General features: G+C 39.5%; 2 protein-coding genes and 1 long non-coding RNA gene across 4 annotated transcripts; 2 read left to right on the top strand and 1 right to left on the bottom strand.

The window, feature by feature from the left end:
* Positions 1–4,279: 4,279 nt before the first annotated feature.
* Positions 4,280–20,683, bottom strand: LOC137099983 (retinoic acid receptor alpha-B-like). The gene is made up of 9 exons (XM_067477515.1): positions 19,624–20,683; positions 10,374–10,528; positions 9,790–9,931; positions 7,839–7,999; positions 7,493–7,669; positions 7,120–7,324; positions 6,908–6,975; positions 6,513–6,603; positions 4,280–6,171 (listed from the first exon to the last, which is right to left on the bottom strand). The coding sequence occupies exons 1-9, from the start codon at positions 19,817–19,819 to the stop codon at positions 5,909–5,911; spliced, it is 1,458 nt and encodes a 485-aa protein (XP_067333616.1). The 5' UTR covers positions 19,820–20,683; the 3' UTR covers positions 4,280–5,908.
* A 12,743-nt stretch (positions 20,684–33,426) lies between these two features.
* LOC137100616 (uncharacterized) lies at positions 33,427–34,514 on the top strand. The gene is made up of 3 exons (XR_010910943.1): positions 33,427–33,466; positions 33,664–33,751; positions 34,496–34,514. It is a non-coding gene; the product is annotated as an uncharacterized lncRNA (long non-coding RNA).
* A 17,608-nt stretch (positions 34,515–52,122) lies between these two features.
* On the top strand, positions 52,123–59,422 carry LOC137099532 (uncharacterized). 2 transcript variants are annotated; one of them, XM_067476506.1, is made up of 5 exons: positions 52,123–52,219; positions 52,382–52,413; positions 54,729–55,052; positions 58,784–58,918; positions 59,014–59,422. In XM_067476506.1, the coding sequence occupies exons 1-5, from the start codon at positions 52,188–52,190 to the stop codon at positions 59,325–59,327; spliced, it is 837 nt and encodes a 278-aa protein (XP_067332607.1). In that variant the 5' UTR covers positions 52,123–52,187; the 3' UTR covers positions 59,328–59,422. The 2 variants fall into 2 exon arrangements, with proteins under 2 accessions (XP_067332607.1, XP_067332608.1); XM_067476507.1 differs by lacking the exons at positions 52,123–52,219; positions 52,382–52,413 and adding an exon at positions 52,450–52,921.
* Positions 59,423–64,989: the final 5,567 nt, after the last annotated feature.

Raw genomic sequence — 64,989 nt, 5'->3', positions numbered from 1 at the left:
ACATTTTAGAAGCTGGAACTACAGTATAATATGCTTGGCTCTTTTGCTTGAAGACTGATGGCTGAAAGTAATCCTATTGTAATAGTAATCCATAAAAATGAAATGAAAAGATAAAATCTTTTGCACATCCAAAACACATCTGTGTCCATTTCATCTCTTTCTTTCTTGTTTTTGTGGCAAAAGTGTCATTTTAAAAGTAAAGTTTCAATTTCTCCTGATTTCCGATTCAATAAATAGCATCAGACTTACGGCGGCCTGGTGGAGCTTCAGCCTGGGATGCAGAGGTCAGCAGGATCAAATCTCAGTCCATGCACCAGGTGTGTCCCTGAGCAAGGCACTCGGCTCCTGGGTGCCAGTGGCTGCAGTGGAAAAATTCCATTCTAACATTTAAATCTGCTCAAGGATCACAATAAGTAAAGCTTCTTGAGGATAAGGAGTTCCAAGTACCAGGACCTGTGCTAGTCCTTCAGTAAAGAGGCAGCTAATCCTCCTGCAGAAAAGACATAAGGCCCCAGATGTAATCTTTGTGCAATCCCTGAGTTCTGGACTTTGCATGTCGGAGCAACTTTAAAACCTGTCTAACATAAACAAATAAATCATCTGACACACCTCACCCTGAGGAGACATGTGGAGTAACACGGGGACCAAAAAGCAAACACTATACAGGTGATTTTTATTTACCCAAAAATGAACCACGTAGAAATAAAAAACGTTAAAATAGACCCTGTAGCATCTGTAAACATCCACCACGACTCATTACACTAGTGGGGTCAACTCCGGAGCAAGAATAGCTGTTTATAACTTTTTCATAACGGCAAATGTTGTGTTTTCACCTGACAGGTAATAAATTAGCTAGTGAATATAATGACGCAACTAGCTGCTAAAAAGACAATAATCCATTAAACCATAATAATACACCAGGATTTATTAGTTAATTATATCATGCATTAAAAATCTGCATCTGTAAAATAACTAAAACACAATAAGTTTTAGTTACTTTTAGTTTTACAAATAATCAAAATTTAGTGAACATGAACTAAAATATTACTGGTAATGGTAAATGGTCTGCACTTATATAGCGCTTTTCTACCTATTGGCACTCAAAGCGCTTTACACTGCTTCTTATTTACCCATTCACACTCACAATCACACACACATTCATACACCGATGGGGGAGCTGCTATGCAGCTGGCCAACACTCACCGGGAGCAACTAAGTTGGGGTTCAGTGTCTTGCTCAAGGACACTTCGACATGTGACCGGAGGAGCCGGGGATTGAACCAACAACTGTGAGATTGGTGGACAACTGTTCTACCTTCCTGCGCCACAGTCACCTAATGCCACCTAATGTTTTGTATTACTACATAACACCATATTTTTTGGTGTCTCTATCATTAATCTTTAACATAGAAAACAATGTTAAATGTACAGCTGGTGAAAAAGTCTGCATTACATTAAAGCCGCACGTAGGGAGATGCACACTTTCCCCAAAACCTCACATAATAACAATGCACCGCTGATCAAAATGCTCTTTTATCACCAAAAGTAAGAAAACTGATCCAGGAATGTATATAAACAAAGTTACAATAAAATAATGAAAATTACTAAAGGTTAAAAACTTGCATCCCATTGATAAATAAAAAAATAAATAACTAATCAATTTTGGATTAAAGCTAAATGTGCAATAAATATACGTTGATGAAAAACACCTTGTGCTCCTTTTGCCATTTCAAAATAAGAGGTTGAATTGAGCTGAGTTAAGTTTGCATCCCATTACACTGAGATTGCATTTAAGGGGATGCAAACTTAACCCTGTTAAATGCAATAGAAATGAAAATCTGTGTTTCCTTAGTGGTAAATGGTAAATGAGGTAGACAGTACACGTACACGACAGTACACAGCAGAGCTCTGTACTGATACAGATCTAAAGTCTAAAACAGATTCTGTTGGGAACAAAACTGAATTTTATTAGAAGTCTATTGACTGTATGCACAGGAAACCTAATATTAAAAAAATATTTAAATACATTTTTAAAGTTTGTACCTTCAAATAACCTTGTTTTCTTTTATCCCAAATAGTGTTGAACATAAATCAAACAATCTTACATTAATATTCACAGATAAGCAAAAATATGTAGCTTATTTGTTGAACTGTTAGGGCAAAAAAACAAAAAACAAAGTCACATTATGTATTTAAAACAAATTAGGTTAATTTAGTCTCTGTTGTCACAGAAGAGGATTATATTAGAAAGAAGTTTTAAAGATTTGAAGCAGACACATGACTCTGAGTAGAGATGATCCTACACTTGATCATTTACAGACACAATCATCAGCTGTCACGATGGTGTGAACGTTTCAAACAAGAATCTGAAGAGTGTTTACTGAGAGACTTTGTCTGTGTTCCGACACTGAAGGGACCACTTATTCCAAAATGGGATTAAACTCTTGAGTCATAATTGTAAAATTCTATAGAACCAAGAATATGTACATCAGCTGTCAATTCCGCTCACATACTATTATGGCCACCATAAAGTCATATGATGAGACATTTTGTGGTTATTAGGTGTAACTCACTGTGTGTTTGAGCTTCAGCTGTCTGTTAACAAGTTTTAGATATTTCTCATTTATTTTCAGTGCTTGATCCAGGTATTCAGCAGCGGGTAGGGCAGGGTCAGTTGGAAAACAAGCAGAGCAGGTACCTTTGAGAACCACTGCTCTAAACTTCCTGGACAAACTTCTAAACATTCTGAACACACAATGAAACTTATTTCCCTTTCAGCAAAGACACCTGTGGACCTGATAACGATGGTACTATGATCTGTGTTCTCCTCCAGTTTAATTCTTATCAGGATCTGTAGCTCTTAAAACCTTGGCAGCTGTCTCCTGAAAGAAAGTCTGCAGTAGTGCAATACAATGCTGTTCAAATTCCAAGCTGCTCCAAAGATTCACCACAGAGGTTGACCTCTGTTTAAACATATCAGAGGCTGTGGATTCTTTAGTCTTAAGGACAATTCACATATCAAGCATTTTAGATGCATTTTTTTTATGTCTCCTGCACATATCATGTAAATGATGCAGTCTCCTGGCACATTTAGTGAAGTGTGATCTCCAATGACAGCTGTTTAAATCTGTTTACCAGTTGTAACAAACTTTTTACCAGTATCTGTACTGGTTCACCTGGTCTTACGTTGAAAAATGTAGCTTATTTTGAAGTTTTAAGTGTTTATTGCCAAAAACGTTTATTGCCACTGATGTGGAGCCAAATTATGAGCTAAAAACAAACATTAATAAATCCAGAGACAGAATAAACGTGTGTGTCTGTAAAAGTATGCCCCCAAACATTTTTTACTGCCCAAACTACACAGAAGCCAATTTTGACAGTAGTTTAGTTACACACTTTACACTGGCTGTTCACATAAGTCTGATTTATGTATTTGTCTTTGACTTGGTGTTTTCACCTGTGCCAGCTGATAAAACCCATTGGTCAGGACACTGCATTCGGGACTTCCTGTTCACGGCCCTGGTTGTGTTTCTGCTGGCCTCACGTGGCCAAAAAAAAAAAAAAAAACAAAATCGGTTGTTACATTGTTTTATTTTAGAATTCATATAATTACGACAAATATATTGTCCCACTTGTACTGATGACTGACAAATGTCAGTGAGCCTTGTGCTGATACAAAACAAGTTTCAGTCATTTTGTTTAAAAGGTCTTTTCTGTTGGTTTCACACACAGCTGAGTTCTCTTGTATTTTTTATGCCATTGTCGTTTTCCACAAAATATACACAGAACTCCAGTGTCTATATTAAATTATTTGCTGTTTGGGGTGGTGTGTCAACCACAGGGGATAAACATTAAATTAAGAGTTTTGTTTGTAGAACATGACATTAAATACTTTCACCTGCCATGTCACTTTTTAAATGTGCTCAAAATAGAAATAATAAAAAAAATATCAAGATCAGGCAACCTGTGTGACGCTTCAGGTCTCTGTTGCTCAGGTCTCTACACAATTGCAGTTCTCCCACATCCATGGTCCACCACAAGAACTGAGAGGTAAAATCTGGTTGGCCACCACAGGTACCATCCCGTGTCAGAGATGAGCTGTTAGCTACCTGCTTTAGAATTTTTAGCACAAGGACAACAGACAGAATCTAAAAAAAAAAATCACAATCATTATAAATTGGATTCATTATATACATTTTATAGCAGTTGCAAGCAGGTAGATCAGTGTTTATTTGTTCATGACTATTTGGGGTTAAAATCAGTACAATAGATAAAATATCTTCCGTATTTGGCATTTATTACACTTCACAAACATTTTATGAAAACATTATTATGCAGTTTATTTCTAAAAAGATTTTTAAATGTGTTTTAAAACGTTTCTGCTGTAAGTATGTGTCCCAATGAAAGAAAAACAAAATCTCGATCCACCCCTGACCAAAACACAAAAATATTTCGTACATGTTGTAGGAAGAGAATGATATTCTTTATTGAACTCGATGAGTTTTGCCTTGCTGTATATCACAAGACAAAACTTAGACTGGAGTTAAACAAGATTTGTGCCTGACAGTAGAGATGCTATAGTGAGGCAGTGGCACTGTGTGAACAGATTTTAAGTATTGCAGACTACAAAAACAAAACATATTTATACACGTGTACATTTAGAGACATGTTTTGGCAGTACCTGTAATTCCCTGTTGGGGGTTTAACATTGCCTTTGTGAAATGCTCACTTTGCAGAACTCTGCAGATCCAGTACCACAGCTTGCTTTGGTTTCACTGTGTCCACCAAAAGGTAGACGTGGAATATAAAAAGTGTCTACAATTTTAGTTTATAGTTCTGATTCCAGTGAAGGAAATTTCAGTTGATTATTCGTATTATTCCCTGAAGTGACTGTGAGGAGACAAAACGTAGAAGACTGCAGAGAGCTGCAAGTAATAAAGATGTGGGCAGAATTCTTTACAGCTGCATTAGGGAAAAACAATATATACAAATGCACATTTAGGAAAATAATTTCTTTTATCAGTTCTTCTCAGTCCGACATTTGCTTTCACAGACTTTTTTTTATATACAATATTTTACATTTAAGGATTCTGCACATGGGCATGATGGTAGTAAAGTGGTTAGGGCTGCGGCCTCACAGCAACAATGTCCAAGGTTCAAGTCTGGCTGCAGCCTTTCTGTGTGGAGTTTGCATGTTCTCAACATCCTTGCATGGGCTTCTTTTCCAGGAACTCGTCTTTCCTCCCACAATCCAAAGACATGCATGTTAGGTTTGTTGGTGACTTTAAATTGTCTGTAGGTGTGATTGTGAGTGTAAATGGTGGTCTGTCTGTGTTGGCCCTGAGATGGACTGGTGACCTGTTCAGGGTGTATGTTGCCTCTCACCCAATGACAGCTGGGATAGACTCCAGCCCCACACCACCCTGAACAGGATAGACGGTTACAGATAATGGGTGGATGGATAATTCTGCATATTGACATGACTTTTCATGTCATGAGTAGTAGAATCCTCTTCACCGACCTTTCCACATTTATGTAGTAACTAGATCAGTGTAAACCTTTTAGGCATTTTTAAAAAGGTTTTTAAAAAAAAGAAATCAGTTTTTGCATCAGTTTTCTAAACCCATGATGTCTGAAAACAAATCAGTCCTCACAACATAGGATATTAGCATGTAACATAACCATCTCTTACATACTCTCTCTCACATATTAGCAACACAAGTGAGAAGATGTTTAGCCTCTTTCACACTGTAACCAACAAACTAGTTGGGTTGTTGCCCGTCAGATTTGCTGTTATCAGGTGCAGTTTTTGCTATTCACCTTCTGGGTCCACCATGTGGATAATATTCTTGCAGTACCAAACTACAACCCTGGGGTAACTGTATGAAACAGGTTTTGAGTGTAGAAATTCAGCTTGAGAGGGAAGGAGAAGAAGGGGTGTGGGGCATGGGGCTTGGGCTGGGAGACGGGACTGGTTTGGGTGACGGACTTGTCTGACAGTTCCCAAATTCCGTTTCACCCTCTTCTCTGACTCCTACTCTACTTTTCCCTCCACCTCTCCCTCCCCCAGCTCCATGCCCATCCAGTCCCTCTGAGTTCTCCAGCATCTCTTGGATGAGAGGGGGCATAGAACCAGGTATCTCCATTTTTAATGTGATCACTCGCTCTGCTCCTAGAAACAGGAAAAAAAAGAACAGAATGTTCACAGAAGAAATTTAAAAGTTGCCTCTACTTGGCAAATTTTTCCACCATGTAAGCTACCATGACTAAAATGTCCTGCACCTTATTTTGCACAGAATGTCTTACACCGAAAGTCTTCAAGTGACTCAAAAAGCATAATTCATATGTTGCAGCAGGATATGTTTCACTGAGGTTAAAGGAATGAAAACGTAGAAGTGAATGGAAAAAATAAGTCAGTGAAATTAGAACTTTATTAAAATGATAAACTCTTGAGCACCAGAATGGTGAATGTGCAATTACATCATAGATGAAGTGTATATGTGTCCATCTTACCCTTTACACTGATGCTTCTGAGGTCAGTAATCTTCATCAAAATCTTTGGGAACAGGCAGGGCTTGTCAGGCCTCCTCTTCCTCACGTAGATCTATGGACACAGGGAGCCCGGTTTTTTACCTTTATGAAATGTACTGTTGTATTAAAATATCACACATTAATGTATAAATGATTGAGAGTTTTGGCACTTTTATTTTCTATTTTGGACGCGTTCCTGCTTTTACTACAACGCAAAGAAACAAAATGTGTCAATTTTTGGGGGGGAAATCATGTGCCCTGTTTCTTCCATGTTAAAGAAAAGAGGAAACATCATATTTGTTATGAGCACTACCAAAACATAAATCAATATAAATAATATTTGTAACAATATATTATTATAATAATCAATGTCAAACCTTCAAGGCTTCCAGGAGTGGCTCTTGAAGAATATCCACCTTATTTGACTCCTCCAGATCCTGACGGTCTGCACACACACACACACACACACAAAAACATCATTATGATTAACAGTTGATAAAACACATAACTGCGATCTACTGAGACATACATATGTGACATAGACCTTTGCTGGACACTGTCACTTATGCACTTTTTTCAAGTGCAGTACCTCCACATAGCAGACAGATGGCACTGAGTAACCCTGTCTCTGCATCATCCATCTCAAGTGGGAGCAGCTGGTTTGCAAAGGAGAAGACCAGGTCTGTGAGAGGACCAAAACCAGCATTGTGCATCTGGGTGCGGTTCAGAGTCAAACCATCAGAGAAAGTCATGGTGTCCTGGTCTGGGGTGTAGCGAGTGCAGATCCTTAAAATCTAGGAAAGGAGGGGTGAAGTGACTAAAAACTTGAAGGAAATATTTATTCCTATGTTATAGGACATTTTATACACATCTTTCTGCTGTGCCACAATTGTACCTTTTTCTAAGTGTAGGAATTCTTTAGGAATTGTTCAGTTCTTATGGATAAACATGTTAAAACTCACCAGTATGTCAAGGCAGGCAGCTTTGAGCAGGGTGATCTGATCAGCGATGCTTAATGTTGTGAAGCCAGGGAGCTGCTTGGCAAACTCCACAGTCTTAATGATGCATTTGGTGGACAGTTCACTGAACTTGTCCCAAAGATTGACGTCCAGTGAGACACGGTGCTCTGAGCTTTTGCTCTGTAGATTGGAGTGATGTGAGGAAGGGAGATGAACAGACATATGTTTGTTAAGAAAGCTGAAGAAATGGCTTTATAGTATTAGACAAAGCTATGTGATCATTTTGTTTTGTTCTGTATTTTTTATCATTAATCCATGAATTAATATGATGTGGTATCTGTGTAAGTACCGTGGTGTATTTTCCCAGCTGACAGAGGGAGGGAAACGTGTCTTGATGAGCCCGGCGAACTTGTTCAATCATTTGCTGTGTGTCTGGTGATAGAACATATGTCTCTGCCTCCCTCTGCCTCTTCTCCTCCTTCTTCTTCTTTGTTCTGTCATTTCGCACCACTGAAGGTGGAAGTAAAGATACAAAGACTGAAATGTCTGCAGTTCACGTTGAACACTGAATACCTTAAAGAACATGAACAATGTCCGGAAAACATTAGGCGCTGCTTATAACCTGCTAATACCACCCTTACAGTGAAACACAGCAGGGGGCAGCATTATGCTATGGGCGTGCATCTCATTGGCAGGAACAGAGAGTGGTAAGAGCTGAGTGAGAAGTCAATCTCTGACTTCTCACCCAGACCAGACTGGAACCCTATAAAACATCTGTAGAAAGACCTAAAGATGGCTTCATTGGTATTATTCATTTGTATTTACTAGGAAGTGGATTTTTTACAAAAGAAATCAGATTGCATTGTGGGTAATTTAAAAAGGAGCATTCTAGAGCTTCATTCATACTGCAGACTACAGTGTAATTCTCTCTATATTGTATCACCTTGACCATTGTTGTAGTAACTTGGCTATCTCAACTACCCCAACTTTATATAAACATAATACTGCATTTTTGGACAACCACTTTAAGATTTAAGCATTTGGACAAGTGATGCGGGAAGCTGGGTATTCCAAATTATTGCTAAAGAGTCTATAGGGCATGTATTACCTGTGAAAATCCACCAGAGGGAAACAAATATCAAGGCTGTCACTTGTCAGAGGGGAACTGAGCTCAAATTACAGTCTCCTCTACAAGTACGGAAGTGACAAGGCTAATTTATTTTTTAATGCTTTAACACTTATGGTTAAAAGAGTAACATCAGATGAAAGTAAAGAATTTTTGTTTTTTTTAAAACAACAGATTTTATCTCTTCCAAATGTAAAGAAACATGTGACTGCCAGGAGCTTCTTACTGCCCCGGTGTGTCCTATGAGATTGATTTTCAAACAATACTGTCACTACTTTTGAAATACGACTAAGAGGACACAAGACAGAATGTCCTCATCAGCCAGGTTGGAATTTGTAAAAAGTACAAAGAGAAAGAGTAGACTTGCTCATGCTCCAAACCATACAAGCTCAACTCTTCATCATGGCTTGTGCTGCATGGCTGCTTCTGGAACAGGATAACTGATCTCTATTGATAATCAGTCAGATTTGAAAAGAAATTAATCAAAAGTAATTGAGAAGAGCTTTATCATACAGCAATGCAATGATCCAAAACACACTGGCAAATGTAAAAGGTTTCAGACGGACCAAGTCAATCACCAAACCTAAACCCAATTGCACAAGTATTTGGCCTGTTGAAAAGCGATTGAATGGAGAAACCCCCAACTCAAATAACTGAAGGAGGCTCCAGTAAAAACCTGGAAAAGCAACAGAAGAGGAATTTGGTGATGTCAGAGAACCAAAGGCTTGATGCTGCAAACAAATATCAAGCCGTATTTATTTTAAAAGTGTATGTTCCAATACTTTTGGAAGAGATCAATTGTTGGTGATCTGACAAGAAGGTGCCATCTTCTATGCTGGTTAATGTATCAAGGTGTTAATACCATCAAATAAAAGCTGATATTAGATATCCAACTTGATCTTAAAACCAAATGTGTACAGAAAAAAACTACATGGGACAATTAGCCTTTTGGTTCCAGTAATTTTGGAGCTGACTGTATATTGCTACCTAGATGAACAGATTACAGCACGTCACTTTCATCATTAGGAATTTGAATTAATAAATTAATAAATAGTAGCAGTAAAGTGGCTTCTAACTTTTTGTTTCTGACTTTTGTGCCTCCAAAAAAATCATCCCTTCCCAAGCACAGGCACGGGCACACACACACACACACACATCTATTAACTGTACTTACACTCTTTGGACATGCCAACCTCTAGACATTTCTGCAGTCGACAAGACTGACACCGGTTTCTTGTCACCTTATTTATGACACAAACTTTGTCTCGATGGCAAGTGTACACCATGTTCTTCTGGATGCTCCTTCGAAAGAAGCCCTGACACAAAGGAATGAATGCAATGAATAACAGAAACCTGGGAACAGCCTGTTCAGATGCTGTACCAGAACCTCTATCATTAGTACTTCATACACTGGAAAAGCATGCTCTCTACTTAAAACTGTAGAAGCTATATTATGTTATGGAAAAGATTGGTGGATTTTATTAGCAGGCAGTGCATTAGACCACAAAAACATAAACTTGCACAAAAATATATAAAAGTGTGTCAGATGAGATCAATAAATTATATCAGATTATATTAGAGTAAAGGTCATGACCTATTCACCCATGGCAGTTTAATGTTCTCTGCAGGTACTTTTTCATTCCAGTTTTCTTGCTGTTGCCTGCCTGGTTATGTGTGCACCTGTTTCCTAATCATCCACAACAATTGTTACTATGTGTGCATGCTGTGTTTAACTAATGCATGTGCTTTACTGCCTACCTTGCAGCCCTCACAGGCGCTGACTCCATAGTGGTATCCTGAAGATTTGTCCTGACACACAAAGCAGGGCTTGTAGATGCGGGGTGGAGGTGGAGGTGAGGGGGGGCTGGGCACAAGCAGATCCTCCCCTGAACTTGTGCTCTCTGTCTCGATAGCTGCAGGAGACAGGGAAGAAAACAGACAGATTTACATTTGGTCTGACTGAAATTAAAATGACGTGAATCATTAAAAGATATGGGCAATATTCAAATTGTATGTATGTGTTGGAAATGACAATGGTAATACTACGTGGAGAAATGGTAGAAGTATCATAGAGGCTGTTAAGATAGTTACCAGTGATAAAAGGAAACATCAACATAACTGTAAAGCAAAAAATAAAAAATAAAAAATTGTGCGGTAAAACAAAAGTGTGCACAAGTGTCCAAATGAGGCTTTTGCCCAAATGAAATTAGCTGAGCGTTCTGCAGCACAGTGGATCATCATTGGAGTAGATCATCTTGTTTGTGTGTTTAGACAACACAGTGCAGGATAAAGATTTTCCTAGCACTGCAACCACTACCACCACTTTTCCATAGCAACAGGTTTCAGGTCACTGGTGTTTTAGAAGAATAAAAACATTCTGTAGCCTAGCTTAGCATAAAGACTGGAAACATTTGGCATTAAATTTAAAAATGAGCCAAAAGTTGTATGTAAAAAATTTGCATGTTAAAGAATGTTTTACATTGTTTTAAATGATTCATATTGCCATTAATGCCAAATGACCAAAAAGGTTTTAAACTGCAAAAACTGTGAACATGCTGTGAACATAGTCACCACCTATAAGTTCATATTAGAATTACACCCACTTTAACATTGTCCCAGATTCATAGGAGCTGCTTCACAAAGGGGATTAGACTTTACTGACAGTAAAATTAATTAACTTTGAACTTTGTGTGCATCCAGGCTCATTCTGTTGCCGTTGTCATTTGATTTTTGCTCTAAAAACTAAAAAAAAAAGAAAAAAGAAAAAAAGATGGTGACACATTTTTATGGCCCTGATCCTTCAGATTAAGAAACCAGGTCCATCCACAACTTTTCACTGACTCCCTCTGTCATTCTGCCCATATCTAACCTAACACACACACACACTCACAAACACACACTTCTACCCTCCCCCTCATTTAGTAGCCATACCAGACATTCCAGTATGGAGGATTCAGCTCCCCTCTACTGGTCTGCTCTGTTTACATAGACGAAGAGCAAGAGAGTGAGAGAAATAAAAAGAAGATCCTCCTCCTCAGCAATCACCCCATCCCTTCATTTTTCCCTCTCTTCATATCTCCTCTGTTTGTCTTCTCTCTTTTCTCACTGACACACTAGCCAACAGTTCCCTTAAGCAAAGTCTGACCTCTTTTAAACTTCTTTTTGCTCCTCTCCCTCGCCTCCTATTTCCTAGCGAGTGTGTCTTTTCTCTTTTCATCTGCTTGTTTATCTGTTCCTATTGCTTCCCACTTCTGCTTTAGTGAGCACGACAATATGCAGACGGCTACACGTCCAAACCAAATGCACTGCTTGTAACTGTGTGTGTGGATTTTGAGATACACACACATAGTTAAGATGATGGACATTGCACAATGGCATTTACCACACCTGTTCTCTGGGGATACCTGATGCCTTAAAAGCAGGTCAAAGTTGTGCACTGTGTTGAATCAAAATCTGTATATTTACATGGTGAGCAGTTTTAGTTGTTGTGTGTACAGTCTCTCCCATCTCATTTGGGGATCTACTCTAGGCACATTTATGCGACTTTAGCTCAGTTGGTAAAGGCAATGGCATTGGTCACGATCCCTGGGCCTGGGTATATGTCGCAGTGTCTCTGGGCAAGACACTGAACCCCTAACAGCCCATTCCCCTCCCCAGCTGTCTCGGTCCAAGCCTGGTAGAAATTGGGGAGGGTTGCGTCAGGAAGGGCATCCGGTGTAAAAAACTGTGCCAAATCAACATGCGGACAATGATCCGCTGTGGTGACCCTGAACTCAGGGTATAAGCCTAAAGGACAAAACAAAACTCTAGGCTGTGCCAAATTCCTTCCATATATTTATGATGGATTTAACTGTTCTCCATTTTCAGGTACTTATATATTCTCATATCCATCCCCTGATATCTGTTTTTCATTAACTTTTTACTTTAGTTGCTTGCTTTTTCCTTTATGGTGTTGATTTCCAGGAATATCCTTCACTAGTAACTAGACCTTCCAATCAGCTAAAACACATCACTGCACTCAGGTGAGCTCCCTTAAACTACTTGTGTGACTCTTTAAATTTACTGGCTGCACCAGTAATGATTTAGGTGAGTTAGGGGATGAATCTTTATGCACCTTTGAGACATACTGTTTGCGTCCTCCTCGGTTTCGTCCATTACTGAAGTTACAATTCAACTCATGTGAACTGGCTTTCAGCCTTTTTACTCTTGGGTTCAACCTCAATCACTGATTCGACTTCTGTACACCACTGTGCAGAATGTGTTTTGCAAAAACGTTGAATCAGACCTGAAAACTATGTCTAACTAGGTGAACATAGTTGAAGGTTTTGCAAAAAGTGTGAATTATTTTAAAAATGTACTTGTGCAGTTGACAGTTTTGTTGCGACAATAGAGTTTAGTTTATGGGAATTCAACCATAATTCAATATCCTAAAAAGTAAAAGAAGAAAATATCCAAGGGAGATTCTTTTTATTAGCACACAGGAGGTATCAACACCATCCCTCCACATTAACATTAAAAACTTATATGCTGTTTTTGGACATCAGTCTTGTTTATCTAAGAGTAAAGAGCAATAGCTGGGGTCTCTAAGGACCAGGGTTAAATAAAAACAAACGCTATGTGGTCAGAGGCATCCCAGAGCATCTTGGCAAACGGTTTTAGTGACCGGATCACAATCGGTCTTGGTGGTTGTTTACATTTGTATTTAGTGCCGATTGCCCGACCCCACTTTAAAACCAAGGTTAAATGGGGTCTTTGAGTCGCACAAGACAGCTAGCTAGATTAGTTAGTTAATTTCAATCTCATTATTTAGGATGTTATCTACTAAATTAATCATGAGATTTTTTGATTTTATATTAGAGACGATCTCAAGGACTGGTATCAGTGCAGCTTCGGTTATGTTCTAATGGATTTGTACTGGCTAAAATATGTCCAATCAAATGTTGACCCTTTCAATACTGTGCTTTTTTGCTGGGTAGCCTACAAGCTTTTCTGCTTTATGACAGCTGGATTCCACATCAAATTCTTCATTTTCAAGTGAATATTACACAGTTAGAAAAGCAAACCAACACAACAATGCAACCACAAGAGGGCACAAGCCAGTGTCTTCTTGTGCCAGTCTCAAGTCTTGATAAATGCAGAGGCTCGTATCAGAAAGGGCATCCGACATACAACACATGCCAAATTAAACATGCGAATCATGACTTCCACACCGAATCTGACAAAAGGGAACAAACCACTGCGCTTACTTAATACCTTTTATTGAGTAAGCTAATAACTACTAACTCTAATTTGGGACAGAGCAACATGTTCTGCACACAGGCTCACGAACATAATCCGGACTTTGCACTCGGGGGGCTCGCAGGATAAACTCCGGATAGTCTCATGAATTCTGTCATTAAAAGGTAATTTGGAAAAGAAACTCCACTCTTTAGTACAGTATAATCACTACTGGACAGAGTGATTTGTAGTTCCCACATGACCAGCAGAGTCAAAGTCTTCTCCAGTAAAACCATTAGCTGATTGTGTCATTACAGTCTTAGAGGTCACATTCTTCCAGTTACGCTTTTAATTATATTGTAGCTTAATTACATTCATATTGTTAAGTTGGGATTTTCAGGATGTGGATCAAGTATGTCATGAATCTTTCATGAAAAGAAATTTCTGTGTCCACTAGAATGAAGAATTACTCTCGCAGATTTTCTGTAGCTACATCAACAATAAGTTCTTTTATAGTTGTACAGTGGGAATACAGACCTGAGTATCTGCCATAACAAACAATATTTGACTGTCACTGACTACATGGCAGACTGCATGTCAGAATCCCTGTTTATTAGGTAAAATGACCTGCTGCCAACAGGGTGAAAAAAACCTCTCCACTGATTTTTTTAAGGTTTTACACAAAATGTGAAGTATAGCAAAATAAGCAACTTTTAGCTCTACAGAAAATGGGTATCGGCCTAATGACAAATAAGATTACATTTCTTTTTAAACTGTTAATTTGTTGTATATAAATAGTTTGATTGACATATAAATAGTTTTAGTGCAATTCCCTGGCATGAATCTGGAAACAAACCAAAAGCTATTAACATGAATATTTTAAAGATCAGTATCACCACTTTGTTTGTTTTCTTGTTTCCCATAAATGTAAAATTTGTAAATATGTGTAAATATGTGAGAAGTTCCTCTGCAATCAAGTACAAAGCATGCTATGTCAGAGGTCTGTGTCTAGAATGTATAATCGCAGCCACTCATTCTGCTTTTACTTAATATCAGTGTGATTTCACACATAGACAGAAATAAAGATCCATTTGATAGATGCAATGACATACAAACATTCACCTCCTACCCTTTTCCCACACTGAGGTAAAATTTGGTCAGTATAGGCTGCTCTCATATTCCCAGACAAACTGTGAGAATGAGTGAATGTGTAAGTGCGTCACTGTGTGCATAAGGCCAAAAGACAGAGAGAGAGGTCATTCAGTGCAGAGAAGTGATGACTGGGCAGCTGACACAGAAAAGAAATAGGCAGATATAAGGAGAAATAAAAAGAGGTGACTCACTACCCAACTGTCAGTGACTCATTGCTTTGGCTCACACCCAAATACAAACACATATACACACATACATACGCACATACATACACACAGACATACACACACACACAGAGACACACACACCCTACAAGAGCCACATTTCTAGCCACCTCTTACATATTGCTGTAGCAGTCCCTGCATCTGTATATGACCTTTGAACCAGTTTGACATTGTTCATTCCACTCAGACACAAAGACGCCCACACAGAGTGAGGGCAATCCTGTCGTTACAGCTTTAATTTACAAGCACTCCCACTCCTCTTTTGTACCTAAATGTCTCGCTCTCTTTTTCTCTCACTGGTAGGATGAGAGTCAATGTTATACTCTGTTTGTGATCTAAAAATGTTGAACCATGTCACGGTGATATCATCATCTTATCACTCTTGGGTTATTGTCTTATTGTGAGGGTGACAATCAGTGACACAGAACACTAGAGTTGAGCGGCACTCTCAACTCACAGCAAGATGGTTAATTGTTTGCGTGTTTTTTTAGGGATCTGGTCTATAATCTGATCCACAAGAGTAGCATCAGCAGAGGGTCAACAGGGGGAAAAAAGAAAGTGAACTGTAAAGCAAGCAAGAATAACCTTTGGTCAAATGTGAGGAAAGAATCTTGTTTTTCTCTTGTGAGTGCAGATGATCTAGATTTTCATGTTAGTAAAAAGGTATTCACAGACTTAGTAACTCCCCAACCAGCTCTTGCTGTGGTTTAGGTTATTACCCCTGTCAAAGGAAACCCTTTCTACTGTTGCTATAGACTATAGCATGTTACGCAGTCTTGAAATTGGTATAAAACATATACATTTACTACAGACATTTTGTCTATTATTGCCTCATGTTTTGATTATGCAATCACGACATTTATTATGACACGTCCCAATCATACCAAATCTATAAAAATGAGCTTTAGTTATGATCAAGCTTATAATTGTTACCATTAATACTATTGATAACGCCAAATGTCTGACCAACGGTTCAGGTTCATAAGACAAAGCATAAAATAAACAGAAAAGTTTGAGAATATGCTTAATAGTTTCTTGAAAAGGAATTTTATTGATTAATTATTTGTTGCAATACTTCCAAATAAATTTTGTGTCAGTCCTCTTTCAGTATGCACTGCTTTCTATTAATTTGAGAGCATCTGAACTCGTCAGCTTCATGCCAAGAATGTACCACTTTACTTTTTAGAGAAAGTAGCAACAGCAGACCAAGTAACATGCATCTATGACTTTTTTAAAACTTGAAGCAAAGTGCTCTTTAGTTTTATATCACAAGCCAGTGTTTATAATTCGTGCGAGCAACAGTTGGTGTTTGTGAACGCAGCGTCATGCAATAGCACATACTGCTGATTGCTGTCCATCGCCAATGTCAGTAGCAGAAAGAGATGCACATGGGGCGGCTTTGACACCAGGATGCCGTTCATATACACACAAGAAAAAAAGAGCAGGAGTTTAGCAGCAGGAGTAACAGAAGATCTGTGTCAGCAAGCAAGTTTTGCTCAGGGGCAGATTCAGCTAGAGGCCTGAGGCCAATCCAAAAATGAGGCTCCCCATTCTCCACTACTACCGGTTCTCTAGCTGAGAATTTAATACACCCCTCTAGAGGAAGCTAACACTGACATGTCCCACCTCTATCCACTCAGGTTCTGCTAACCCCATTTTTCACTGAGGGCTAACATCTATTCATTATCTGTTTACAAGGCTATTTGTGTTTTATAACAGTGACACTTTTGGGGCATTAGAGAGGCATAAATTATTGAATGAATTAGTTCATTTAAATATTTTGAAGAGTTGCTGCACCTGCTCCATAGTGTATCACAATATATAATCAAAGGGATTTTCTTGTTAACTAGTTTGTGCTGTCGATATTAACATAATAATTGTTACAGGTGTCTAAATGATTAGTTATCTTTTTAGAGGAAACAAAAAAATCAGATTCAATATTGTGCTGCTGCACGAGGTATTAGACTTAAATATGGGTGACCGCTACCAAACCATGCTGAGATCACCATAACGTTGTAGAACCTGATACTGTATTTATTTATCTATGATCTGTGAGCCTGATGAACATTTACTACTGTACAATCAGCCATTAACAAAGTCTGGCTGGGATGTCTTACCTCAAACCAGGTGTTTTTTCTTCGTCGGAGAACTTGGACTAAAGCAGATCATTTAAGTCATGCTTTGCTTTGAGATAAAACTACCTTACAGGTTAGATGGTTTTTTCCCCCTTTTCATGCTGCCTGCCCACTTCATTTACTTAAAGCCCTTTAGATTACAGTCTGCTCCAGTTTAATATGCCTTTGGTCAAAAAGTGGCACAAATCGCTGCCGACAGCGTCTCCTTTTCCAGAGTAGTGTTCATTTGAGACTTATCAATATAAAAAAAAACATTAAAGGCAGTAGCAAATAAAATGCATGTTTTTTACAGTTGCCTCCAGCAACTTTAAATTCAAAGCTAACAGTCCATCTTTCTGTTTTGTGTTGTGCTATAAGTACATTTTGGCAATTGTTCCAGAGCAGACTATAAATGTCTATCAGTAAGAAAGCATCAAAAATGTCACGGTACATTTCTGCTTTTTTGGGGAAACTTAACCTATTGGTAAAGTTGACTTTGGCTATGCTCGCAAACACTGGCTGCCATTTGCAACCGTGTTTATAAACAGCACCGCTGTTTGTGTGCAAAGGGAGGTTGGGTCTCAATTACAATGCTGGCTCAACGCCGGCGATGTCTGTCAGGCATTGCCAATGAATGTTGACACTGTCCATTGACCCAAATAGGCATGCACATGATTAGGACTTCGTTAAGTGTAGCAGGTCGACCAATTACAACAGTCTTGAAACTGACACATTCAAATCTTTACATTACTGGAAGCTCAGCTCACTGAAAAACACGACCATTTCGGAGAATGCCCTAAGCAGAAACAGCATGAGAAAAACAATTACTCCAGGAACACACACATTTTAATTCAAACCTAGTTCTAGGAAGAACGCTCCGGACTCATACCAGGGCTCTGCAATAAATAAATTGTTATTTCCAATTACAATTAGAGCAAAACTGAAAGCAAACAGTTATCCCTCTTTATGTTTATGCAATGATGCTCTGTTTTTTGTCTTGCATTATAAATCCAGCGCATCTTTGCTGTCTTTACAGTGGTTGCATTCTTATTAACAAGATGGTTCAAATTCTAGCTAAGCCTGTTAGCAACCTGTTACTCAGTCCCATTATCACAAAAGAGGGAGTAGTCAGAGGTAAGTGGTTATGATTTTTTTCAGATTAAGGTGAGGGGGAACACCTTTTTAAGGGGAAACAGACTTCGCCGAGAATCTTTCAATCATTACTCGATAAACTCTCCATCAGTGTTGTGGGTATCTTTAAACAAAGCTGTGAGGAACATTCATTTAAAAGTGACCACTGTCTGAATGACAGAAAGCTGCAACCTAACAGATTGGTAAAGCCAGCAATGTTACATAGCTCTCAATGACTCTGGTTGAGGTCCCACCCAGTGAGAAGCACTGAGCTGGAGCTCAGGATGAGCTAGATTTGGTAAATGAGAGCAGACAGCTGCTCACCAACTGAGGTCACTCAAGTTTCTCCATTCATATAAACCAAACCCTCCAGTTGCAAAACAGATTAAGACAGACTTACAGTTCATTTAATGTCTTAGTGCACAATGACTTTAATTCTCATCATAACATTAGTGAAAAAGCTAAGTCATCTTAAACTGGATCCAAAAAGGAGCATTTGTCAGATATAAGGGGTGTTGCAATCAGCATTTGGACAGTGAACAACATGGGGCACTGCAAAAGGGGCCAGCAACCACAAACAGAAACAAACGTCCTTCCATATATACAGAGCAGAATAAAGCCTCCTGGAATGAGAATATCCAGCTTTGTAACTCTGGAAGTTCACATAGCTAAAAGTTAAAATCCTGTGTGACATGCACAATGTCTATTATTTCGTCCAAACCCTCGGTCAGAGAAGTCCATCACACTTTTCATAAATAGAGCAACCGTTTCCCCTGTACAAATATCGTATTTCCAAAGGTGGAACAATTTTATAAATGATATAAGGAGCTAGGAGTGATGAGAAAATAAAAAACATGCTGAAGAGTCTAGTAAGGTTTAAAATCGCTGTGCTCATTTCCCATCTAGTTAACAGGAGACCGAAAAAGAGGTTGTGGGGCACCTGATCCTAGAGGAAGGGGCTGGCATGTGTCCCACTTGGCACCAACTCGTGCATTCATCCACCACAGTTTACATCTGTTAACGCATAGGCTAACAAACGTTCAGAGCGCATATAGCCCCTTGCGGGAATAACAAATTAAATAACATAGTCTGACTGAAAGTCGTGTACCCCGCTGTTATTTTGTTCACAAGTAGAAAAAAAAGGCAAAATCATTTTTCAATAGTACTCACAGTGGCTGGATCCGGTCCAGCGCCTTCCGGCCAGCAGGGATCCTCCAACTGTACGGTGGAGCACTCCACCGGATAGAAACCCCTTCTCCGGCCCGAGCCCCGGGGGTCTGTGGTAGTAGTCCATGCTCAGAAAAGAGCCGGGGCTGGGGCTGCTAGGGCTGGGGCTCAAACCCACAACATCCACGCTTTCGTACATCCCCGAGAGACGAGGCTCGCGTTTGATCTCTTTGTACCAAAACAGTAGAGGGGAAAAAAAGATCAAAGCCCTGGACGAGGAGGAGAGAAATAGGAAGGGAGGCAGGGAGGGAAGGGTTCACATCTTCATGATGGGAGGAGGAGGAAGATGACCGATCCTAGTGACCTTTCAGCTCTCAGAGGAGAGCAGGCAGTTGACTGAAAAAACTTTATGGGGGGTTCGCACGAACGACTTTACCAGACAATAACATTAACAGCTGAAAGGTTACAAGTGCCAAAAATAGTTGTGGCCATCGTTACTTTGATTAAAACGGGGGCGGTAAAAAAAACTACTCCACAACCATGTGTGTACTATGTTCGAGTTCAGAACCACAGCGTACACTTATTGAGCCCCACCATCGATAAACTACGCAGTTCTTCGCCGGGTATGTGGCCAAAAACTCAAACGTCGTCTTAATATGTAACTGTCATGTCGCTTACAAGCCCTTGTGGTCACATTCTCCTCTTTACTGTGTGGCCTCGAGTCCCCGCTCGATGTAAATTCATACAGCAAACACCGAAAAGTAAAAACACACCGCTGCCTCGGTCGCTCCCGGTTCACGGAGTCCGAGCTTTCACGGCAACGAAGACACGGCCGGGGGTCGTGAGTCGGGAGGCACGAATGACTTTCAACGTGTCGCTGAGCCTCCAGAGAGCAGAATATCCAGAGGTAGCGGAGAGACGGGTCGAGGAAATATCCGAGTCTGCGTTGGCGTGTCTCTTGTTCCTCGTTGTTGAGGTCGAGCAGCGTTACAACCAGTAATGTCCTGTGGTAACCTCGGCTCTGTACCCGGCGGCCTCTGCTGCTAGCTCGGTCTCGCTCTCTCTCTCTCTCTCTCTCTCTCTCTCTCTCTCTCTCTCTCTCTCTCTCTCTCTGCTTTGATGAGTGACACCAGCTGCGCACGAGCTCCACCTATCTGCCCCGCGCGACCAAAATGCTATCTGCCTCCGTCACAGTCCAAGCAGTCCAAGTCTTTATGCACCGCATTCTGTTGGGATGAATAATACTTTGGCATGCTACCATAAGGTCAATCTTGATTTGAAAAATTCGAGTAAAAACATATATTTATTTTCAAAAATGTTGAAAGATATCAGTGTCAAAATGTATTTTAAAAATAAACATAGGTAGCGGTTTACCTGTTAAGGAAAATTAGCAAAAATGTAGATTATTTTAAATAATTTGTCCCTGGGGTTTATTCAATTTTTAATAAATAAAATATGTAATATTTGTTCCAATTTCCCCTACTAAAAGCTAAAGTAAGATTTTTTTCTTATCTATACATTTTTCCTATTAAAAAAATCATTGAAATAAATAAAATTGTTTTACCATTTCCCTTAAGTGCAGTCCTGTCAGTTATAATTATTATTATACAGTCTCTATTCTAATTTATTTTGTCACGGTAATCTGATGTGGTCAACCATAACACAATCCCCCCTGCAGGGTTGATAGGAATATGAAAAAGTTTTTAACTTAAAAAAAAAAAAATTATATTGAAAAATACAGAATTCTTTGTCTCACAGTGTAATGGCTGTCTTTACATAAAAATGTCAATTTTACAATATTAAAAAAAACTTATATTTCCTTGTTTTGTCAATCCTGTTTATCATTTTTTAAAAAGAATTTTATATTGTAAGAAAAATGCCATTTTAAACTGTTACACAAAACTGTATTTATTGAAGGTAATACACTTTTTATCAGGACCTGAAGATAGGAAGCGTCCTCCGCTGTTTTCACTGATAAAAGACACAAGGTTCAGCCTTGTCCTTTGTATGATCTATTGCTGTCTGTTTCACAAAGCTAAAGGGGGGGGGGGGGGCTTACACTCTCATGTGTATAAAGTAAGAGTGTCGACTGCATTTTGGTAGTCAATACTGTACTCCTTAAGTTTATGTACTGAATCCTTGCTGCAAGTAAAACTTTAAAACGAGATTCCAGTGACTCTGTCGTCTTTGAGTAAGATATTCTTCTGACAATAAGGAAAATAATACTTCATTATCAATGAAATATGAATTACCTGTTAGGGATGTGTTAACATAAAACAAGCAAACATCTATACTTAAGTGCATTTAAATCTGATAACAAAGAGGTAAAATGATGCATGTGACACAATTCATATATATTCGATTTAAATAAATGATCAGCTAGTCTAATGCAGTTTAAAGTGTCAAAGGAACATGCTCCCTTATAAAAACTATAATATACTATAGGCGCACACCCTTTACCAAAAATCATCAAATACAACTCCTAATCTCAAATAAGTGTTGGAGGTACTTACAAACTGTAGACTGTTTATAGCTCTTTACCACTAGACACTTTGTCTTTACTGGCCAGCAGTAGCTTTCCGAGCATTTTCCTGATTATGCGTCAGGTCTATTATTATATAAGATGAATCCAGGATTGATTGAAAGATAGTTGCAGCCAACTGTTGGATTGATGTTGAGTGGATACAGGCTATAAAATGTTTTCCAGTCTGATGTCCAGATAAATAAAGAACATTATGCTGTTTTGGATCCTGACCTATTCTGTTGCAGTGCTTAGAGATGAATAATGAATAAAACCATGATACTGTGCCATCCATGTGTAAAATTGTGCACAACGCCTCTCTAAATTCAGACAGCAGATTAAACACATGCATCATTCCTGCTGTTGTGTGATGACACGTTTTTGCTGTGTGATATGTTTGTTTAATCAACTCCACAGAAAGGAGCCGACAAACTGCAGCGCTACTAATGTTTCTGCAGAGCTCAGGCTCACAGGATTACACGCAGGATGAGTGTACACTGTGGATGACGTTGGTTATTTCACACAATCTCATTAAAACTGTATTTTGATGCTTGTATAAATCTGCAGTAGATAGAAAACAGAAAGAGGCCACACAACATAAAAGAAGCCATGAAAATTGTATGAATTTTGACCAAACATGCACTCTGCTGCCTAATCAGCACGGACCAGCTAAATCGAATTAACCTAGCGTTGATCTTGACTTGTCTGACAAGAGTAAAAGAAATCAGGACTGTTGACATTTGAGGGGTGTGAACGTCGTCTCTCTACTCTACCACAAGTACATCATTCGGTCTGCACTGGCTATCTGGGCCTGACTATATATAATAGGTGTATGTGTTTGAATCACTTTATTTTTACATTTTTAATTTTAGATGTACACAGATCAACCACAACATTAAAAGCTATTGGTGGTTTTAACGTAAATCAAAATGAACAAATCGCTGGAGAAAGACAAGAAAGTTGAAACCCAGCAGTTCGTTTTTAAACCAGGGCAGCCAAGCAGGTTAATTCAGCTCCATCCTACCTTTGAATTCTGCTAATTGGTTGATTTTTTTTTTTTACATTAACCCACATTCAATCTGCTCATTCAAACAGATGAAGAAGAGTCTGTGCAAACCACATCCTTCTGATTTGGTGCCACCATGGTAACAGTTGAGCATCCAACCAGATATTTGTTAATGATTCTTTATTAAATTTGTCACCTTGGCATTAATGTAGCATTTTGTACAAAGGCTAAAGTCACTGACTCGCATCAATTAGGTTTTATCTGTGACATTAACTCAAATATGAAGAAAGGTAACGCCTGTTCAGTGTGGATGTCTACTTCCATTGATCTCTTCTTCCACTGTTATGTAATCTTTGATGATGTTTAGGGATGTGCTAATACCGATCGTAGTATCAGGTACTCGTGTGATACCAGCTTTATGTTCTAAAACTTGTACACTTCACTTCTACAATACCATAGCTGATACTTGAAATGTAGGTAAAATAACTATAACAACACCTTTTTTACAGTTATTTTACCTACATTTCAATCACTAGGCTCTACTCACAACCCAACAACAAGTCTGTGCTTTGGTCCTCCTGTCTTTTTTTTTTTATTTTGTCCTGCTAAAGCACAAGTTAGACGTTGCTTCCATGTTTATTTTGGGACCAAATCCATGTGAGAATTTATGTTTTAGTGTGATTTCCATCTCTGTTTGCCGGTTCTGTCCACACCGTATATGTCAGGTGACTAGAAATCTGTGGCAGTGTTTATGAGTGGCAGAGTCTCTCTCAGCTTGTTCGTCCCCAGCTTTCAACCTTACCACTCCTATTTGGACCATTTCTGTCCAATGTCTTTAATCAGCTTAAGTACGAAGTGGATTTATGAGTGGATTTATTTTCTTTCCAGCGAGTCACACTACAAGAACAACAGTTTAATACTTGTATCAGTGATTGCTATCAGCAAGAACTCATATGTAAACACTAAATACTAAAAAAGTGGTTTCAAGTTCTTAGATTTCCCCAACCTGGGTGGTTGGCTTTGGATGCTTTCACGTTCATTTTTTAGCCTCTGGGTTCTTTACGAGATTCTTTGGATTCTTTGGAAGAAACAGCATATTGTTTCCTATGCTGAAGGTAAATTTGTAAGCAGTAAAACACACTGTTGCTCAGTTCAATTCACTCAATTCCAGCTACGGCCTCACGGCATGTCTATGCCGAAAGCCTTTCAGCTGCTTTAATTCTCACTTCAAGTGGGTAACAACATGTGCTGCTCATGGTGCACCACCTCTGTAAATGGTACCTAAAGTACCTTATCGGTACCTAAAGCGCTTGATGCTGCTTCTCATTGACCTATTCAAACACACACACACGTTTACAGGAGGAGCCTAGAATCCAACCAGCAAACAATTATTTAGGATTCCTATGTTTTGTACATTAAATATGTATACATGTGCAACACTGTAGATACAGTATTGTTGTAGAGAAGGCATTTCGTGTGTCAGTGAAAATCAAATATTTATATGTGGTTTGTAATGAATGTGGTGTAATATAGTCTATGTGTGTGTGTGTGTTTTTGTGTGTATGTGTTTTTGGAAAAGCCAAAAATTCAAATACCATATTACAACTGGTTTTCCTGATGATTTTTGTTCAAACTGTCAAACAAGAAAGGAGGCAAGCAAAAGAGAGAAGGGAAGGCAGGAGAGGAGCAGAGATCAAAGGCAGAATCCGGCTGATGGAGACGCTGATAGTAAGCGTCTCTCCTCCATTATTCATCAGACAGCTGTAGTGTAAGTAGGTTAAACTTCTCACAGAGACAGAGAAACAGATGAACTGGACGGAGACAGGGCTGTAGACAGACTGGAACGATTAATGGGCGAAACAAAGAGAATGGAAGGGGTTGTTTGACAAGAGAAATCACACTGAGCAAAAGAAACATGATAGCAGAGTGAGAGGGGGTTGGAATGTATCGCTTCATTCAGAAGTATTTGGCATCACAACATGATCATTTGCACTTTTGGTTCAAAAACATAATCATGTTTTTTTGTTCAGTTGTATGGGAAGATCATGTTTTAGTAGGTAGACAGAGAAAAGAGAGCTAGATGGAGAAGAGTAAAAATGGACAAGAAGGAAAAATAATTAAAGAGAAGACAAGCAAACATTGATTTCACAACACTGTGATTCTAAAGGGTAGCGCTAAAAGAGAACGTATGCAAGTGTAGGCTCACAATATGTAATGCATAGAAAGACACAGTGTGTAACTTATTTTTCATTCAAGTTAAAGCGGAACTTATTAGGATTTTGTGCTCCAAATCATGTTTCCTTGTAAAGAGGAACTGTCAGATTCTCCCAGTGGTCCACACTCATAGCTGAGTGTAGAGGGAGGGCTGTACTGCTTCTGAGTCATGTCAACATTCGTGTGATTCCCCTCATTTCATATAGTACCTTTAAGCTTAACTTGTCAGTTCTTACTTTATAGTCCGCCTTAGCATAGCTCATACATTTTTTTAACATTTAGCATGGGAGGTAAGTTGTTAAGGGATCTCCTATAATATTAACTTATAAAGTGTAATAACTGGTTGAGCTAAGACCTGAGGCATTAGCCCATTATGTGTTATCACACGTGCTACATTATGAGCAACGGGATCAAAAAACCAACCCACGAGATCTAAAGGTGCTAACACACTCACACATGTGTTGCACACCACACATCTGTGCAATAAAAAAGTTTGATTTAATTGAGAAAGGTAGAAAGAAAAGATTTTCAGTGTTTTCGGCCCCTTAATAGTATGTTTTAAATATGAGTAGATTAAGAGTTTGCCCAACATACATAAAAGGTCAGGGTCCTGTTTATACCCGTTTTACATCATCTTTTCATGTTGTGACAAGTGAGCATACTAGTTGTTGCAGTTGCAGCTGCTCAACAGTCCATGTTGTTATCTGATTCTCATCGTCATTATGCTCCATACAGTTTCACTAGGAGACACATGTGAACTGGAGGCAGCCAGAGAAGCACATGCAAACACTGTGTGTGTGAAGCCGTGCTGTTGCAGTACATGCAGAAAATATCCACTGATATCCTGGGAAATAGAGCACCTTTTGAACTATATGTCTTTCTAATATCCCACCAATTTCACCCAAGCTGGGAGCACTGATGCACCCCAATACCATCACAAATGCATCCTTCACTGATAACAGGCCGAAAGGTTTTTGATGTCTGTTTCTTTTCCAAAACACAAGCTGAAACATGGACTTATTGGTCCACAGAACCTGTTTCCATGTCTTCCAATCCATCTGACATGAGCTCATATCCAGAGAACTCTGTGGGTTTTCTGCACACAATTGATGTATGGCTCCTTTCTTCCATAATAGTTTCAGGCATTTCTGGATGCAGTGGTGGACTTTTTATTACAGTGAGTGTTCCAAATTACTCCCTGGCTCATGTGGCTATATTCATCATGGTAATATGATGGTTTCTCATGCAGTGCTGCCTAAGGGCTCGAAGGTCACTTACAATCAGCAGTGGTTTCCACCCCTTGGTCTTTACACACACGTATATTTCCCTGGAGTCCCTGAATCTTTCTACAGAATTCAATACTGTACTCTAGATACCACCAGACTTAAATTCTTTGGAAACTTATGTTGGGAGATATACTTTTTGAAGTGAATATTTTGTCTTACTACTAAATTGGTATAATAAATGTAGATGTGAAGCATTATTGACTTTCTCTTTTTTTCTTGCTGTATGTGAGAATAGACTAGATGTGTCTAATATGTGCTTTTTAAAGATCCATGATAAGTTGTACATTAGTATGTATAATTCAATTCAATTCAATTCAATTCAACTTTATTTATACAGCGCCAATTCACAACAAAGTAATCTCAAGGCACTTTACAGAATAAAGTCAAGATTATAAAGATGTATAGAGAGAACCCAACAATTCCCCCTGGAACAAGCCATAGGCAACAGTGGAGAGGAAAAACTCCCTTTAACGGAAGAAACCTCCATCAGAACCAGGCTCAGGGTGGACGGCCATGTGCCTTGACCGGTTGGGGTGAGTGGAAAGTGGAGAGAGAAAAGAACAGACCAACAAAAAGCAACAACAAAACATCGGGCAGGTTGGTAGGACCAGTAGCTGCACGCTGGAAGACACACAGCTTCAAAGCTGGGGGACACCTGCAGAAAGGGACAGAGAGAGGGGGACAGAGGAGGACAAAGACAACTACGGGAGAGAACACACAGAGTTAATGACATACAGTGGTGACAATTGTGGGGTGAGAGGAGAGAAGAGAGGGTCAAGAGGAGGAAAGGAGCTCAGTGCATCGGGTGGTGGGTCCCCCAGCAGTCTAAGCCTATAGCAGCATAACTATAACTAACTATATGCTTTATTAAAGAGGAAGGTTTTGAGCCTAGACTTAAAAGTAGAGAGGGTGTCTGCTTCCCGAATAAGAACTGGGAGCTGGTTCCACAGGAGAGGAGCTTGATAACTAAAGGCTCTGCCTCCCATTCTACCTTTGGAAATTCTGGGAACCACAAGTAGGCCTGCATTCTGAGAGCGAAGTGGTCTACTGGGATGATATGGTGCTATGAGGTCTTCTATATATTATGGATCTCTCTTGCTAGTTCCAGTCAGCACTCTTGCTGCAGCATTTTGGATTAATTGCAGGCTCTTTAGTTACTGGGGCATCCTGAAAGTAGGGAATTACAGTAGTCCAACCTAGAGGTAACAAATGCATTGACCAGTTTTTCAGCATCACTTTGAGACAGGATGCTCCTAATTTTGGCAATGTTCCGTAGGTGGAAGAAGGCTGTTCTAGAGATTTGTTTGATATGTGAGGTAAAGGACAAATCCTGGTCAAAAATAACTGGACAAAGAACAAACCTAGAGACTAGCTTCTCCTCATTTGTGTGTATGTGTGTATCTTATACACACACACAAAGAAAAGTCAAAAAGCAGCATTTTCTGTTACTATACAGTTAAAATTCGGTTTCCAGAATAAGTCCAAGGTGGGGAGAAATTTGGTTACACTGCTGCTGCACGTATTTCCAGTAACCGAGTACAAATACTCTGAAATATGTTTACCCCAAAAAGCTGCTTTCCCTTAGTATTCTGGTTACTTAAGTGCATGTAAACACAGTCATTGATGGCTCTAAGCTAACCATGGAAATAAATAGCACACACTCACGCCATAAGCACACAGACAAAAACCCCAAATAAGTTTGGTACAGTGGCCAAGGTCAAGTTATAGCACAGCACAGCATAAGGGGTTTGTCATTGATTTGAGTCAAGTCTAAAATCCGTTTTTTTGCTCAAAAATGACGTACAATTACTTTGTAAACATTAAAATCGGTCATTCACATTTGCCTGGCGTATACATGAAGGACAGACGACTCTGAAGCCAGCCACTGAAAACAAGTAAAGAAGAAACAAAACACTATTTCTATTTCCACTCTGTGTATTGTTATAAGATCTCCTTTTTTGTAATAAGAACAGTTTAGCAACTACAAGAATTGTGGTTAAAGTTAGTTAGTCTTGGCTTCATCACAGAACATGCTGAGAACAGTGTCAGGGGAAAAGCATATCCATAATCCTTTTTAACAGAAAGTTTGCGTGCATGGCCAAAGCAACTCTTTTTTTAAAGCAATTGCTGCACTACTGCCACCATCAACACGTCCTCGAAACTGAAAATCATCACGATTTTCATATTTTTTAGGATGTGAGTTTTAAATGTTACATAAGTCACAGGGCACAGAAAAAGGAACTGCTCAAAAGAGTAAATTGCTGACATTGTTGGTGTATTTGGCAGTGGCGGATATGTCAGACAACAATTGGCCAGTTGTGGCAAAGCATGTAAATAACTTCCTCAGCACAACACAGAACTCTGTGACTACCGATTTCGTGAGAAAGACGCGTTCACTAACTTAGCTGTGACATACCTTAGATGTAGTCGGAGTGGGAAGGTTTCAGCTTTTTATGAACACATACACATACATTAAGCAGCATGTGAGTTGTTGCCTCTGTCATCAGCATCATTGTTCACATAGTTCTTTGTGTGTCTGCAAGATTGTCCACCAGGAGAGAATGGAGCCTAATCGTCCCTGGCAAAAAACAGAATCTCTTCCTTGTGACCTTCTGCATGATGTACGCAGCAGCACTGTTAATGTTGAGATAACGGCTCAAAGTGCTAAAAGTTCCGCCTTCCCGACCAGACATAGAGGTTCTGCTCTGATTCTTTTATACTGCTACACTTGTAAATGCAGTGTTAATTTTGGATGATGTGCACAACACAAATCAGCACAAGGTATATGAGGTTGCCATAGTACACATGCAAGGCCATAGTTATACTGTAAGCAAGTGTATCAACAGCCCCAGAGTGGATGACGCCATATCTGCTTTACCACCAGGAGCTGTGTAAATCCAACTGCACATTAGGCTGTCTCTAAAATTAAATTCACATTAAAGCCTGATTTATAGTTGACACAAGCAGTTAATGGGAGTCCCGCCTAAAGGCTTTTGTGTTGAATTATGGTTCAGTGTCGGATTTTATTTTGTTTGATTCACACTATGATTCTAGCCCGAGGGAGTAGATCCACCTTGTAATATTACTGAATGTGAGAATATTCTGTGTAATAGCTGTTTTTAAAGTGTCTCATTCACTGCGACTGTCGATTTTCTGGAAATTCAGCAAAAGTTGCTTCAGAGTAAAAACCTCAAACTGAGCATTGGGATGAGTAAAAAAAGGAGACTCTTCTGGATAAACCAATGAAACTTGATGGTGGGGGTGGGAGGAATACAAAATAGCCATATTTAGTGTGACAAAGATAACTGAAGCTTTCTACTGTAAAAAAAAAAAAAAAAGAAAAGAGAGGAAGCAAACACAAAGGAGAGCAGCAGAGCTGTTAACTAACTCTCTGTGACCCATTACTACAGTTCGAGTAACATGGCTGAATGTTTGTGTGTTGGCATGTGTTTAAGTGTGTGTGGAAATATTTGGGCCTGTTGTGTAAAATCAGACTGTTACTAGTTACACAATGTGCAGTCACTCATCACATCACCAGTTACGTGTTCCCAATCCATATAAAACCACACAGCAGAAGTTTCTCCGTTGTAGCTTCTAGTTTATTTTTTGTTTTGTTTTTTGCAGGATATTGTAGGTTATTTTACTCTTTTATGGGCATCTTGTTTCAATGAACCCTTTGTGTAGAGACACAAATACGTGTGCCCCTTGGTTTTCATTCCCGCACATGACTCCGTCTCAGGCAAATAGGGGATTGTAGGGGAATCCCATCATGTCACAGCTCCCCCATTGTTTTATTCCCCATCTGCTTCAGGCATTAAGCTTCCCCTCCATCTTCGACTCTTCCTACCTCCCTGCTCGATCCCTTTACTTCCTGTGTCATCTCCTTTGCTTTCTACCTGTTTGATGACTTTTGTCTGTGACATTGTCGTCTACTTTCTACCCACTGGGAGCATTCGTTTCTATAAACCATGATAAAACCCTTTATATAACAACAGCCAGGTTGCTTTGATGCCTAAATTTAACCTTGACCTAAAGTTTACGTCATGCCGCGCTGAATTTTTGCTTTCTTGTCCCATGTTGTGAGAATCCTGCTGCCTTCCTGTTGGAGAGTTGGAAACTGTGTTCTCACTTTCTGTCATGACTTTGGACATCGTCACCACAATAGGTCAGAAGAGAAGCGCTGCCAACTTTAACCACATCTCCATCAAATTTAATTGATTAAAAACCGTTTTAGCCTAACAAAATAAAAGGTATGCAGGTCAGACATTGGACCCACTAAAGCTGACTAACTGCATAGCTCACAAGATGGCACCTCCAGCCCCTAACAGTTAACATGGCTTTATATGAGATTCTGTACAGTCACATGAACCACATTTGTAACTGCCAATCATATCCAACTAATTAGTAATGTGTGAAAAGATTATAGTTGTATTAGGGTTGGGTGTGCAATAAAATTCTCTGCAGTCCTTCCTGAGATATTATATTGCCACGAGGCCACAGTGATCTGAACTTTGACTACCAAAAGCAAATCCAAAGATTCTTTACGTTAAAGTGGACATTTGTGCCAAACTTTCCCTCAAGCAATTGGTGAAATATGGATGTCAGGTTATGTGATGTGGAAAGAGGTTGCTCACAGGGAGAAATCCTTAAGGAACTATCACCGAACTGTCCACTTTCTTTTAGCTCTATGGAGCCTTTTTGTCACTTTTTGGGTTTTACATGAATAGTTGTGTTGTGTTGTTTCGGCCTCAGCCTGACCACCCCCAGCAGACAGTTGTTTTTAGTGACAAAGTAAATATTTGAGCATTTAGCAGCTGAAGAGACATATATTTCCATCAGTAGTTGAGACCAAAACTGGAGCTAAAAGTTAATATCGTACTTTTGTTCACCATGTGGCCAGGGACAAGAATACATGCTAATGTCGCTTTGTGCAAGTTGAATGTATTTTCTTTTATTCCTTTTTTTAATATCATGTCATAATGTAATGCATATTAACAATGATTGACCTTCCTGGAGGGCAACACAATGGCGGAGTGGTTAGTATTGCTATACACAGCCAGAAGGTTCCAGTTTGGAACTATCTGCAAGCTGCAGCCTTTCTGCGTTCAGTTTGCATGTTATCCCCATGTTTGCAGGCCTGGGCGCAAACTCACAACCTTCTGTCTATAAAAAGGTATGATTAATAACTTTTTTGAAAAAGGTACAAATTTGCTTTATCACTACTAATTACTTGAGTGACAGATTGTCATAATGTTGTTTGTCAAATTTAGTTTTACTTGTTCAAAGGGACCTAGTATCTAAAGCAATCACAGTGAGGGGCATTGAAAGCAGAGTACAATGACTTAATAGTTTCCGTTTTGTGAATCCTACACGGCAGAAGAAAGTTTCAGAAACGTTTTCTAAACACTGGGAGTGAGGCTACTGAGCGTGCAGAGTTAGGCAGCTCGTTCTACCATCATGGAACCACTGAGCTGAAGGGCTAAATGTCTCTTTAAAATAGTTGTCTGGAGGAAATGTGCTCAACATATTTGCCTATGTGACTAAAATTGACATGTATGATCTTGTACGCATTGAAATATTATCTGATCTAGTTTTTATTTATGGGTTATTAGTTGTGATGAAGTGCAAGCTGAAAGCAGCCACAGAGCTGGCGCCGGTTCCTGTTTTGCAAATGAAGTGAGGCCATTTGTTTAGCAGCTCTATATTCAAAATCAGAGGGTGGCTGTTTTTTCTTCTTTCTTCCTGTGTGTACTGTAAATACTGTACATTCGTTTAGGGGGATAGGGTGTAAGGTTTTTAGAGTGGCATTTTTACAAAACATGAAAGAATCTTGGAGCTGGGGGAGGGGGAGGGGGTTTTGTTTAATATAAAACAAAATGTCACCTCCCAATTTTTCAAATGAGTCAAAATGTTTCTTCCAAGGTTGTATCATTCTTTAGTTAATACACCCTTTTTTGATTTTTCTTCCACTGCAACTCAACCGAAGAACACAAAAATACTACAAACTAAACCGAATGTTACTTTATACACATTTGTGAACTTTGGATGTTCGTTCCATTGTCACTTCTCTTGAAGGAGCTTTAGGAACATGAAAGACAACTACAGAAAAACAGATAATGGAAGTAAAGAAAAGGACTGCTGCCTGAACACACATGAGAGGGATGCACAGAAGTGATGGAAGAAGAGAAAAGAAGAAAAATGGAGGACAGGGAGAGAGAGAGAGAGAGAGCGAGAGCGAGAGAGAGAATGGGAGAGAAACGATGAAAGGTAAGTTTGCCCTTTGACCCAACATTCCATTTTATCTCAGAATACTTTAGAGCCTCCTGACAGTCACTCAATATCTCACATAAAACTACAGAAAGGTACATTAGTTTGTGGGCACACACACACACACACACACACACACACACACACACACACACACTCCTGCAGCTAATTTCTAAAGGGGGGGGGTGCTGGTTGGTTTCATTAGCAGAAAGATCAAACCATTAGCTTTTATCTCTGCCTCTTTGTACTCGTTCTTCTTCTTTCTGTCTCTTTTTCCTCGTGAGCGTGGTGTCTCAAAAGATGAAATGTCACATGAATGCTCAAATGCACTTGCATGCACGCACACACGAAAAGGCAGTTAGTGAGCTTGATATCAGTAGGTTTGTTTTGAAGCCTGGATCAGGTGGTTTACTATTTAGGTCAGAGGGAGAATAAAAGAAGAGAGAAGTCATGTGTTGGTATCCTCAATAATTAATTAATCTTCCTTTTTTCCATCTCCCTGCATCTCTCACAGACTGACACAGACATGAGAATCAGTGGACAAGCTTAGAGGTACAAACACGCTCAGTCAACCACACATCAATCTACTGAGTTTATTTGTCCTCAGGGAGCCTTTAAGTCAGATAATCACCTTTAAGGAGCTTTCAGCAAGCAGTTGTCATCGCCAGTGTGTCAAAATTCACATGTTCAAATAAATGTTTTAATATTTTCTTTTCTGGACGTTTCACACGCTCACACCCATATGAAAGCTTTAGAGGAGCCACATCATGTCCTAATCCTTTGATCTGCAGCATCCTCATGTGATCTCAGAAGGAAAAAAGAAGAACCCACCACGAGGTTAGTGGATTTCTGAGAAGGGTGGTACTGCTGAATGAGTGACGTCTGCACCCATATCGCATGCTTAGATTACCTCACACACACACACACACACACACACACGCACACACATATGCAGTCTTGTTACACAGGATTTCCTGCTGTAGGCGTCAGCCCAGGAAAGAAGAGGAAGTGCAATTTGCAGAGAGTAAATGGAGAGACGCTTCGGTCTGTGTTACCTCGCTTTAAGACAAAACTAGTATGGAGTATGGAAACACCACGACCACAGGAACACATGACGGTTTTAGCTAAAAACAAATTCAAAAAAATACATATCAATTCTGACATTTTAGGCTGAAAGAAGAAAACACAAGTGTAAGATTAAAGGACAACTTGAATGTATTTTTTAAAAAAAACCTGCAGTAGATTTTAAGGAAGCGAGAAGTTGAGCTGAAGTTGAGCTGAACTTATAAATGTGCCCAGAATTAACATAACTTTAGTCAAATCATTTTTCACACTTATCTCTGAGTCAAAACAACAGCAAATGCCACCTCTTGGTCTTTTTTTACAAACTCTGTCTCACTCACCGGAAATGGTGAGATAAGTTTTGAAGATAAGCTTTATGGTCCGCAGGAACCCTGAACCCAACCACTTCCTCCTCTGCCACCTTCCAACATGCACCAATTAAGAAAATAAAAAAGTTTTTATAGAATAAAATAAACACAAAAATACATTGAACATACTGTAACTGTAACTGTTCCACAGCACCTACTACTGTTTTGGAGAGCAACTACGTGAACAAGAATCAAGCTTGCATGAGGATGAAGACACGGATCGTTACCTACGGTGCACGCACCCAGGGCGGGGGAGCTCAGGTGCGATCATTCACAAAAAGCATGTTCAGGCCCTTAACAGCTGGACTGATTACTTGCTCATATCCCTCCGCCAACACCGATGTGTGTGTAAAGCTCTAAACCAGTGAAAATATATAATCAGGTGTTAGACTATACAGCATTTTACCGTTCAATTACTATTACCTGTGGACAGATCTAGATTTTTTTAAGCGCCACATCCTACTTTTTGGAACAAATGTTTTTGTCATTAGTTGGCATTGGCACCGGAGAACAGTGACCACAGGAACAGATATCTTTAGGTACGTCATCTTTCAGTTTGACCCTGTTTCCCCCCTCCATTTGTTCTCTTTTCTCTTCCCTCTGATTAAAATCTTTGTCCACTTCAAACACATTTTCTTCAAAGTGAAATTATTCTGTCTTCCTCGTCCATTTTACTTACAATGCGACTGTAAAGGTTAACGCTACACAAAGGCTACGCCGTAAACAAACCATTGTTGAAGGAAGGATATGACTGTATGATCAGTTCAGCCAGTAATTCGCTCCGCATGCATATGCAATTCAGTTTCCCTGAACCAGTACAACAGAGGCAGTGATAGCAACAGTCACTGTACTTCTAGGGGAAATACAGAAAAAAAAAAGTCATCCTTTAACAATGGATTGGGAACATGATGTGCCTTTGGGTAGGTGTGAGGAGAATCTTCCCATTGTGCACTGGGGCAAAAGATTTATGGTGGTATTTATGGTGCTTCCACGGCTACTGTATCTCACTATTACTTAAAATATTACAAGTGCAGGTAGTTGGACCATGGGAAAATTGCGTGATTAGTGAAGTTCTATGGAACACCTCCAGATAATCCATGGCAGCACGGAGAAAACATGCAAACTAAATATAAGTGGAGGACCAACACCAACAATTTTACATGCAATGTTTAACCTGAAATAATACTTGTATAAACATTCTCCGAATAAAAGCTAAGAAAGCAGTCACATGTATCTGGTCTGAGTTTGAAATTACTAGTCAACTGCATTTTTGTCTACGAGGTTTGAGTGAACACAAAAGTAATTCAAATCACGACGCTGTGCAAGTCAATATTTGGCAACACGCAGACACCAGTTTATAAAAGTAGAATCAAATTTCAGTATAAAGCAAGACAGAATCAAGACCTTAACACATTATTCAAAAAGATTTTTATGGGGGGGCTGGGCGGCAGAAATTCTTACGCTCATAATGATCAAAGTTGCTTTTGGAAGTGCGAAGCCTTTGCACACAACTTCAAACTCATAGCAGAATTTGAGTTTTGAGGCGATGCAGTGAAGGATTATTATGTTAGAGCCTTTTATTGACTTTTAAAATAAAAGCAGGGACAGTGGTGTTATAAGCATTGCCAGACTAGACTTTCAGAATAAAGAGCAAAACCCACAGATTAGTATGAGAAGAATAGGAAATCCACATGCCTACAGTAATTGAATTGAAGGATAAAAAATTAGACTCACTGTCTAATACAATACAATGCAAAGGTTATAAAATCTTAGTTTTAAGGTTCAAACTGTGTGAAGGTAAAATTATATCACACATATAAGAGGTGTGTCTAAGCTTTAGGACACCCTGTTTGTAATTCTCAGTTTAAATTAAAAACCGAGAGGTTATAACCTTGTAAAAGTAGAACTGATGTCACAGCGGCTGTATTGGATTGTATTAGATTTTATGGGTGTATCTGACAAAAAAGTCAGATTCTCTACAAAGGGCAACCGTAGCTCAGGAGGTGCAGTAGAGCAGTCGTCCACAGATCACAGGGTTGTTGGTGGTCAAAGTGTCTTGCTCAAGGACACTGAACTCCAACTTAGTGTAGGCCAGCTGCATAAAAGCTCTCCTATTGGTGTGTGAGTGCAAATGGGTGAATGAGAAGCAGCGTAAAGTGCTTTCGGTGCCAGTAAGGTAGGAAATCGCTACATCATTTCAGAGCATTTACAATTTACAAAGTGGCCAGAAAAGTGTACAGTCATGGTAAATGGTTACAATTGGTTTTGGGTTTTCTCAAATGTTTCGTCGTCAATACACTTCCGTACAATTTTCCTCTATCCAACCATGCCGAGTCTTAAAAATAACTATAGTTATACTACTTGTAGATGTGTACATCCTACATGAACAGCAAATTGGGCATGGGGGGGGGATTGAAACAATGCATTATAATAATCTAAGACATACATTCTCATTCTTCCTGTGTTCTCTCTCACCGTCTATTCCTCTTTCTTTGTATATCTTTTGATGTTTTTTTTTTTCGTCTCCCTCAATGCACATCTCTCTCTACCTCTGCTTAATGAGTCTTTGTGAGAGACAGGAACGTTTAGCAGGGAGAAGAGTTAATGGCTTTGCTAATGGCTGCTGCTAATGTCTTTGGGTTAATGGCCTTAGCCACCATTGATGATAACCATGAACTAATAGCATGAATGACAGATAGCCTGCTGCTTTCAGACTCATGCTCTGTATCTAGAATAGATAGTCTCAGGGGAACTACTAGGAAGTCCAGACCCCATGAATATAGCAATAATGCCCAGAGGAGCTATCTTTACTGTGATTAGATATAAAGATGGAGGTGATGTAACTGTGACAGATAAAAACCAGTAACTTACAGTGTGGGCACCACAAGGAGGAAGGTGACTTCAGCAGTCATAAGTGTATACCAACTGTTGGCCAGCCCGTGTCACTACTGGCAGTGCAGATGCAAACAGAAAAAAAATAACAAAAACCCCACATGGTGGGTTTCTTTAACTAAAATCCCCAAAACACACAAATATAAAACAATATAAAACAAAAAATAGAAAGCAAGACTTAAACAAATATAATGTAAAAACTATTTGAAAATATAAACTATGATCTCGACATTTGCGTATGTTTTTAACCACCGAAACACGGGGCACATTGAAAGGTGGTGGACACAGCTAGGCCATAAAGTGAACATTTTCTTAACTTGTTTTCTTTATTTGCATGCGTTTTGTCTATTTGCATTAGTATAGCAGCACAGTGAGCTCTCAGGGCCGCCACTGTAATCAAATCAAATCAAATCAAATCAAATCAAATCAAATCAAATCAAATCAAATCAAATCAAATCAAAAAAACTTTATTTATATAGCCCAATTCCCAAATCACAAATTTGTCTTATTAGGCTTCACAGTTTGTACAATGACATCCTCTGTCCTCAGACTAGTTGCTGGGTGAAGTCATTCACATTTGGCACAGCAATTATTTAATTTTAACTTTCAGCCCAACCAGTTCTGAGAAGGTTAGACCAACATCTTTTGTCTTCTGTTTTTTGGGCCGTTTTGCATTACTATTACCCTTTTCTTTAACTGTCCTGTTGCTACATTACTTAAATAAGTCTCTTTAAAATTTGTGTACTGCATTATCTGAGGTACTTCATGTTCTGAACTTGATATCCCTTTTCACACTTACAATAACTAGTGACCCAATATAGAAGCCTGTGATTGCCAGTGTCAAAGTGTTCTCACGGGTATACTGAGCTTGCAAAAATGACCCCAGTCAAGATCACGACTGTGGGCTAGATCAACTTCTGCTTTGTCTGAAGTATCTTGAGGGTTGTGGACCCCAAACATGTGTATAATACTGTGACACCCCATAGGACATTTCAGTGAAGGGCAGCATCTGGATCATTAGAGGAAACTGTTTCCAATTTATTTCAAAGGGTTTATTAGAATCTTCTGAGGAAAAAAAATACCATCTGTCCAAAGCAGGTAGATTAAATACTGTAGGACGATTTTTAAAACGTGGCTACAGCATGGTGAAGTGAAGGATATGTGACATGAGGAAGCTCTTGTAGGAATGGCTTTTCCTTCTTAAGCTGCAGCTAGAAGGTCATTCAGCGGCAGGAATGAAGAGGAGTTGAGGCCAGGGCTGAGCGATGAAGAGCTAAGCGTCCCGCAGAGGCAGAGCCATTTGATAGAGACACACCATTACAGTGACATACAGTCATTAGCCAGCTCAGCTCTTTGCTGCCAGCCCAATATGTGCTGTAGCAGTTAGCATTCAACTTGCGTTAATGGGGTAATTCCTATTCAGCTGGGATAGCAGCCTTATGAGCAATGTGTCACATCTCTAGTCAGCTAGTGTAGCAGCCATGCAATAATTTCTCCACTCACTCCTGCATTAAATGACACTCAATCTATGCCAAGAACAAACCCCCACTTCTCCATTTTCCTGTCAGTCCTAAATCACACCCCACTGTCTTTATTACATACCTCAACTGCTCTCTAAATCACTTTCCTCTCCGTGTGCCTTTTCTCCTCTACTTCATCGCACCCCACTTTTCTCTTGTGTATCATAAACACTTTTCTAACTTTTTCACTTTGCCACAGTTTGAACAGGCCTGTGTATAACAATGACAATAAGACACTGCAACACTGGATGCTTTGAAAATATTACTTTGCTGCGGGCACTGGAAGAGCTCAGGTAATTCCTGTAAGTCCCAAGTACAGTAGGGGAACACAGCCTCACATTTGCCCCATCTCCATCAGACCTGAAGGAATTGAACAGCAACCACACAAAGCCAAAGATTTGCATTTAACCTACTGAAATGACTATAGGCAAGCTGAGCGCATAACTCACAAGATGGCACCCCGTTAAATGTATATCATATAGAAAGCCTAAATTACGATGGCCCCTAGCGACAAAGCACATACAAAAAGGAGACACACTGCAAATCAGAAATGCAGCAAATGGAAAAACACCTGCAAAAGGGAATAATGCTGCAAATAAAATTGCACCAGACTGGAAGTGCTTCGTGCCACTATGGGGCAGTGATGACTTTGTGCCAACCAAGACAAGGAAGTCTGATCCAGGCTCAAATCTGCTGAAAATTAACATAACAAATTAAATTAAGCATTTAGATTTAGCAGTAAATTACCACATTTTACGCTGAGATTGGATGGGACAGAATTCAAGTCTCGGGCTGTGAGCTGCTGAGATAAAAATTGGACCAAAGTTTCCAAAAGCCAGTATTTAGATAAACTGTCCATATATTCTTGATATAAACGGTTAATTTTTTTGTCTGAAAAAAAAAAACTATATTAAGTGACTTCACAGCAGTTCTAGGATGAAATGTGTAGCAGCTTTGAACCCAGCTGAGATTTCCTGCACTTCCGGTTTCAGAAATTCTGTTTACAGCATTTTTGTCTTTTACAGGACCCAGCTTGTCTTGTCTGCTCTCTATCTAGTTTTACTAAAGTTGCCTGTGTATAGTGATTTTATGCTTTTTTAACTATATGTGTTGACCATTCTTGGTATATGCTGTGTGTTATGTCTGTTATATATGTACTGGTTTAGAGATGGCTGCTACAGTAGTAATGGGTTAGCAGGACTAAGCCCTGGCTTTTAAAGCAAGGATGAAACAAAATTGAAAAACACTTAGATATATTGTTTTAATTGATTTTGGTGGAATCCAGAGCAGCAACAGCACTAAATAATCTCAAGAAAAACTCTTGCTGATCGTTTGGGCTATTTTCATTCAGCTCATAGCAGGATGGAAGAGCATGGATGTAATATGAAAACTCTCAGACTGGTTACCCCAGAACTGTTCTGCTCTTTATGACTAGTTTCTCCCAGAAGGAGCTGGACATTACAGGTGAACATTTCTGATCTGTGGAGAGAAACTGAAATGGTTTGTGGGGTTTAAAAATCTACAATGTCACTTTGGAGAATGTTGACTGCGAACAATCTGCAGAGCACTTTTCTTATTGCTCATAACCATCCCAACCAGTGTCAGAGAGGTGTTTAAGTACACTTACTGTAAGAGGATCAAATCATTTCTCTGAAGTGCTACTGCACAGGTCAGGATGAACCCACTGGCTGTGCTGTCTCATCCAAAAATCGCTAGACTTTAATAACACGGTGATCAACCTATGTGGATCCTATAATGTTCGTCAGTGTGAGCTTCTCTTTAAATACGGGAGCCCAAAGCCTACAGACCTCCTAAAATTAAAATATGATCACATCTTTACTTTAGCTTTCTTGTTCTCACAGTGGTGTTGTGGAGCACTTGCCATAACAAGCTGTATGGTGTTGTTGCTGTAACTTTGTGGCTATTGCTGCTGCATGAACTATTAATGGGTATAATGTTTTTGTTAGCCCACCCATCCAATATCACCACCAGTCATCACTGCATCTATTTTACATTGATTGTCTTAGCATTTTAGACTTTATACGGAGGCTTTATTTACATTTAGCTGCTTCATGTCTTGTCTTGCTTGTCATGTTTCTTATGTGCTGGCTGCTTTCTTGTTTGAATACCTGCTTAACACCTGGTCAAGGTTCAGCTGTCAAAAATTTGCCTTCTGGGTAACACTGACAGATTTACAACAATGTTAATTACAATGTACAACGTACAATGTCGAGATTAATGTCTCTAAAATAATCTATTAAAATAACAAGAAAAAGAAATGAAATGCTTTTCAAAACCTTAAAATACTGTACAGCATGTGGCTGTACAGTTGCTGTTGATACCCAGAACTTAGTGCTCACTCTAAAGTGGACTGAAATGGCAGAAACCCTGTAATGGATATGACATTGGCACATACAAAAAAGTTTGACAGAAATTGATTGAAAAAGGTTATTGGTATTCTTTATAATGATTTTTACAAATCCCTTTAAATTCATGACTTTACAAAGTATAAATGGGGTTGGAACTAAAATAATTGATGATTTCAGCCAAATCAAATAGCCTATGACTTGATTTTAGAAAGTAGTAATTTCGGGAAAGAAACAGCTGAAGTATTTTCTTATTCAAAAATTCACAGGAGTTGGTGATTGTGTAATTGTGCAATATCTGCTATCTTCCTCACAAGCTTATACAACCTCTTCTGAGAAGGTAAGACAGTTTAGGGGAAAGTAAATAAAGTAAATCCTCTGCAAGTGAATCACACTCACCAACACAACGACTGTCATAGAGTGAATTCTGCAGCAACTTGATCAGATTAGATAGTCCTAACCAGTGGTCATGACTCTGACTCACTGGTGAATAAGATGCACTTTTGTACAACGTCCTAGAGGTATTTCTGGAGAGTATTTCTGCAAGTATCCATTCACCAATGAGCATGGCGGCATAACTACACCTTGATGCAGATTTTATTCTAGATGTGGAATAAAGGGGATTTCTGTTAATAATTCATATATTTAGAAGGCTGACCATGCTGACTATCTCTACAACAGGTTTTTATTTAATGATATTAAAATGGCACAAACAGTTTGAAAAATGAAGGTAGTTTCATCAACAAATGAACGGCGGAGATGGGTAAAATAGATCAGAGACCAGGAACTTTAACTTATCAAATGCCAGTAAAATAGCAGTTCACTTTTTTTTTTACTCATTTCGGCTTGTTATTTTTTATCATCTGTGGAAACGTAGGCCTGTTCCAATTGTCCATAGAGCTTCAAAGAACAAAAAAAATCCCCAATAATTTTAGTGGTGCCATCAGCAAAAGTTCGTAAAACCACAATGGAGTATGTTGTGATTTATCCTTTTCTCCATGTTTCTAACCTCCAACCATAATCTCCACTCTGACATTGACCCTCTTGCTCTGAGCAAATCCAACCTTCAAACCTTGTCACTCATAGACCAGACAGTCAGTCCACCATTGATCCATAGCCGAAAATAAGAGTGACAAGTTGACAGGGACGATCTATTTTTCTTTCAATTGACCATCCAGCGAATATTTTGCATTGTTTGGAATGACTCACACACAGTTTAGCCAATGCAATTATGAGTTCAGTCATATGTGGCGTGACAGTATTATCAAAGCAGGGACACTGTATGTCAGGCTTTGTGGGTACAGGCTAGTTGTGGTTGCTGGGATTTCACAATGCACAGAACATAGTGATTTTGCAAGAATTTGCGGCTTATGTGTAATTTATCTAGTTGCAGTGGGTAAGGTCGTCAATGAACCACAGGGTAATTGGTTTTACTTGTGGTCCCTCCTGGCTACAAGGAACCCCCAAGTAGCTCGTGGTGGGTCAGGTGAGCATCTTGCATGGCAGACTTTAATGTGTACTACTGTATGTTGGGTCATTGTTTTTGAACATTATCCAAACATTTAAAAAAATATCAGTCAGTGTTGCAGATGTCACTGAAATCAAATGGGCAGGTCAATGTGCACTGATCTGTCGATGTAGGGTCAACTAGATATTTATTGATAATAATTATTAGGCATAAGGCATTTTAAGCTGTGTTTCTTTCAATTGGAGCATCAGGAAGTGAGGGGAGTATTTTTACCTGTCAGACATTTCGCTCTGTACCACCTGCAAGTATGGTAGCATGTCTCTAACATGTCTCTTACTACTTTGGTGCTTGTACGTAAGTCTGCCTGCGTGTTTCTCTCTCCTCTCTGTCTGTCGGGCTAAGGTGACCTAGATCATCTATTCCCCGAATCCCCCGCTCAACTATTCATCCCCCCCCTCCTCTTCTCCTCTGTTTTGGTTTTTGGGATGCTGTGGCCAGAATGCCCATTTAGACACTCTGTGTGTGATTGTGTATGCGTATGTGCATGTGTGTGTAAAACGGTCCTTCTGCGTCCACTTTGGGAAAAGAGGTGCGTCAGAGCGTGAAGGCTAGCTGTCAGTCCCAATTATATTCACTTGTTGGGCACCCTGAGTGTGTGTGTGTGTGTGTGTGTGTGAGTGTGTGTCGAGGAACACAGCTCCCGTGCTGTAAAACTAAATGAAGAAATCTCTGTCTTTTCATGCTCTTTCACTGCTGCTTCTTAATCACCTCCAAAACACACACGCGAACACACACACACACACACACACACACAGACACACACAGTGGTATAAAATTCAAACTGGTCCTCACTGGCATATAAGAGTACACAGAAACTTTTTTTTTATTTTACTGTACTTTACATGGACTGACATTCACTACATGGAGACATACAGTAACATCAACCCTACAGTGTCTCCTCACCGTCTAAGGTCAGAATTATACGTCCGCAGTCTGCGCGTATGCGAAGATATGCGCATTGAGTTCAGCGATATTCGCAAATGTGTTTCTGTTATACTGTACTTGCATGGCAGATGTACGTGTCCATAAGGGGTCAGTGTTGCAAATACTAGTTGCAGTGTTGCACCCAGTATTTATTAAAAGTAGAATTAACCAGAAAAAGGGGCGGCTGTAGCTCAGTTGGTAAAGCAGTCGTCCACGGACCCCAGGGTCAGTGGTTGGATCCCCAGCCCTGGCTATATGTCAAAGTGTCCCTGGGCAAGACACTGAACCCCCAACAGCCCATTCCCCTCCCAAGCTGTGCAGTGTCGGTCCAAGCCCGGTAGAAATTGGGGAGGGTTGCGTCAGGGAGGGCATCCGGCGTAAAAACTGTGCCAAATCAACATGTGGACAATGATCCGCTGTGGCGACCCTGAACTCACGGGATGAGCTAAAAGGACAAATAAATAAATAAAAATAGAATTAACCAGAAAGTGGAAAGTAAAATTACCCCATCATAAACAAATTATGACACTAAATTGTTCAAAGGCGAGAAGAAGAAGAAAACAGGCAACCTTTTATATTTTCTATTATTATTACCATTATTGTCCTTTTGTCTCATCCCGTGAGTTCAGGGTCACCACTGCAATTTCTCCTGAGCTTGGACCAGCACTGCACAGCTGGGGAGGGGAACACCCGAGGTCTCCCCTTGAGCAAGACAGTCAGAGTTAGCGCCTGTGCCTGCCCACTGCTCACGTCGGGGGGGGGGGGGGGGGGGGGGGGGGGGGGTGTTAAATGCAGAGGAGAAATTTCTTTATAATATGTATATGTACTCAATAACAACAATAAAGCTAATATTCCACTTTAGTTGCTCCATTTTTCTGTTTCTTCTTCTTTTTCTTTTTCTTCTTCTTCTTCTTTTTTCTTTTCCTTTCTGTTTCAGTGTCCATGATGTTACTCAATCGGCTCATCGATGTGAATCTTCGTGGCTGAGATGTGGGAGTGCATGTTGGGCCTCTGCCGCCTACAGTTACCTATAGTTCCAACCTGTTTTATAAACCTATGGGGACTCTCCATTAAGTGAAATACAGTTTTGGACCCCTCCATGTAACCAAACAAACTCTCTCTCACACACACATAAATCCCTTGTAGCTTAATGGGTAGACCAGCAGGATGGGATGCAAAGGTCTGTGGGATCAAATCCCAGCCTACCCATCAGTTGTGTCCCTGAGGGGACTCCCCGGGCACAGTAAGACTTTCATGGTCATTGAGGACATATACATACTGCACATACACGTTACAATGAGAGGATGTTGTTCTTCTTCATACATGCACACACACCTCCTTTCTCTGCCTTGTGGGTTCTGTCTGTTTTCTGTACACAGGAGGCGACTTCTTTCTACTGTTGTTTCACCCACTTAAACACACACCCTAACCCACACACAAACACTCATGCACCAGACATACATCCTCACACCTCAAATTTCTGTTTGTTTTTCAGTTCCTCTGCTTAGAAATGACCCCCAGTAAATTTGAAGGCCTGCCTCCTCTCATGTGTGTGTCTGTGTGGGGAAGAATGAAAAAGGTCATATCAGTTTGTTCTGCATTTCGACATACTGTATGCGTGTGTTGTAATGTTCACAGTGTAAACCTGTCCTATTGACACTTTTGTATCTCTTTGTATGAAAATATAAGTCTAATAATAATGTGACATTTGGACTCAGGCATATCATGTTTCTTCAACATAGACCCATAAATAATCATGAATGTTGCAGGAAAAAAAAATCTATTTGATATTTAAGATAAAAGTACTAGCAAGAGCTCAAAGGAACGCTCGAGCACGAGGACAGTAGAGTGCAAATAGAAACCAGGTTGAAGTGGGTTTAAGAGGACTGGAGAGCGAAGCTAGACTACCGCAGTCTTTAGGCTGAGCTGCCACAGGGCTGCGGTGGCAGCATTCTCACACCATTCACTTCCTCAGCCTTCTCACGCTATGAGGTTCACTGAGCTGTCAGAATCACTCTGTGTGCACGTGATCGTTCACTATCAGTCGATGAGAGCTTCAAATCCAGATTGTGTTTGAAGATTAACTGGGTAGAAGGTAACAAGCAGATGAATTATAACATATGTATACATATATATATATATATATATATATATGTATACATATATATATATATATATATATATGTATACATATGTATCTTTTTTTGGTCAGGTAGATTTTTGTATTAAAAAAAGACATTTTGTCACACATGTCCACCTTTTTTTAACAAGCTGGAATAAACAGTACAATAAGAAAACAAAGAGAGAGAGAAATGCTGACACTATGCAAATCTTCTGTACAGACTGCTGGGAAGGGACTGAAATATCTACACTGTGGCAAAGTTGTGTTTCATTTAGTCACTGTAACAGTAAAAGACATCCTGTTGCATTGCGATGGCCTCTAGTGGTTTGAACACAGCACTGCATCCGTCTGCAGGTGGGGCAGGAGAACTGTGGTTTCAGCTTTTATAACAAGAGAACCTGGTTGCGGACCAAGAGGATTAGTAGTGTGCTGGAGGTTTATTCATCTTTGCAAACAATAGCCCTTAAGACCAAGATGGCTGGGGTTTACAGCTTTATCAGTTTGATGAAAAGTAAGTGGATGGTAATTCAGAACAGACATATGGTCTAACAAACTATGGTACTTACGGTAAATCTCAAAGCCAAAGAAAGAGCTTTTTGAAGTGCATGTGCCACCCTTGGCTTCCTAGGATGTAACATATTGAGCTGTGTTACCTAAACACAATAATGCAAACACACATTTCTCTTTCCACAGTTGTATAATCCTGTTTGTGAGGACTGAAAAACCGCTGTGCCACATTTTGGTGTCTAATAGACTTTTTAAAGACAGTGTCTTTCAACTTAAGGTACTATAGGTATATCTTCTAACCCCTACAACTACAGAGGTCGTTTGTCACTGTTCTCTCATACGACCTAAAGGACTGTTTGCTCAGTCCCCCTCATGTTGGGAGGCAGATGTCTGTTAAAAATGAACCCTATTGGCACCAAAATGACAGATGCTTTTTCAGCAAAAATAAAGAACAAATACATAATCATTAATTACAGTTGCATCTCCTTCGAGTGAAATGGCAAAAAGAGTAAAACAAAAAAAGAATTTGATATGAATTTGTATTCATCAACCTAATATTTCATGCACGTACAGCAAGATGTCAGAAAGGTTTCTTCATCATCAGAAGTAACAAAAATGGTCAAGGAGTGTTTAAAAAGGAAGTTTTAATTAAATAATACAAATTATATCATTGCAAAAGTTTGCATCCCTTTGATAAACCCTCTAGGTTATTAACTTTAATATGTCAAATAAGGTGTTGGATCTTAAAAAAGCCAAACACTTAATGTTTGATGAGTGGCGTTAGTTCGGTTAGTTTGTGCTTGCACTTTAAATTTGTAAGTGTGTATCACCAGGGGCCAGTCTCTGGCAGTTTGCTGAGAGCAAAAACAGTTTTCAGAAGACCTCAAAATGAAATTGGTAAACCTTGAGATTATAGAAACCCCTTTAATGCAGAAAAATGTATGTAAATTCAAAAGAAATCACCTGGTTTTTAAATTCTTGAAGCTACAGTAAATAGTTAGAATTTTTGTAAATTGAGATGGACTCGTACAACAACAAATGTTTCATCAAGAACAGCAACTTATAACATGAAAGACAGACAAATGGACAAGAAGTCGTCTTCTTCAACCACTGTGGCTCCTCATCAGTACATTTTTTTCAGCCAAACAGAAATTAATTTAGTTGTTCAGTCTGTTGCTCGACCCCTAACAAGATGTATTCTACAGTAACATGTAACATTACTTACTGGAGTTGTGAAGTAAATGGTTTTGTGAGAATTGTTTAGACGAGTTGGTGTGAAAAACAGTTGAGACTACTACTGATAACAACCCTGATATAAAATGTAAATTTAAGATTGAACTAGTGCTGTGTTTGTTTAAAAAAAGCCACCAATGCTGTAGCTTCCTTCTCAAACTGAACCTACTTTTAGACAAAATGAAACAGGCTGTCTCAGCTTGCAGTTTACACTGAGCCATGTTATGTTTCAAGTCATTCATACTTATAATTTCAAGTATATTGGAATTTTACATTACAATTCAATTTTACACCTGGGGAACAGCCAGTGATGATAAGTGGGACTTAAATGATGCTACAGTGGTTTGCAGGGAGCTGAGCTGTGGGGCAGCACTGGGTGCAAGGAAGTGGCCGAATCTGGCTTATAGATGTGGCCTGTTCAGGAAATGAAAGGTCTCTAACTCAGTGTCAGCATGGAGGATTTGAGCAATATTCCTGTGACCACACTGAGAATGCTGTACAGGTAATACAATTCCTCAATTGAATAAATAGATAGATAGATAGATAGATAGTTATGCTTATTACATGATACATGATATTATGTTTTTCAATTAGACATCTTTAATCAGCACCAGTATCAGCCCAAAAATGGAGAGATATGGTGCGATAGAAATAATTGAAAGGGATTCAGAAGTTTTTCCCCCTATCCTCACCATACCCACTGCTTTTCCAACTTTGAAGTGACTGAACACACCTGACCCAGGTAACCAGGAGTGCTTAGCTTAGAAAACAAGCAGGGTTGTAGCCCTTGAGGTGCATGGGCTCCCCACCCCCTGGTACGAGCAATGGGTATGTCTGGGTAATAGGAGGGTAAAATCACAGGGCTAATTACGCAGGAACTAAACACCTGGAAACACATGTGGTAGTTTACTGTGGTAGTAAGAACTCGCTGTAAAATTGCTGCTGCTTCTATACTGTCCTCTGACATTGTAGGGCAGCAGGTTTAGAGTGTAGTAGTGGTAGCAGGTGTGGACACGTTTCTCAAGAGGAGGCTATAGTCAAGAAGAGTATGCAGACTGATGCAGACGCAGTTGCTTTCACACACCAAAGGGATGCTTTTGAATGGCATGTCCTTTTGGATGGTCTTTGTTTACTGCGCCTAGGTGTGGCGGTCAGATTAGCTGGGCCTACACGGTTGTCCGGAAGAGCTGAAATCTACTACAACAACATCTGGGGAAAAGTCTGTGAAAACGGCTGGGACATAAATGATGCCAGTGTGGTTTGTAGAGAGTCTGGCTATGAGGCAGCAGACAGAGCTTTTCATTTGGTTCGTTCTAGTTAGGGAAGTGGACAGATCTGGCTTGATGATGTATCCTGTTCAGGTGAAAGTGAAAGTTCTGTAAGTAAGTGTCAGCACAGGGGATTAGGGAAACACAGCTGTACGTACAGCAAAGATGTTGGTGTTCAGGTGAGAAGTTTTTTAATAATGTTGCCATGGACACAGGGATGGAATTAGCATACCTTACTTTTACTTCTCACTTATTACTGCAATAATGTGAGTATTATCATTACCTTTAGTGATCTGATTATTTTTGTCAGAGATGCTAACAGCTTACGCAGCGTGACTTTCCAAAATTGTCTTCTTTGTGGCTACTGGTGTCCTCAGTAGCTGTTGGGATCCTGGTGCTGCTGCTCCTGCTTTTCCTGGTACTCTGTCTGGTCCACAGGAGATGACGACAAGCCAAATCGGCCGGACCCCAAGTCTCTGCTCACCAGTTATGATAAACCTAACATATAAGAGATTAATAGACAGTTGTGGTTATGTCTAATTCTGTGCCTTTTAAGAACAAACAGAGAGATCTAGCAGGAAGAAGGGAGGTGCAGGAGAGTGAAAGTCATGATTATGAGGAAGTACAGACTGAGGAATGGTAAATGGTAAATGTTCTGCACTTATATAGCGTTTTTCTACCTATTGCCACTCAAAATGCTTTACACTGCTTCTCATTCACCCATTCGCATTCACACACACACACACCGATGGGGGAGCTGCTATGCAGCTGGCCAACACTCACCAGGAGCAACTAAGTTGGGGTTCAGTGTCTTGCTCAAGGACACTTCAATATGTGACTGGAGGAGCCGGGGATTGAACCAACAACTGCGAAATTGGTGGACAACTGCTCTACCTTCCTGCACCACAGTCGCCCCTATATTATAGGAAAATTATACAGAGAGTTCACAAGACAAACGAGAGGAAGAAAAACATGAAGAAGAAACTACTGATGATGACAGTGATTGTGGACATATATGGACAAGATGAATATACCTAACATAATAATATTTAGATTCCCTTCTTCTTTTCTTTTCGGCTGCTCCCTTTTACGGGTCGTCACAGCGAATCATGTGCCTCCATCTAACTCTATCCTCTGCATCCTCTTCTCTCACACCAACTAACTTCATGTCCTCCCTCACTACATCCATAAATCTCCTCTTTGATCTTCCTCTACACCTCCTGCCTGGCAGCTCCAACCTCAGCATCCTTCTACCAATATATTCACAATGTCTTATCTGAACTCGTCCAAACCACCTCAATCTGGCCTCTCTGACTTTATCTCCAACACATCTAACATGAGCTGTCCCTCTGATGTCCTCATTCCTGATCCTGTCCATCCTCACTCCCAAAGAGAACCTCAACATCTTAAGCTCTGCTACCTCCAGCTCTGCCTCCTGTCTTTTCTTCAGTGCCACTGTCTCTAAGCCGAACAACATCTCTGGTCTCACCTTCTTCACCTCTGCTCCCTGTTACCTCACCGTTCCACCTGGGTCCCTCTCATTCGCACATTCTGTCTTGCTGCAGCTAAGCTTCATTCCTCTGTTTTCCAGAGCAGACCTCCACCTCTCTAGATTTTCCTCCACCTGCTCCCTGCTCTCACTACAAATCACAATGTCATCTGCAAACATCATAGTCCAGGGAGATTCTTGTCTAACCTCATCTGTCAGTCTGTCCATCACCAGAGCAAACAAGAAGGGGCTCAAAGCCGATCCTTGATGCAGACCCACCTCCACCTTGAACTCCTCTGTCACACCTACAGCACCTCACCATGGTCTTACAGCTCTCATACATGTCCTGCACCACTCTAACATACTTCTCTGCCAGACGTCCTCATACAATACCACAGGTCCTCTCTCTGCACCCTGTCATACGCTTTCTCTAAATCTACGAAGACACAATGCAAACTCCCTATGACCTTCTCTGTGCTTCTCCATCAGCGTCCTCAAAGCAAATACTGCATCTCTTGGACTCTTTCTACGCATGAAACCATATTGCTGCTCACAAATGTTCACCTCTGCCCTTAGCCGAGCTTCCACTACTCTTTCCCACAACTTCATTTATTCCTCTGTAGTTTCCATAGCTCTGCAGATCTCCCTTGTTCTTAAAAATTGGTACCAGTACACTTCTCCTCCAGTCCTCAGTATCCTCTCACTGTCCAAGATCTTGTTAAACAAACTAGTCAGAAACTCTACTGCCACCTCTCCTAGATACTTCCATACCTCCACAGGTTTGTCATCAGGACCAACTGCCTTTCCGCTCTTCATCCTCTTCAACGTCCTCCTCACTTCACTCTTACTAATCTTTGCTACTTCCTGCTCCACACCAGTCACCTCTTCTACTCTTCGTTCCCTTTAATTTTCCTCGTTCATCAACTCTTCAAAGTTCTCCTTCCATCTTCCCATCACACTCCTGGCACCTGTCTATACATTTCCATCCTTATCTTTAATCACAGTAACCTGCTGCACATCCTTCCCATCTCTATCTCTTTGTCTGGCCAACCTGTACAAATCCACCTCTGCCTCTTTAGTGTCCAACCTAGCAAAGAAGTCCTCATATGCTCTTTGTTTGGCCTTTGCCACCTCTACCTTCACCTTATGCTGTATCTCCCTGTACTCCTGTCTACTCTCTTCAGTCCTCTCAGTATCTCACTTCTACTTAGCTAACCGCTTTCTCCTACTGATTATTATGGCTATAAGTCAACTATTGACCTTTACTGAAATTATTTCCCGTCTTCAATTCATGACATTGAAAAACGAATGCTGCCATCTAGAGGCTGAAGCATGGACCTTATTCTGAACATAAATGAGGGCACCAAAACCTTTATTTAAGATTAGAACAGCTCTCACTCTATTTAAAACTATTTTGTAGATTCTTTAGTAGTAAAATTTCTGTAAAATGAAAATGTGCTTAGTTTTGCAGGCATCGGCCTAATGTTCTACAATTAGATTGATGTATGAAACAATATTTGAGCAGTACATAAATACAGACCTGTCCCATGCTATGTAAAACAAAAGCAAAGTGAATGTAGATCTACAATGTAATTTTTGGAACACAGTATGTGCAAATAAAAACTAAGTTAAACTTTTTGTAATTTGTTAAAATGCATGGTGTCGCTACAACATATGGTTTCACACCAGCAGTTGTGTGATATTTCTCTGTATTTCTGTATGTAACAAAATTCAATGAAACATTCAACAAACTTTCCAAAATAACACTTCTCTTGCTGTCCCCTCTAAGTGATAAACATCATGTTTAGTTTCTGCAGCCTTACCATATTGCACTAGTTTAGTTTTAGTTTCAAAGAACTAAAAAGTTTTACTTTACGAAACACCAGAAACAAGGAAGTAGTTGAAGAAAAAAAAATATTTCTGCTTTTACTTGAGTTCACTGTCCTCTGCTCTATTACTGAAACATTCCTTTCAGCCTCAGCCATGGGGAGCACATGTCAGAGAAACTTGTTCTTTCTGACAATAGGTGAGATACTATTTGCTATACTATTGTCTCTTTGGAATCAAGGTTGAGTTCAAAGGTTATTGTGGTTCGTGTTCTGTTACATTAAGGATTAAAAAACTCTGAGAGTTGTTTCGGGTCACAGCGTGCGATATAATGAACAATGTCTTTTTTTTCCCTCCACAGTTTTCCTTCTACTTACCCCAGCTTCACCTTCTGTAGGTCAGTTTTATTTTCTGTATGGTTTATAAAACTGATGTAATTTTATATTATAATATATATGGCAGTACATGACACATATTGTTTAGTGTTTGACATCAGATTTATTTGGTCTGTCCATTCTAGTGTGTCATAGTTAACATCTTCTATGTTTTAACCCAATTAATAAAATATTGTGTTTTTAAAAAAAGGATATCAGATCAGATTAGCTGTGTCTGGATCTAATCTGTGCTCTGGAAGAGTTGAGATCTATTACAGCAACACCTGGGGAACAGTCTGTGATGACAGCTGGGGCTTACATGATGTTGAGGTGGTTTGTAGACAGTTGGGCTGTGGTGCAGCAATAAATGACACCCAGTCAGCTCAGTTTGGTCAAGGAAGTGGACAAATGTGGCTTCATGATGTGGCCTGTTCAGGAAGTGAAAGGTTTCTGACTGAGTGTTGGCACAGAGGATTTAGGAAACACAACTGTGGATAGATGAAAGATGTTGGTGTGGTCTGTTTCCTGTGAGTAATTGTTTATATCCATTACATTAGTTTTTACATTTACATTTAGTGTTTTTCAAATTATTATATACGGTAAAGTGTCAAGGCAGGCAATGTTCTCAATTTAATCAAATTAGCAAGAACACAATCAGAATCTGAATGCTGAATGGGCTGGTTTATATACAGTTATTTGGTAAAGTATTCACACCAAAATGCAAATCTTCCCATGAACATACACAATAACACATAATGACATAATTTCATATTTATTCAAAATCTAAAACTGAAATTTCCCATTTACAAAAGTATTCAGACTTTTTCTTCTGGCAGAATTTACATTAAATAAGTTGTAAAAAATGAAAATTATTCTGTGATACACATTACACATAAATGATACACAAACACTTAGTGTGTTATGTTTTTTTAGCTAGATTCCCAGCACCCAACATATCCAGTCCTGTTAGTTAGGCCACCTGGAGTCATTATGTCAGCATCACTTATTCTATGCTAAGTTGGCTTTAAGTTGCTTTAAAAGAAATTGTCACCCTGTCTGGTGAGAAGCACACATTAGGGACCAATCCTGCTGTCTCTAGAATTTCTCAAGTGGTCTTTAAAAAGGAAGGATTGTACCAGTGTCGAGATATTGTGTTGTATGGTGGTTAATAAAGTGTAAAAAACACTAATAAAAGTAGAAATACTCATTCGACTTCTTTACTCAAGTAAAAATGAAAAAGTACAGGTTCTAAGTGTAAAAGTAAAAATTACATTTCTACCAGCTGTTTCTGTGCAAAGTTAACTGAATCTTACACCATGTTAATATAATTAAACAGTTATAAACCATTTAACTTGAACTAACAAAAGAAACAATACACAACCAAAACACGACACACTTCAGGACACAGGTTTTATTTAGCCCTAAAGATGAAATTTAACCAGCTGAGATCACATCACCACCACCGTATACCAATTTTTGGACAGAGTACAGTCAGAAATTAATTTCATTATTAATTACAATGCTGCAACTGAGACACCACAAACCATGTGGTGTGAAAGCATGTGAACTGCTGTCTGGCACTCACTCTGTCAGTTTTTACAGCTCTTCCTATAAGTTAAAAAGCAGATATGTGGGTGGTAGTTGATTCTGAATGAGCTCCATGTTCCCATCTTTTTTATTTTATTTTCCTTGTATTAGTATTTATCTGTATTACTTCATTCCAATTCTTTTTCAACAGGTTATAAGTGCTAAGTAACTTACTCACATCACCTTTGTACCTCTGCTGGCCACATTATTAGGTACACCTGTACAATGTAATGCAATACAATACAGCAGCTCTGGCATGAATTCTACTTTACAGAGAAACCGGAGTATCCAGAGGAAAACCCATGGGCATGAACCCACAACATTCTGAGAAGTGCTAACCACTTCACTATCGTGCTGCCTTTTAATTTCTCATTTTTAAGTTCAAACTTTCCGAAAATTGATAATTCTACTATGTGTTTGTTACTGAGGTAAAAGTGGGCGTGGAGTCGTACTGGAGTGCATTATATGAAGAAGTGGTTTTAATGTTTTGGCCACCACATTTAAAATGAATGAGGGGGAAGAAATCATGACAGCGCTGCTGTATTGAATTGTATTTATTGCTCCTAATGAAGTAGCCACAAGGTTTATTTCTATGTATTTATCTAACTCCAACTTAGTTATATCTTCTCTATTATTATATGATTGTAAAGCTGTATTATGTTCAACATCCAGTCTGAACTTACTGCTGCTTTACAAACCCAGTCATTTTAAACCTTTCTAACCCACAGTATTGTGTGTTTTACCCAGTGACTGTGCAGCCCAAAATCTCTCTGACATCCCCCAACAGAGGTCTGGTCTGGGGTCCTGAAGGTGCTGAGATCACCAGAGGCTACAGCTTTGTCATTGAATGCTCCATTTCCCCTGTCAATCCCGGAGGTTTTTTTCATCTCATCTTCTTCTCAGACTCCAACATCACTGACACCAAGTCAGCAGTCAACTACTCTGCCTCCTTTAACTTCCCTGCAGCTGAGTATGAACATCAGGGCAACTACAGCTGTGTGTATGAAGTCACGGGGTCTGAAGGAAAAAACACTTCAAGGCCATCAGCACCAATTAGAGTCATCATTAAAGGTAGAGTTTGTTTCTGAATGATACACTGTGTAAATGAAAACATCACAACACAAAGAAAACTGGAAAAGTGGCTTGATATTAACGTCAGTCAGCTCACTGGAAGGGTGATAAGATTAAAAATCATTACATTCATATTTTATATAATTATACGTATAAGTAAAAGCAGATTTTGTAAATCTATCGAATATGTGGCCTCCAGACTTTCCATCAGTGTATTTTTTAAAAGCAATCTGACCTAATTTTCCCCTATAATATTTATTTATAGTATATTTGCCGCATTTTCCATTGCATCGAAATCTGCAGAAATATAGTAGTTGATCCTTGAAATGAAGACGGCCAACTGAAGTTCTTAATTACACCCTTTAACTTCTAATTCGGTGGATACATACAGATACATAATTTAAAATGTGATTTTTAAACATGAGCAGTGTATTTGGGGCAATATGTTTAGATCCCATTTTATTCTCTGGTCCCAGCCCACTGTCCTAAGCTATTTCCTGGAGGAAACTGGCTTCTGGATTGTTGGAGACAGTTGTCCTGATTCTCCAGTTTCCATATAAACAAAAAACTTTGTTAACATGTAAAAAATACAACCTCTAGTTCTTTAGGAGCCTCCATAACCATTCAGTATCACCATGAAATAATCCTCATAGGTAAACTAGAACAAAAATAATAGAATCAAATCATGATAAAGGTTTTTATATCAATTGAAAAACATATAACGCCATATAGCTAAGCAGGTTCCTTCACCAGAATCCACCAGCTCTGTGACAGGACCCTGAATCTCTTACTGACTGATAAGTTTTTATCACACTTTGTTTTTAAAGTTGAGAAAATTAGGGGTGGTATCACTCAAAATCCTTCATTTCTGGATGTGGTCTGTCCTTATCTGAGCTGCTTGACATTATTCCAACAACTTGTTTACTGGAAGTGTTAGACTGCATAGCACCAAACCTGCTTATAATATTGAACAAATGATTGAGTACAGGTTGTGTCCCTGATTATTTCAAAGGCGCCTGCATACAGCCCATTTTAAAGAAACCTGGTCTAGATCCTTCTATCGTGGACAGCTACCGGCCCACATCCCGTTCGTCTCTAAATTTTTAGAAAAATTTGTCACACAGCAGTTGCTGACAGTTTTGGAAACAAATAACAGTTTCAAAAAGTTCTAAACAGGTTTTCGCAAAAACCACAGCACAGAGACAGCTCTTCTACGTCTCACAAATGACCTTCTAATTAATGCTGACTCTGGCTTGTGCTTTATCCTACTGCTGTTGGATTTAGATGCTGCATTTGACACAGTAGATAATATATAATATATATATATATATATATATATATTATATATAATAATATAATACTCTGTTGGATAGTCTGAAGCACTGGGTGGGTATATCAGGCACATTGTTAAACTGGATGCTTCATATTTGTCTAATAGGAAATCTTGTGTCTCCATTGACAATTATATGTCATCCCCCTCTAAGCGTGGTGTTCCCCAAGGATCGATACTTGGCCCAATTCTTTTCTCAATCTACATGCTTCCACTGGGTGATGTTATACGCAGACATAATATTTCATTTCACAGTTATGCCGATGACACTCAGCTGTATCTTCCTATTACTCCTATGGACCACAGTAGGCTGAGTTCTCTACAAGTCTGTATGTCTGATATTAGAAACTGAATGTCTTTAAATTTACTTCAACTAAATTCAAATCAATTTAATTGAAGAAAAGAAATTGAATTAAGGAAATTCTCATAATTGGACCTTAAAATATTTCCAGTATTTTATAGTCCCATACTTAGGGCCTTTATCAAAATTTGTTGAGCCAGTTGTCAGAAATCTTGTTTTATTTGACTGCAACTTGAGTTTTGAGCATCACATCACTAAACTAGTTCAGTCCTGCTTTTATCATCTTAGGAAAATTGCAAAAATCAGACCCATGTTAAATTTTAATGATGCTTATTCATGCTTTTATCTCCTCTCGTCTAGATTATTGAAATAGCTTATTTTCCTCACTTCACCAAAAAGACTTGAAACACCTACAAATTGTTCAGAACTCAGCAGCTCGGCTCCTGACTAGAACCAGGAAGTTCAGCCATATTACTCCTTGTCTTGCATCTCTACAATGGCTCCCTGTTCATCTTAGGATAAATTTTAAGATTTTACTGATTATTTACAAATCACTACATGGTTTAGCGTCATCCTATATTTCTGATCCTTTAATTCCATATGTGCCAGACAGTGGATTGTTGTATGTTCCAACTTCCCAGTTAAAAACCAAGGGAGTCAGAGCATTTTCCATCATGGCTCCAAAACTGTGGAATAACCTGCCTGAGGAAATCAGGCTCTCTGACTCAGTGTCATCTGTTAAGTCCCGTCTGAAAACGCATTTTTATAGGTTTGCCTTTCCTGAGATGTGAGATTATTGTTTTAGTATAAATAGTATAGTCTGTCTATATAACTGATGTATTTTACCTTGTGCTTTTCCTTGATTTAATACTGATTTTAACCTGATTTTATTTATTTAATTATCTTTATTTTCCTTTTATTGTACAACACTTTGTACTTTGTTTGTGCTTTATAAATAAAGATATCACTATTATTATTACTACTATTATTATTATTATTATTATTACTTTACATAGTGTTTTCTCTTTGACATACCGTACTTGCATAAAAAACTAACTGATGAATAACCGGACATACACAATTAAGCCGGATCACAGCCTTGGAGCTTGTTCAGAGTTGCCATTGATTTCACTGTGTTTTCCTTCTTTCTTACTGTTGGTTGCTGATCTACTTGGACTAACAGACGTTTAGACATTTGGAGATGGTCTCATATTACTGACTGGCTTCTGCTTTTCAACTACTTTTTCGTGAAGTTAATTAAAGTATTTTGTGTGTAGGCTTAGAAATTCTAGTTAATTATAAATTCATCTTGGTATCTAACTTTAATTTGGGATCTGATTGGAGTTATATAATAGAGCAAAGAGGAAGTCCTAATCATTGAGTAGTTGGTTTAGTGAATATAGTTCACCAAGACTAAAAGAAAAACATACGGGATCACCTCACCTGACTGTAGCACATCCTGGATCTTTGTAAGGGTTTGAAGTGTTTTATGTCAAAAACAGTAATCTGTTCTTCTTCTTCGTTTCTTTTTGGCTGTTCCCTTTCAGGTGTTGCCACAGCAAATCATGTGCCTCCATCTAACCCTGTCCTCTGCATCCTCTTCTCTCACACCAACTAACTTCATGTCCTCCCTCACTACATCAATAAATCTCCTCTTTGGTCTTCATCTAGACCTCCTGCCTGGCAGCTACATCCTTCTACCGATATATTCAGTCTGTCTTCTAAAAATGTCCAAACCACCTCAATCTGTCCTCTCTGACTTTATCTCTGAAACATCTAACATGAGGTGTCCCTCTGATGTCCTCATTCCTGATCCTGTCCATCCTCGTCACTCCCAAAGAGAACCTCAACATCTTAAGATCTGCTACCTCCATCTCTGCCTCCCTGTAACCTCGCCATTCTACTTGGTTCCCTCTCATTCACACACATGTATTCTGTAAAAAACAAACAAACTGTAATCTAATTCTTAGTATCACTGGTCCATAAAATCAGCCATATATCCAAACTAGAACAATATTACCGAAATCAGATTAAGCTCCAGAAAAAGATTTTTGCTGGAGGTGGAATGTTCATATAAGTATTAATTTTTTTTCTTTCTAGTGCATCTGTGGTTGGTGGTCTCCTTGGTAACTTCTGGGGTCCTGCTGCTTCTCCTACTGCTCTTGTTGGTGGTCTGTTTGGTGCACAGGAGACGACAACAAATCAACCAGCCTGGAGACCCCATCTTAAATCAAAGTCTGTGCAGGAAACACAATGGATTACACAAAATGTCACTTTAGATACAAATGTTTTAAAGACTTGTCATAATTGTTTGGATGTCTGTATTTCAGTGACTATCAGGAACAGTTATGAAGATAATGATGATGAAGATGATGATGATGATGAGGACGACAAGAGAGACTATGTGAACATTGAGCTTTTCAACACCAAGAGTGAACAGATAGAGGAAGTAGGAGGAACGGAGGAAGAAGATGATGATGATTGTGATTATGTGAACATGGAGACTGAAAACAATTATATAGCATGTGCAGATCTTTTAGTTACAGGACAGGACAAGGAAGAGGAAGAGGATGATAAAGAAAGCAGTGATGATGAAAATGACTATGTAAATGCTCCTGGCCAACTTACTCACTTATCACATTAATTCTCATGGATAAAAAATTTAGCAAGATTTCTTTTCCATTAACATAATATTTAATTACAATTCAGCTAATTCAGCTAATGTTCCTTTATTGTATATACAGCTATTTTTTATACAAACCTTTGCAATGATATTTTTACTTTTATTATTTATCTTTTTTCGTTAAGAAAAAGGCTTTTTATTACTTTTTATATAAACTCCTTTAACATTTTGTTACTTCTGATGATAAAAAAAAAACACTTGTACTGGCTGAATGTGCATTATTATTCTATTATTTAGTTTTAGTGTAAAGATTGGATCCATGTGGCATTTCAATGTAAGGGGACACTAACTTCTGCATGCCACCATTTTAACGCCAACAGCAGCTTGACTGTGATGCTATGATGTAATTCCAGCATTCTTTAACAAGATTGTCAAGATTCAAGACATTTACTGTCATATGCACAAGATGAACCGTTATTATAGTTACACCGTAAAACATTCTTATTTGCAATTCTTAATTCCACTGTGACAGAAATAAATTAATAGAATGAAAAAGTATGTTTACACTAGCAACATTTTTCAGTACAGTGTGTATACAGCAGTGGCTGTGGATAAAAGTGCACACTTCTGCATTTATATATATATATATATATATAGATGTGGATACAATTAGTAACGTGCCATTAAAGGAAGAAAAACCCACACGTTTTCATGACATCAAGAAGCACATTTCACTCCATAATGCCTTGATAATCTTCAGATATTATACAGTACAGATTCAAAACAACCTGTGCCAGATGCAGTAAAGCAGCCCCAGAACAAACTGAGCCTCGTTCATGTTTCACAGTAGGTACAGCGTTCATTTCTTTGGATGCTCCATTTTTGTATGATTTTTGTATGATTTGTTTTCAATAGTGAAGTCCTCAGTTCTCTGTGGATAAAAGTTGTTGCTGAGTCTAGTTGTTTCTGGATTTTAAACTTCTGTATCTCCTGCCTGAGGGTAGAAGTGTGAAGAGGCTGTGCCGTGGGTGTGTGGAGTCTCTGATGATGTTGTATGCTCTCCTGGTGGTCCTGGTGTGGTAGATGTCCTCCAGTGACTGAAAGGCTGCTCTTAAGATGTACTGTGCAGTTTTAATCACACTCTGAAATGCCTTCCTGTCCTATGCAGAGCAGGTCCCATACCAGACTATGATGGAGCTGCTGAGCCCACTCTCAACTACATTTCTGTAGAAGTTACTGAGAATCCTACGTTGCATCCCAAATTTTCTCGGTCTTCTTAGGAAGTGCAGCCGCTGTTGTGACTTCTTAATGAGGTATTGTGTGTTGTGAGACCAGGTGAGATTCTCTCTGATGTGCACTCCAAGGAATTTAAAGGTTTCGACACTCTCCACCAGCATCTCGCTGATGTAAAGAGGGGTGTACATTTTAGTTTTCTCCTCAGATCAGTGAATAATTTCCTCGGTTTTGTCCACATTGGAAAAGATTATTGTCACAGCACCAGGTCACCAGCTCTGTTACCTCTCTTCTGTATTCTGCTTCAGCCCCACCAGTGATTAATCCAATGACGGCTGTGTTGTAGTGAATTTAATGATGCTGGTGTTGTTCTAGGCCACACAGTCATACATGAAGTCATAGCGTGTACAGCAGTGGGCTCAGTAGACAGCCCTGGGGGGGTCGCTGTGCTTACAGTTCTGATGCCTGACATGTGGTTGCCCACTCTGACAGGCTGGGGCCTGTCAGTTAGAAAGTTTGGTACCCAGTCACAGAGGATTGGTGTCACTCCACGGGTGAGGAGCTACTTTGATAATTTCTAAGGCTTGACTCTATTAAATGCTGAGCTGTAGTCAAACAGCATTCTGATGAATGTGTCTTTGCCCTCTAGATGTGTGAGGGCTGTGTTTAATGCATCATCAGTGGAGCTCTACTAGTATTCAAACTGCAATGGTCAGCGTTGTCTGGAATGGATTTTTAAAAATATTTTCCATCACCATCATTTCAAATCACAGTCGTGAGCACCACAGATTGGTCCTCGTTTAGACAGGTCACAATGTTTTTCTCAGCAATAGTATGCTGGTGAATTTAAAGAAAGTGGGCACAATAACATGTGCTAGAGACAGGTTGTAGATGTCTGCAAGCACTTCTGCCAGCTGTGATGAGCAGCTGCCCAGGAATGTTACCAAGTGCTTTCCTTGGGTTTATTTTCTTTAGGGCCTTATCTGCTGATAAAAGAATCAGTAATGTGTTCTGCACACTCTTCCTGGTCACCGGTCCCCTGTGTGTTGCTGCTGTTTTTTTATTAATTATCAATCATGTCATCTTTTTTTAAAGCAACAATAAATGATTCATTACCCAGAATTCCTGCATGAGTGAAGGAGCTAATGCTTATTAATTAAACCTACAACATTTATACAAATTTTGAAGTAACTTTATATGTGCAGTACAAATTGCTACATGCAATTGAAGTTTTTCAGCCTTGTGAATTCTTACATGTAATGATGTCAAACACTGTGGGAAAATATTCTATTTAATCATGTTACAGTGATATTACTTACTGACAATTCTCAATAACTTACCGTCAGATATTCTAGGACCAGAAATAGCCTAAGTGTTAGTTTCAATATTTACATGCACAAGGAAGTGTCCATGGTGAAAAGCGTAGTTTAAAAACAGCAAAGCAGTACTGTTTGCTGCATGTGTTTGCAGTAATGGACCCCACATACTATTCACAATGGCCAACCCCGTTTTTCTTTTCACTTGAAGAACAACTTTATACATATGTTGAGAAAAAAATCACACGGGTCAATCTCTGGACATTTGCTTTTTAATTTACTTGGTATTATGAGAAAGACACAACACAAAGACACAACACACTAAAGTCGAGTCCAAAAAAGGCCAAAGTACAACAAGAACATGAACAAATGTATAGAAACAAGGGGAGCCTGCAGCCTGGAACAACTGGAAATGTAGGTCCTGTTAGATGTGAGTGTTAACAAGAATGAGTGAGTGTGTGTGTAGAAGCTGATTATTTACTGAGGAGGCTGATTCTAACAGGAATCAGATGTGTGGCTGAGAGGAGGAAAACTGAGCAAAGACAGACGTGGAGCTGAGAGAGAGAGAGTGTGTGTGTGTGTGTGTGTGTGTGTGTGTGTGTGTGTGTGTGTGAGCAGACTGAAGGCTGTGTCCTGTGTTCAAACCAGAGCAGAGGGCAGAGAAGAGCAAAGAACTGAACAAAGTCCAAGTAAAGGATCAGTGACCACATGCTCTGCTTCGTTGTTTTTCATGAATTCATGTTGATCAGCACTTTTGCAGAGTGAGGAAGAGTGCTGAGGAAGGTCATGAAGAAGATGAGGAAGGTTGCTCAGTTTTCCCCACATATACTGGTGCTGCAGTCAGCAGAGAAGGGAGAATTTAGCATCATAGAGATTTCAAGACTCTGCAGCCACATAACTGGTTTCTAATGAACTTATGATCACATTGTGTCGACTCTCCACCACTGTTGTTGTGATCTGACCTGACTTCGTGTATTGGACTGGTTTTGAACCTCTGCCCTAGTGATGGGACAATCGAGGCTTTCTGAAGCTTTCAAAGTTGAAGCGATTGATTCAGAAAATGGTTCAGTTTTTTGAAACATTTGAATCAACACTTTGGGGACATCTGCTGGAGAAATATGTTAAAATCTTATGGAAACGTGATTCAAAGATTTGGAGAACATGGTGGTGAGGAGTGTTATCACTCCTTAATGAATAACATTTTTAAAATAACATTAAGTGTGAATAAACTGAATGAACAGCAGAACTCTTCTGCACCTTCCCATACTTGTCACGCTATACTTTGATTTGGGAATTAACTTTCTGAAAAAAATATAAAGTCGCCATACATGGTGACATTAGAGTGCTCGGATGACTGGGGATATGAGGAAAAAAACCTTAAAACCTCTCCAGCTTTGGAGAATATTTTCCGGATCAGACTGCATTATAACCTGAGGAAGCCATCACCCATTTTGTACTCCTACCTGTCTTACACAGACCTGTTACTAACCTCCCTCTCCTGTCTCCTCAGATAGTGGTTGAGCATCCCCCACCTGATGATCGCCTTCCCGCCTTGCACTTATTTTTTAAATAAACCATCTAAAAATTACCTGGAATTCTGGTCTTTTCATTGGAGCATTCCATTTAGTTTTTTGTGCATAAGCACACCTTCACAGTACAACCTGGCTGCAATAGACCCAACGAGCTCCAGTGTGCTGGAGCGGCACCCAACCATTCAGTGGACTATTATTACCCTGGAAGCCAGTTTAGACTCCTTTGAAGTCAGGTTGCATAATTTATCACGGCAGGTGCGGAACACAGCTTGGGCGTCTTGTCCTACTCTACCCCCATCAATAAATATTGTTATCATGTCAGACCCGGAACCCAAACTGCCACATGAGAGATACAGTGGGGAGGCCAGCTTCAGCCGGGCCTGCAGCTATCTGCTTTTCCATCAGGACTGGCCAAAGTTGCCTTTGAGCTGTCATTTCTCACCTGTTGGGCAAAGTGCAGAACCAGTTATTTGTTAAGGCAGAGAAGTTTGAAGGCTTCATCGTTTCTGCAGGTCACATTCAAATGGACCCGGCCAAGGTGGATGCTGTGCACTCCTGGTCTGTTCCTGAGACTAGGAATCCACTACAGAAGTTTCTTGACTTTGCTAACTTCTACTGGATGTTCATGATGTTCAACTACAGCTCCATCACCACCACCCCTCCATCAGCTCATAGCACCCATCCTGACTCTCCCAGGCCTCAGTAAAGTTTTTGGCGGAGGTGGATGCTTGCGACACCGGGGTTAGGCCATCCTGTCCTAGCAGTTTGATCAGGAGCAGAAAATTCACCCATGTACCTTCTTTTCCTGATGTCTGTCTCCAGCTGAGAGGAACTATAGTATTGGAGACTGGGAATTAGTGGCTCTGGAAAAAAAGACAACTCTGATTAGAGGGGGCAGAGCAACAATTCCTGTTTTTCACAGACCTTAAGAATCGCGAGTATCTCAGGTCCCAAAATTGGAAAGGCAGAAGAATTATGCAGTTTGCTGATGATTTGTAGGGAGAGTCTCCCATGACCCGGCCAAAGGCTGCACACTTGGAAATCGAGCAGGATGCCATCAGTGCACTGGAGAATCACCCAGCACCTTCAACCTGCCTCACAAAACAATTTTACATACCAGAAAATCTCAGATCTAAAGATAATCAATTGGTGTCCCTCATCCTGCTTAACATGTTATTCTGGCTTTTCCCGCGATTGTTTTGTTGTCCAGCAGCCTTTCTGATGGCCGATTATGACCCAAGACATCAAGGAATATGTGGCTACATGTCCTGTCAATGCAAGACATCCCAGTCCCATGGTCCTCAGGATTACTTGTCACTGGTCTAGCTCCCTCTGAAGGTAACACTGCCATACTCACTGTCTGTGGTTGGGGCAGACGCATGAACAGGTGAATATTTTCACCTGCTGTTTAAAGCTGTTTGTGAAACACCTGCTTTTTACCATTTGTCATTTGGTATTACACATGTCTGACGTTAACCTGTTGGTGTCCGACTGTCCACTCAGTGCTCACTCTCTGCTTCCAGTACGGAGACACAGAAGGACCCTTTTTATTTCTCTTTTGGACTCTGCACCACTGGAGAAGGAGGAAGACTTTACTTTGCT

This window comes from Channa argus, chromosome 15 (genome assembly GCF_033026475.1).
Source record: "Channa argus isolate prfri chromosome 15, Channa argus male v1.0, whole genome shotgun sequence".
Classification (NCBI taxonomy): domain Eukaryota; kingdom Metazoa; phylum Chordata; class Actinopteri; order Anabantiformes; family Channidae; genus Channa; species Channa argus.
Note: the sequence above shows the minus strand (reverse complement) of the source record. Positions and strands in the feature narration are given on the sequence as shown.

Bases quoted from the DNA above. Each gene is read 5' to 3' on its own strand.
- LOC137099983 (XM_067477515.1), bottom strand. From the start codon at position 19,819: ATGTACGAAAGCGTGGATGTTGTGGGTTTGAGCCCCAGCCCTAGCAGC. The intron at 10,529-19,623 runs GTGAGTACTATT...TGTCTCCTGCAG, and splicing joins CTGGACCGGATCCAGCCACT to CTATCGAGACAGAGAGCACA. The intron at 6,604-6,907 runs GTTTGACATTGA...CTGTGTCCATAG, and splicing joins CACTCCTGGAAGCCTTGAAG to ATCTACGTGAGGAAGAGGAG.
- LOC137099532 (XM_067476506.1), top strand. From the start codon at position 52,188: ATGTCAGAGAAACTTGTTCTTTCTGACAATAG. The intron at 52,220-52,381 runs GTGAGATACTAT...TTCCCTCCACAG, and splicing joins CTTGTTCTTTCTGACAATAG to TTTTCCTTCTACTTACCCCA. The intron at 55,053-58,783 runs GTAGAGTTTGTT...TTTTCTTTCTAG, and splicing joins AATTAGAGTCATCATTAAAG to TGCATCTGTGGTTGGTGGTC.